This window comes from Typha angustifolia, chromosome 13 (assembly GCF_048772165.1).
Source record: "Typha angustifolia cultivar Huaian chromosome 13, ASM4877216v1, whole genome shotgun sequence".
In the NCBI taxonomy this organism is placed as follows: domain Eukaryota; kingdom Viridiplantae; phylum Streptophyta; class Magnoliopsida; order Poales; family Typhaceae; genus Typha; species Typha angustifolia.
The window spans coordinates 9,025,202-9,097,290 of record NC_133251.1 but is presented as its reverse complement, the minus strand read 5'-3'; the positions used below and the strand labels follow the sequence as shown (position 1 = coordinate 9,097,290).

Here is a 72,089-nt window from a genome sequence, read left to right as displayed (position 1 = left end):
CACATTGAGGAGGTTGCATGCCCATCTTAAACTTGCTCAAAATAGTATGAAGCAAGTTTATGATCACAGTTATAAGGAGCAGGAGTTCGACATCGATAGTTGGGTGTTTGTGAGGGTGTAATCATATTGACAGGTGACATTGAATCCGATGCGTAACCAAAAGTTAGCTCATCGCTACTTTGGTCTGTTTTGGGTGTTAGAGCGTATTGGTCCGATTGCATATTGTTTAGAGCTACCGGAGGGGTTGAGAGGGCATCCTGTCTTCTATGTTTCATTACTTAAAGAGCATATTGGAGATCATGAGATCGTTAGATCAGTTCCACCGAAGCCATTAGAGGAGATAGAGATCGTAGAGCTAGTTCGTGTACTTGCTAGACACCGACGACGACATGGTACCAGATTAGAGATGGAGATTCTAGTTTAGTGGCTTTGCAAGCCATCTAATGAGGCAACATGGGAGTTGGAGACTGACATTTTGGAGCGTTTCCCCAACTTTTCACTTTGAGGGCAAGATGGGAAAAGCGTGGTGCCATACACTTAATTAGGATATTTTCTTATTGTATTAGTTGTTTATTTTTATTAAAATAAAATTCTTGTAGGTCGCGTTCGAACGTAGGAGGGGTCACGTTCGAACTCCCTTGCGAACGCCTATATCAGGTTCGCAAATATAGAGGACGCAAAAAGTGCGTTCAAACGTAGTCAAGAGAGTTCGAACGCCTGCATCGCGTTGGCACATGCAGAGAACGTCTTTTGTGCATTTGAACGCGATCGGACATGTTCGAATGTGATCAGCTGGAATCCTCTAGAATTTTACTTATTGTTATTAGGACTTGTTGGCTTGTGTGGATGGCAGCCAAATTCATTATGAAATTGGATTATTGATTTCTTGCCTCCTGTCTTCTCTTTAGACTCTCTCCCTCCTCCCTCTTCCCTCTTCACCATCCTTCCACCTCTACCATTAGCAAGGTTTCTCCTTACTTTTAACCTCCCTTGTCTGTCGAGTCACCCCTCTTCTTTGGGATATCTACCACCAACCTCCTTCATCTCCATAATCACCCAAACCTTAACATCCACTCCACCCATCACCACCACCATCAGCCACATTACTTTATATTTTTGTCCTAGTTTTAGTTCGAATCTACAAAGGGCATAAATACAAAACTTGTAGATCAGGAAGTAATGAATCTAATACACTTGGTTTCGTAATTTTATGACTATAGAAGAATATTTGACAAATATTTGCCCACGGTTGTGCGGACTATTTTCTACAATAAATTCAGTTCTTAAAAGAATTGTTCCGTAACCTATCTTTTGGTACCGCAACCATCAGATTTAGATATGTTGCTCCTCTATGAGTTTGAAATCTAATGCAACTGGAATCATGACAATCGGATTAGATAATGGGATGAACGTGAAATACGTGGTTAGGGTTATGGAAGATGATTATGGTATGGTGGATGGATTAGTGTTTAGAACTAGGTGAGGAGGGAGAAGAGAGCTTTCAGATATGGCTGGTAGCTAGAGGGATGAGGGAGAAGCAACGGATGTCATTTTTTTTTACAGATCAAACAAGTGAGTAAATAAAGTAGAATAATATCGTGGATCACAAGCTTTTGGTTTTCTATTATGATTGGATATATATGTCTTATTTGTGAAGACAAGTTTGTTATATTTCTGTTTACAATGAAAATTGTAATTATGAAATATGGACTATTTAGGATACATTTTTTCTGTATTGAACATATATGCCTTCTTTTGAATTACTGAAATTATAATGAAGAGATTAACTAGTTATTTTGTCATTCTTTTAGATATTTTGTTGATCTAGCAAGTTATTTGAAGTATCACTTCTAATATCTTTATTTTTATAATTTAATAAATATTTTTCTGTTCATGTGTTATACGTCTACTAAGCAACATATGCCAATGTTTATATATGTCAACATATAAACCTTCTGTGGCATATAAACATGATGTGAAAAGCACTTTTATCAGCGTTTATTAAACGTCAGACAACAATATTTGCTGGTGTATCTAAATGTTGAAATATAAACATTTTGCAACGTATAAATCTATCGGTTAAAATTATATTTCCGACACTTCGTAAATGCTGGTATATCTATTTTGCCTGGCATGTATCTAAACATCGGTACATAGAGTTTTCCTAGTGTTTATAATGTTGGTCATCCAACTTAAACTGATTTAATTAATTGACAGTAAAAATATTAGCCGACGTTTATAATTGTTGGCTAAAATATTTGTGTCGGTGACTATTTATGCTGACTAACATATTTATTGTGGCATTTTAACTACTAGAACATTAGTTACCATCGGGCATGTATAAGCGTTGGCAAAGAGATTTTGCCTAGCGTTTCTAATTAAATGCTAGCAGAAACCTTTACCAATGAAAGCATAAATGGCATTTGCATATATGCTGCTAAAATGTTTACCCTGTGTTTAAACAGTTTGTTACGACATATAAAAATGCCAACATAAGCCTATTTTGACATAGCGAATTGACAAGAGTCAAAAAATTTAGAGTATTTAAGTTAGAAAGCGAATGGTAGGATGACGTAAACCTATTGATACTCAATGATGTAGGGTAAGGGCACCCGTGAGTGACGGCTCATGATTTGCAACTAGTGGTGCGATAATGTGGAGCCGAGAGTTTAGATGATAGTATTAATGTGCGGTACTAACTCCATGTGATAGGCTTATGATTAAGGTCCTTAGTCTACGATGTCGAACAATCGGTCATACTATTCGCCGAGTGATGGGCTAGCAAGTTTCCACTATGATCTACCCTTTCTTGTGGGTATTGTATGGTCGGATGTGAGTGTTGTTGTGGCTTATGGGCATAGCACTATATGAGCCTATGTTAAAGGCTTGATAGTCTGAAGGAGGTGTGTGTGTATATATATATATATTGTTGTATATTGTTGACATGGCCTATAGGTAAAACTTGGTGTGAGCTCAAGTTTGAGGACACAATAGTCCGGGTTTGATGCATGTCACATTGTAAATTGCTAATGCATATACGTATTTAGATGAATATGCTAAATATGTGGTGTTTATGCATTGATTTGATCATGATGTGCATATTTATATTTACGTACCATTGCATCTTTATTTACACTACTTTTAGCATATAGTAATGGATACTTGCTAAACTTTTTATTCACTACCTTCTAATAAAAATATTTTCAGCTTATAGGTGAGCTCAAGTTTGTGGAGAAGTTGAAGATGATCTTTTTCATATTTTTTTTTTAATTATTTATTTTCATATAAATTTAAGCTTGATGGCTTGTAGCCCCTATGTGGACATTTTGATTTTGTTTGGATAATTTGGGGCTTGTTATGGCTTTGGTATTACGACTTTTGTGCTCTATATTATTTGTGAAAATATAAGTTTTTTTTCTAGTTTATTGTATTGAAACATTGACCAATAGGTCATGAAAAAACCCCTAGACACATGTATGTATCTAAACACTAGGCAATGATATCACTCGTTCGCTTAAGTAAAAGTCCGAAGAAATATTAAGAACGAAAGCAGAGATGAACGCCAAGATTTTAACGTGAAAAAACCCAAAACGAAAAAAAAACCATGGATCCAAACTCGGATCAAAACCAATCACTATGATAGTAGCAGTTACAAGACTGACTCACAAAATATACCGTCAATCCAAACGACTTTGTTCCTCTCAGTCTTGATCGCTAGAACCCACGATTCACTGCTTCTTGTGATTAAAGTCCAATCTCAGTAGCCCTCGAGATTGATCTTTCGTCTAGATAGCCCTTAAGACGAAAGATTAAATTCTTGTAGATGAGTAGAACCTTGTTCGTTGAAAAACCGATGTAGCCTCAAGAAGTCTCCTTCAATAATGCTTCTTCAACTACCCTAGAGATAGGGCATCACAATCCTTATATATGATCTCCAAGATAGAGCCAAATCCAAGTCTTATCCGTACTCACGAAAATCTAATAAATTGCAAACTTCATAGGTGTGTTCGAACGTGGCCCGGGTGCGTTTGAACGGCCTGACTTAATCTCAGGTGCGTTCGAACGGGCCCCAAGTGCGTTCAAACGCGACAGCTTGAATTCTTCAGGTTGCGTTCGAACGCATTTGTGAACGCTGCTTTCGGTCTGTGTGAACGCAGTACCCGTGTTCGAACGCGTTTGTGAACGCGGCTCTCTGTTTGTGTGAACGCAGTACTCGCGTTCGAATGTGTTTGTGAACGCGGTGCGGTGTGAACTCAACAGCTTTTCTCTAATAATCTTGCAATTCTTCAAACCAGAGATATTCTAGACTTGTATGAAGCTCATATATATGTAAAAATATACTTAGAATATTTTGTACACAATTGCCAACAATTAAAAAACCTAACAATCTCCCCCTTCGACAATTTGTGACAAAACATCTAGTTTATAAGATATTACAAAGAATTCAAAATGAGCATTCAACAAGTCTAGTACTTTTAGCACATCAATTCCTGCAAATAAAAATATACCAATCCAAGATCAAGTGAAAATAACTTGAAATGAATAACAATTCAAACACAAGTTATCAAGCAAGCATAAGTTCAAAAGTACTTAAGCAAAGTTATTATACAGTAAACATAGACCAGTAAACTCTAATAAACTACCCCTATGCCAACACTCCCCCTACACCGGTAAACTCTTAAACTTTAAACTCACATCTAAACTCACACACATTCTCCCCCTTTTTGACACAAATGCCAAAGACTAGAAACTCGGAGAGAACTGACGATGAAGAATTGTCAACACGGAGTCGAGGTAGGTGACGAATGTAGCCTTGGTTTCTTAGTAACTGTAGCTTTTTTATTTTAGGAATTCTAGAGAAGGAAAAAAGTCGCAAGATTTAACATATGCCCAAAGCATACAAAAAAATAATAAGAAATCCAAAAATTCTAGAAACCATGAAGACCCTAAGTGAAATCCATCTTCCACTTGAAAATGCTAAGTTATCATGTTCAATCGCACAAGAAACATCAAGATATTAACTTTAACGTGATCAAAACTCAAAACCGCACGAAATCAATCAAGATCAAGAGACTTTGGAGATGCACTTCTAGAAATTCAAAATAGATTCAAGACATAGAATATGACAATCAAATGAAATAAGTCATACACAGATCAATCAAATCATCAAAAGCATATTATGATCAATTCTAATGCATCACTTAAAATTAAATTAATCTTGATTGATCATAACAATAAGTATATGCAAGTTGAGTATAGATAATATGAAATTATCTTCTTAAACAGACTTTCATATTTAACCAATGATGCAACACAGTAGTCAAACCGACTTAGTATAGAAAATTTTGCACTTTTCAACTTATTCTCCATAACATGACAGGAATTTTTCCTGTAATTTTTTTTACTAAAACATATAGGTGCAATGATGACTTTCACACATGAGTAGGTAACCCTTTTCTTGTAGTACAAATCAAACAATATGCAAGAAGAAATTCATATATATTTTTTTTTTTTAATTTACAAATAATGTACTGAGTCAAACTGAACTCTAAACAAGACGGCTTTCACACTAACTCATTGTAGCCCTTTTCATTGATCTTTTATGAACAAATTTTTGATGACTAAGCATGAGGTCAAACTGTACAAATCAAAGTTAATAGTGAGCTATTTAAAAAAATAATTCATGATATCATGCTCACTCAAGAATACACATATGTTATGAGTGCATTAAATTTGATTTCATTATTATAGAAGTCGAGGGAGTGACAAAATCAAAATTGATACAATATACTTCAAGATGACAAAATTGACTATAATAACTCATAATCAAGTAAAAAATCATACTTATATGTCAAGAATATATTTTTGAATCTAGAAGTGCATCAATTTTTTTTATGACAAAAACTCTCGACAAATCTTAAACTAAAACCAAAGAAAATTTCAAAGTAAAAGAAAACCTAAAAAAAACTCGCAAACTAAAAAGAACACAAATCCCTATAAAATCAGTCCAAAGCACAAATCCCTAAAGAAGTACGAAGATACTCAAATCTCTGTAAATCCAAAGGTTTTATAAACAAATCACCCAACTGTTTCTCCGTCTTAACATATTTTAGTGCTATTGTTTTGTCTTCAACTAACTCGCGTATAAAATGATGTCGGATATCAATATGTTTTGTACGCGAGTATTGAACAGGATTTTTCGATATATTAATAGCACTCATATTGTCACAATAAAGCACCATAGTATCTTGTTCAATGTCATAATCCTTGACCATCTGTTTCATCCATAATAACTGAGAACAACAACTCCCTGCTGCAATCTTACTGTGCCAAGCAACCAGATTGTTTTCAACATAAAATATCCACCTGAAGTGCTTTTTCTATCATCACATGAACCTGCCCAATCAGAATCCATGTATCCCGATATGATAGCACCTGAGTCATAAGTAAACCAGATACCTAAATCAACTATGCCACTGACATATTTTATGATACGTTTCACAGCAAACAAATGTGACTCCTTAGGTTCAGACTGAAATCTAGCACACACATCGACACTAAATGCAATGTCTGGTCTACTAGCAGTTAAGTACAAAAGACTATCAATCATGCTCCTATATAGTGTCTGATCAACACTTTTTCCTAAAGTGTCTTTTCCTAGTTTGGTAGTTGTACTAATAGGAGTTCTAGTATGTTTTGCATTGTTACATTTCAGATTATGTGAAGTTCTAACAGCATAGCAATTATCAGATATTCTAGATCCAAAACATATAACATTACCATCATGATCTAGAATAGTACAATCATTTTTGGAGAATTTTACCTCATAACCTTCATCACAAAATTGACTGATGCTTAGTAGATTTACTTTCAAGCCCTTAATATAAAGAACATTTTCAAGAATAGGAACACTTGGAGTACTTACCTTTCCTTTACCTATTACCTTGGATGAGTTACCATCTCTAAATGTCACAACTCCCCCTTCATGTTCTTCAAGATTAGAAAATAAGGATTTGTCGCCTGACATATGTCTTGAACAGCTACTGTCTAAATACCACAAATCAGAATTTAAAGCTTTCAAGGCAGTATGTACAACATAACATTTCAAGTCACTTTTCTTGACCCATATGGCCTTTGTTTTCATCCCATAAATGAAAGCATTTCTAGGTTTTTGTAAAAATTTGCAATGAGATCGAATATGCCCTAGAATGCCGCAATGATAGCATGTCGGAACAAACCCTTTTCTACTCACCTTTTGTCGAGGAGTGTGACTAGAGTTTACCTTTGGTACCGTCGAAGATTCACCAGTTTGTAGATTCAACTTCAGTTTAGAAGGATTCATCTAGGATTGCTTTGAAAATGTGATTGATGGCTTCAGATATTCTTCCTTTTATATACCTGCAGAAACAAAAATAGTTTTATTATTATTTGAATTACCAGTGTATCCAACACCATACCTATCTTTTCCAAAGATCTGAGCTTTTAAAATCCCGTCCAATTTGTTCTTCCCTTTTAGAAATGTAACTTCCTTATGCAATCACTCTAGTTCAATTTCATCAGCCTTCATGTTATTCTTTGCATTGTCAAGTTGTTCAGAAAGGTCTTTGACACGTTCAAGTTTCAATTTGTACTTCTCCTCAAATTGATTTCTTTCTAGTTCGATTACCTTGAGTCGTTGAAGTAGTCTAAGATTGCTTTTCTTGAGTTTAAACGACTCCATGTACAAGTCATTATATGCTTTTTGAATTTCAGATTCATCTTCCTCAGCTGGTAGCATATCAAGATCATCTGTACTATCAGTATCAACAACAGAGTTAGTATTAAGCAGAGAAGAGGCAAAGGCTACAAAGTTTTCTTCGTCTTTTTTAGAATCATTATTAGATTCATTTGAATCATCCCAAGTAACTTTCATAGCTTTACCCTTTCTCTTAAGACGATTAGGGCATTCTTGTGCGATGTGTCCGAAACCAGAACATTCAAAACATTGAACTTTATTTTCAGAATTCTTATTTTTCTGTTTGACATTGTTGTTGCTACCACCTGTATTCGAACTCACAGTATTCTTCTTTTTCACAAAAGCTTTGCTTTTTTCAAATTTTTCAGCATTCAACTCGTTTGGCTTCCGAAAGAATTTATTGAACTTTTTGACAAACATAACCAACATCTCAACATCTAAATCACCTTCATCATCAGACTCCTCTAAATTTTGTTCAACAGTGGAGAGAGCCATTCCTTTGGACTTCCTCGGTTTTGAAAGACTAGACTCAAATGTTTGTAGATTTCCTACCAATTGTTCAACCTTCATAGAGTCTATGTCCTTACTTTCCTCAATAACTGTAACTTTCGCCTGAAACCTTTCTGGAAGAAACCTAAGGATCTTACAGACAATTCTGTTTTCAGAAATTTTCTCTCGTAGGTTGAAACTAGAGTTGACTATATCACTCAGCTTTGCATAGAACTCATCAAATATCTCATTCTCCTCCATACGTAGAGTTTCAAAACTAGTAGTCAACCTCTGAAATTTCGAAAGTTTTACAGCCATAGTTCTTTCATGAGTTGTTTCTAAGATCGTCCAGGCTTCTTTTGCTATTTCACAAGTAGAAATTCTTCTAAATTCTTCCGAGGAAACATAACTAAAAATTGTATTTATTGCTTTGCTATTCCAGCTAACTTTTTCATAATCTATCTTATCCTATGACTCAATCGGTTTCTCAATAAACTCATCATTCACCATGTACATTGGTGGACTCCAATCGTTCACAATGATCATCCATACGCACTAATCTATAGACTTCAAATAAGCTCTCATCCTAGCTTTTCAATATCCATAATTTGATCCATCTAGAATAGGAGGTCTAATAGATGATGGTCCATCTCTATGAAAATCTATACCTATCTGATCTCTCTCAAAGGGTGAGAGAACCTACTCTGATACCAATTGAAAAAACCCCTAGACACACGTATGTATCTAAATACTAGGCAATGATATCGCTCGTTTGCTTAAGTAAAAGTCTGAAGAAATATTAAGAACGAAAGCAGAGATGAACGCCAAGATTTTAACGTGGAAAAACCCAAAATGGAAAAATAACCACGGATCCAAACTCGGATCAAAACCAATCACTATGATAGTAGCAGTTACAAGACTGACTCACAAAACATCCCGTCGATCCAAACGACTTTGTTCCTCTCAGTCTTGATCGCTAGAACCCACGATTCACTACTTCTTGTGATTGAAATCCAATCTCAATAGCCCTCGAGATTGATCTTTCGTCTAGATAGCCCTTAAGACGAAAGATTAAATTCTTGTAGATGAGTAGAACCTTGTTCGTTGAAGAACCGATGTATCCTCAAGAAGTCTCCTTCAATAATGCTTCTTCAACTACCCTAGAGATAGGGCATCACAATCCTTATATATGATCTCCAAGATAGAGTCAAATCCAAGTCTTATCCGTACTCACGAAAATCTAATAAATTGCAAACTTCATAGGTGAATTCGAACGCGGCCCGGGTGCGTTCGAACGGCCTGACTTAATCTTAGGTGCGTTCGAACGCGACAGCTTGAATTCTTCAGGTTGCGTTTGAACGCGTTTGTGAACGCTCCTCTCGGTCTGTGTGAACGTAGTACACGCGTTCGAACGCGTTTGTGAACGCGGCTTTCTATCTATGTGAACGTAGTACCTGCGTTCGAACGCGTTTGTGAACGCGGTATGAACTCAACAGCTTTTCTCTAATAATCTTACAATTCTTCAAACCAGAGATATTCTAGACTTGTATGAAGCTCATATACATGTAAAAATACACTTAGAATATTTTGTACATAATTGCCAACAATTAAAAAACCTAATAGGTCATGTGGATATCATGTGGGTTTCATCCACGTGAAGGGCACGTATATTTAGTGGCGGGTGTTACACTAGCGAATAGCAATTTACTCTAAGACGACATCCTAGACATTGAACCACTTCAAGCTATTAAGTCCCCAGGATTAGAAATTTGCATGAAAAATAATAAGCAATCTCCTTAGGAGCTGATTGGCTGCGGAATAATTCCTTCAAGATCTGGATTTATTGTAAAAAATAGCCCGCATAATCGAGGAAAAATATTTACTAAATATTCTTTCATAGTCATAAAATTACGAAATTAAATGAAATCGATCCGTAACTCTCTGATCTACAATTTTTATAATACACCCTTCACAGATTCGAGCTGTAACTGAGATAAAAACATGATATATTGCGGATGATGGTGGTGGTGACGGGTGGAGTGGATGTTAAGGTTATGGATGATAATGGAGATGAGGGTGGATTGTCGATGTGGTTTAAGGGAATAAGACGAAGGGGAAAAAGTGGTCGAGATCCCAAAGAAGATGGAGGACTTGACAGACGAAGAGATGAGGGATATTAGAAGTTAGGAGAGACCTTGCCAACAATAGAGGTGGTAGGTTGGTGAAGAGGGAGGAGGAGATTAGGGTAGAAAAGATAGAGAGAAGATAGGAGGCAAGAAACCAATAATCCAATAGCATAATGATTTCAGCTACTATCCACATCTTTATAGAGGCTAGCTAATAAGCAAAAATAACAATAATTAACTCTAATTCTAGAAGATTCCCTTCGATCGCGTTTGAATGCACAAAAGGGTGTTTTCTGTCGATGCGAACGCGATGTAGGCGTTCAAATGCCGTGTTCGAATGCGCCCTTTGGCATTCAAACGCGACCTATAAGAAATTTATTTTAATAAAAATAAATAACTAATACAATAAATGTATCAGGAGCCTACAAGAAGAAGTATAAGGAATATTAAAGTTGGGTGACCAAAAGAAGAGGATACAGGAGAGGATTTTAGAAGTGGGCAAAGCTAAGGCACTAGAACAATCTAGCAAGAAGCGAGTTAACTCAAGTAATGACCCTTTCATACAGTGCCTTTCATTTTCAAAATTTTCTTCAAATGAATTACTATTTATTGCATGTAATTGTGGAATTCATCTAGATATGACAATTGAGGAACAAGAAGAGAATATGTAAATTCTAAGAGCCTTTGAGGGGAAAAGAGCGAAAAGATATATGGAGGCCATAAGGGAAAAAAAATGTGATCCAAACAAAGGGGAGAATGGGTGCTAAATGAAAGGCTTGTTCTAGAATATGAGAGATTTAGGGATAGTGAAAAAAAAAACAGAATACAAGAGTTTATTTTACAAGAGCAGCAAAATTTCATTTTTATTTAGGAAACTATGTATGATAGAATTTTATAGATTCTTGGATGTGGTAAAATAAGATGTTTGTCTATTCTTCCATATTTTGGTAGTTCTAGGGCCTTATGATCGGTGTGAATTAAAAAATTTGGAGGTTTAGAAGTTGTTACTAGGTTTTTTTTTTTTTTCAAAATATCTATGATCCTGACAGTTGAGATGAAACAGGTGCTATGGGAGGAAGTTTGGCATATGAAATAGTGGCATGGAATTGGATGTGACTTCAATGCAACTAGATTCATATTAGATAGAAAAAGTAAAGGTAGAGGTGTAAAAAAAATGAATAACTTTAATAAAGTAATTAATTATTTATAATTGATTGAGATGAAAATGATAGGTAGAAGATTTATCTAGTCAGATAGGAGAGAGCAACCGATTTTAGCACTGCCTGGTAGAATCTTTGTGACTACTGATTGATTGAGAGTGCATGTTCCCTATGACTAGAGTTACTGCATTACTTATCTTTAGATTAGTGCATTACTAGTTTTCCAAAGAAGATTTTGATGGCTTGGTATAAAAGTAGTGGAATTCTCCTATAGGAGGCACTTCAGCAATGGACTAGTGGACCACTAAAATCAAGAAAGTGAGAGGTATTGCGGGGCTGGAGTAAAAATAATAAAAAAGTAGATAAACCCCAAAAGAAGGGATGGCTTGAGATGCACTATACCTTATTGAGGAAGATATGAATCTAACTACTGAGGAGTTGGCTACCCGGAGAGACTTAGTATCTAATCTTACTCAGTTCAGTTGTTTGAAGAGGAGAGTTGCTGTGGCAGCAGAGATCCAAGCAGCAATAGTTGATGTATAGAGATTTGAACACATCTTATTTTTATACCATAAGCAATGGAAGGAATAGAAGGAATACTATAAGCTCCTTAATGATAAAGGGGGAACATGTGCGAGAGATTACGAAAATTAAATCTCATATTACAATTTACTACCAAGGTTATTTGGTGCTGTTACGGATTGGGGGCTAAATATAACCAAGGAGATTTGGGAGCAATATAAGTTGGGGGAAGATGAGGCTCTAAATTTGAATGTATCTTTTAACGAGGAGGAGATTTATAAGATTATTCGTAGAACGGTCAGGAATAAAGCACTAAGTTCTGATGGTTTTAGCATAAAATTATATCATAAGTTTTGAGATTTACTTAAAAATAATTTGGTGAATATTTTTTTAGGAGCTATATGAAGGGAAAAAAACCTTACATAGACTTAATTATAAGCAAATCAATTTGCTCAACTATAGTTATAAGATAGAGAAGTTCTTACCAGTCAACTTTGTACTATGAACAGGGACTTAATTGCTGATTACCAAAGTACTTTTATTAAGTAAAGATATATCGTAGATAGTATGGTAATTGCCCGTGAGATTATTTTTAGGACTAAAAAGAAGAAAGGAGAAATAATTTTGTGAAAGCTTGACTTTAAATAAGCTTATGAGAAGGTGAGATATGATTCTTTTGTTTGATGTTTTAAATTTTCCTAATAACTGAAATAACTAGGTTATGCAATCAGTTATTCAACTGCCTTTTCTACAGTTTTAATCAATGGAGACCTTGATAAGTATTTTAAATGTAGAAAAGGGCTACAATAAGGTGATCCTTTATCCCCCTATCTGATTTTGTTGGTTACTAATGGGTTAAATTGTATGATTGACCAAGCAAATGAACATACCTTGTCAAGTGGGTTGGGAGATGATGTGAGAGATCATGGGACAATAAATTTGTAAATGATACCTTTATTTTCCTCAAGGTTAATGAGAAAGAAGTTAAGATTTTAAAGTTTTTGTTATTTACTATTTTGAAGCTATTTCAAGGCTAAAGATCAATTTTGAGAAACTTCTCTTGCCTATATAGGTTCTAATCCTAAGAAAGGAGCGAGGTTGGCTAATATTTTAAACTGTAAGTTTGAGAAACTTCCTAAGCTTACTATTGTATGACAGTAAGCTCATAAAATATGATTACATGCAGAGTTAAAAAGAGACTTACTAAGTTACTGGATGGAAAGGAAAACTTCTCTCTAGGAGAAAGGAAAACTCGCATAAAGAGGGGGTAGGAATTAATGTAACTAGTTGAGACCATTGGAATTTCAATGTCCAATAGGACTAATACTCTAAAGTGGCAGTTTACTAGTAATGGCACATCTACACTATCAAATCCTATATCAATTCTTAAATAAATAGGTGGTCATTTCTAGAAGATTACTAATGACTTGGAAATTAAATATAACTTTAAAAGAGCAAGCTCTTCTATGGCTGATGTGTTAGAATAGAATTTTGACTAAGAATAATTTGCTAAGAAGAGGATGGGCCGGCAGTGCTACGTATGTTTTATGCTCATCTTTTTTTAAACTGCTACTATGTGAAAAAGAAAAAGGGTTTTCAATGGATCAGAAATGCACTGGGTTGAGAAACAACCCTAAACATGTTAAAGATTGATTTTTGGGGGAGAAAATTCTAAAAAATAAGGATGATACCAAGTGGTTCTTAATTTGGATTGCAGCTATGATCTCGAGTATATGGTTCAATAGAATTTTTAATGATTGCTCAAAGTCCTAGGTGGCCTTGCATCACATAATAACAGCCTTATTCTTATGCAAGGAGAGAATTCAAGGAGAAAACACTTATAAAATGGCAAAGTAGTTGATTACCAAGTGGCGGTAAACCTGGAAAAGGAAAATTGCAGAGTTGATGGCAATGGTTCCCAGTCAAGCTATAGTTATTGTATCTGAAATTTTAAATTTAGTTGGTTGATATTTGTAAAACTATTGGTGGTGTTAAAACTTTTGTTGATAGTGTTAAAACTTACGAAGTTGGTTGTGTTTGTTTCATGGTGTTGCTTTGAATTCACCCCTATAGGTTGTTTGTTCTGGTGATTACCGCCTCGTTTGTTTGTTTAGGGGGATATGCTGTTTTGTGTTGTTGGTGGTGTTGCCATCAAACTCAGGTGTAATCGCCGAATGGTGATGTTTATTTTTTCAATAAAACAAGTCTTGGCCTTTTGTAAAAAGAATATTTGTAACAACCCAATCTCAAAAAAAAAAAAAAAAAAAAAAAAAAAAAAAATCATGGGCACGACGCGACCGACCACACTGTGGCTGGCCTCGTGCCCATGCCAGCTGCTCATGCAGCTTGGTGGGGCGCCACGCGCCTGCGGCCGCTGCCGCAGCCAACTGGCTGCGGCCAGCTGGCCGCGGTGGGCCCCGGCGGGCCCCGGCGCCGCCACTACTCCTCCTCCACCGCCTTCCCTCTCTCTCTCTTTAAATCTCTCTCTATCTCTCTCTCTATCTCTCTCTCTATCGAGGCTCTCTCTCTATCTCTCTCTCTCGCCGAGGCCGGTCGTCGCCGTCGCCACCTCCACGAGCGCCGGTGAGCTCCTCTCTCTCTCTCTCTCTCTCTCTCTCTCTCTCTTTCTTGCCCGCGGGTGGGCTTGTCGGAGCCGAGCCACCGGCGAGAGGCCGGCCGCTGGCTGGCCAGCAGCGGCCGGTGCCCTCCCCGCCGGCCCGGGTCCGCAACCGCCTCCCTCACCTCCCCTCTTTCTTCTCTTTCTCTTCTGTTCTTCTTCTTCTTCTTCTTCCTCTTCTTCTTCTTCTTCTTTCTTTCCTTCTTTCTTTCTTTTTCTCCTTCTTCCTCAGCTCCTCTTTTCTCTTTCTGCACAGTGTTGGGCTCGGCCCAACACTGTAGCAGACAGTGCTGGGCCGAGCCCAGCACTGATGGCAGTTGTAATTAATTTATTAATTAATTAGTTTATTTATGTTATTTATTTAAGTATTTTGCTTCTTAATTAATGCAAATAGATTATTTAGACATTAACTATTTTAATAATATTATATATCCTTCAATGTATTTTTATTAATGATAATTTTTATAATTAATGATTAATTAGACATAAATATAGGTAATACTTATATTTATTTATTTACTTACTTATATGTATATTAGATTAATAGATAAATTTGTAAATTATAATTATTAGATTTATATTCTAATATTCTTATAATATACATTTTTAAGTAACTCTATTAATTTATTATACATTATTATTTTGTAGCAAATAAGATAATGATTACATAGTCCCTAATTAATCAAGATATAATTTAATTATAATTAGATTTTTATCTATATTTTATTTATAATTAAAATCTAGCCAATCATAAAAACAAGTAGAAATTCTAAAATCTAATAAATCATCATATTTTACTCGAACTGATTATAATGGGATAAACAACTAACTTTATGTTACTTAAACATTTTCAGATCCCGAACCCCCTTATTTGAGACCCCGTGGACCTTGCTAGCGATGAGTGTCACTCGGTTACCTGACGGACGTGAGAGATGCGTGGTTTGTATCTTCTGATCAGACTGTGAGTAGTCTTATCCCCTAGATCCCTTTCTCAAATTAGGATATATTACATATTATGTACATGCATAATTTTGGCTTCCAGCATGATTATATGACTTTATATAGAGATGATTTCAGTCAAGCATATTTTATCATGTATTTGATTAGACTGATCTGGGATATGAGTACATTGGTGATATATAGAGATGATTGGAGATGATTATGCTGTTATAATTTTATGTCGGGATGATTTCTATCATGAGTATGCATGTGGTAGATTAGCATGAGTATGCATGTGTTAGATACATGGTTGGAGTTTGCATTACATCATTTTGCTCTTGATTCCTATTCCACCTAAATTCCGGTTATGCATTGACTTGTTATTGTACTGAATATATGCATATGATTTGTCATTTAAAAAGGAAAGCATGAAATGTGATTGATAGGATAGTTGATAGAAAGCGTGAGGATACCCGAGTGGGCGCGAGGGTTAGGACGCGCTTGGTGGATGATTGATCGCTCGACATGGTCGCGATCCTGTTGGCCTTACGTCCGAGGTCGTTAGTCTGTGTACGCAGCAGACATTCGGACACATGCCGTTCGCCAGGGCATATGTGGCGAGTTATCCTCACGAGATTTCTATCAGCTAGAAGGGTGCCCAGTCTGGATGGATGTTGATACCCTAGCGGATGGCAGGGTATGGTTATATTTGAGATACTCCTTGCGGATGGCAGAGTATGCTCTGAGCCTTCGGGCATGATGTTGAGATCGGGTACCGGGTGTTGACTGTGTACAGTGGTCTAGTATGATGATATTATACCGAGATGTCGGTGATGATCGTGATGTTGAGAAATGCATATGATTTCATTATCATTCGGTTACCTGATTATCGAGTGGTCAATATGCATCATATATGGTTGCATTTGATATCATAGCATAGTCATGATCAGCATGCATCATGTGTCATATTTGAGAGAGAGTTATGATGATAGATGACATGGAGATTTGTTTACTCATGGTCGAGGATTATATACTTTTATCAGTTATGACATGTTATCTTCTTTTCATTTATATATTATTGAGGATACATTCATATACTCATTCATGACATGATACTCTTTCTGATTCATATTATCCAGTACATGATTTACTCTCTGTTTGACATCACTGATTCGGGGTAAGGTCTATTCACTAAGCCTTTTGCTCATGACTCTCTTTATTTCTTTTCTAACCCCCTCAGATATGTGGTACGTGATAGCGACTTGAGAAAATATTTTAGAGCGATGATGAGGTGAGCTATAGATACGAGATGGTATAGATGATAGTTTATATAGAAATCGAGTTGTACCAATATTTGATATTTGTACTCTTTTATATTAGACAATGATTTGTATAATACAGGTCGAATCATAGTGTACCCTTGTATTAATTATTTTAGTTGTATCTTGATGGTTTGTTGTGGCCTGTGTGGGTCCTGCCAGATTATGTAGCGGTCTAGTGTATATTATTGTGGACTTTGATATTCATATATTAACAGGTTTATTTGGTTAAGAGTATGATTTATTTGGTGATGGATTATGTGATCATGGATATGTTAGCAGGTGTTATTTGATGATGTCATGAACGTATGTGCACAGGAGTGTATCTGTGCGTGATGGGCCCCGCCCGACCTGTCGCGTGCGCCGCGCGTGCCGTGTGGGCGCGTGTGCGTGCACGTGCCCGTGCCGGGCGGGGGCGTTACAATATTAGATCTAGTTTAAAAGTTCTAAAAAATTGTTTCAATGATATTTGCTTAATTGATAATCGGTTTTAATTGAAAACTTTACTTGGCTAACTAGGAGGTTTATTGAATATGTTGAACACTCAGACTTTGCATAAAGTGCTAAATTTTATGTGTTGATTAACTTAGACTTCATAAAAATTGATGTGAGGATTTGTTTATTTATTGTTTTGTCAAATTGATTTTAGACAATAGCATGGATATCTTGTGCAAGATTTGCATGATATTTCGAGATATGAAACAAGAAGTGTCTTGATTCTAGAAAGATTGTATTGGTAGAGTATTATTTAGGGCATAGTTATTAGAACGGATGGTTGGATCGGTGAATTGACCACCAAATCGGTTTAATTTTACTATTAGAGCAAATAAGCAATCGATCGAGTAAAAACTGACTAACCAGGTGATTGAATTGGTGAACCATGCAACCTTGCTGGTTTTTGGTGAATCAGCCGAGTCAACTAGTTTTACAAAATTATATAATTATCCTTAATATTTAATTATTCTATTCTATATCCTAATAGTATTTAATGCTAGAATTATAAACTAAATTTTTTTTACACATATACCCTTAAAAGTCTCTTATTTGTTTATATGTCTATCTAAAGTTCATATTTATATAATAGCTTTTAAAATATAAATTTTTTGCACGAATACCTTTTAAAATTTGATACAATTCAGACTAGATCGGATCACCTCGAAAGACATTGAGCTCAATGGATTGAGTTTAGTTATCTTATTTGTTTATTTCGTTTAGTTAGAGCCTTACTATGTTAGGATTTTATTTAATTAGCTAAATTCAACTCTATACAGTTTCTGAAAAATATTTGTAGAATATTGTACAAACATCCAAATAATATCAAACCAGCTGGATAAGATTGCCAACCTCCAAATTTACAACTTTGGTATTCACAACTTCTCCAGATTTGGAATTTATATATGGCGAAACGAAGGGTTAATCTGAGAAGATAATGAAGACTAATTTAGTTGATTTGTTAAGGTTTTAACTTAGTTGTTTGGGTCCCTAGAGTGAGCCTCTAAAAATATGTGAAGAAAATCCTAATTAGTATTTAATTTGATAATTGAACGGTATTGTGCTTTTATCTCCTTCCTTCTTGCTCTAGTTATTGGCGCCCTCTCCCACCTCTTTCCTTCCACCGCCCAAATTTTTGGTCGGCTTCCTCTAACTCCTAATCCCCATCTTCTACAACAACTTTTTCTCCTTCATTCTGAAGGAATTAATCTAACACCTATCTAGCCATTGAAGGGCTATCAAGCTAGGGTTTATTTGACCTACGACCACTGTTCGACCAATATCTCAAGATCTAGCCATCCAAACCCTGTGATCTTGGATCCATTATAAAGCTCTTTTAAGGGCGACAACATATCCAAAATTCAGCAGGATCCAACGGCTAGATCATTCGCAACTTTTTTCAAAAGTCACGTCCTCAAACTGGTCCAGAACTGTTATAGATCGGATCAAGTTGGTTCGTAACAAAATCCCTATTTTTTACGTGAATAGAATAAAATAGGATTAAAATTTAAACAATTTAAATATAAAAGGACAAAAATATTCTTATTCTTGTTTTCAAGTATTTCTCTTAGTTAATATTATTTTTTTATATTAAATAACTAAACTTGAAAATGAAGGTACCTATATAAGTAATATTTGTTTTAAGGGATATACATACATTTATACTATTTTTATAGATATTTATTTATTTTTAGAATTATTTAGATCTATTTATCTATTATTTAAATATTTTTAAGAAACTAGCAATCTAGACAGGTGAACCATTAATTGAACCAATAACACAGTGACTCGACTCCTAATCGGGTCAATGTTCAGTCTGATTCTAATATTTCGTCACAAAATTATCAAGAGGAGATTGTGAATGAAATTTTATATAATGGCAAGTTTGTGAACAAAATATATTTTAAAATATATTATACAATCTAATATAGATATAAGAGTAAGACACATAACTTGCGGAAAATAGTATACACGCAAAGAGAATGGAAAAATCTAATGCAAACACAAGTCGAAAGACTAATATTTGGGGGTGCAGGGCTGGTTGCACACCTAGCATAATAGGATGCCACCTTGGCATGAAATTCATATGGAAGCAAGGCCTCGTGCACAACACCCGTGCGACAATATAAAAATTAAAAATATATTCAGACTTGGTATTTCCTTTCAGAATTCTCCTAATATGAATTACAGAAGTTTCTCACACTATATGAGATCCAGAAGCAATGTATTTATCACATCCAAGAATCCGTCGTCACTTCAAACTCTCAACTTTCTATCAACAATTCAAGTGCTAATCAAACACAATTTACAACTTAACATTGACGAAACTAAACTAGAGGCTAAGAGATTACATCCAACTCAAGGAAAACACAAGGAAGATCAAGATAAATATTTAAAGAGTTCTTAGTAGCTACCTACATATGTCCAAGCACTAGTCTACAACAATGATTGATCATCGACCACAGGAGGAATGAATGAGTTATCTACATCCACATCTGCCACCACAAATGGCATGAGGATTGAGGGTTGATTAGCACCACTAACGACATCAGGATTGAGGGTTCAAATACTTACCAAAAGATGACCTATTTACATGAATAGTTAAATGTGTGGATTACATTCGAAAGTTTACTTTAAATACTCAGACATTAGAATGCCAGAGAAATTGTACATAAATTTTAATTTTATTATTTGGTAAAAATAGATTGATCTATTTTAAGTGAATGCGTGAATTTTTTATTTCTAGATGAGAGATTTTTCATGTTAAAAAATTATTGTGTTTGCCATGTTTTACTTTTCTTACTCAATTTCGGTTATCAAAGTTCAATTATAAATCTATTTTTCTAGATCTAATAGGATTCAAATTTCCCAAATTAAATCAATTTTAGTTTTATCTTTTACTTTGACATTGACATTTCATATTTCCTATACCTAGAAAAATTAAGAATCCTATCTCCTCCGAAATTTTAATTAGTTACAGAGCATATCCTAGGGATTCACCTTTTTTCATAATCAAACATGTAGTTGATAATATTGGCAATTTTGGAAACATGTTTGGAAAGTAGTGAATCTCATTTGCTACCTATGAAAGATAAATAACAGTAGCTAGCTTCCAATCTAAGATGCTTGGCATATTAAGTCATGCATTAGCTGATGCAAATGCAGCACAAATGATTCCTCAGTGCAATTAGAACACGGCTTTTCAAGTGCTTAATGTCCATAAACTTCTCACTCATGATAATGAGATACATATATTCCACTATACAAGAAATGAAGCCAGGATATATTTTCCGTAAAGAAGGAATTGATGACCTTTTAGTGCAGACGCTTTCTGTTGTTACCACTATCACTGAAGGAAAAGAGTAGAGCCGATTAATTAGTGGAAACAAGAAGAAATCATAAAATAGTGTGTAATATAAATTTTGAATTCCTTACCTCAGGGTAGCAATCTTGGTGTATGATAGTCTGGTTTAGTGGATTTACATTAACTGAACACGAAATCCTTCCCTGAAATAAAATATATGTATAAAGTATCTTTTCCTTTTCCTTCGTAGATGAGAAGCATAGGCAATTGTAAGAGAATAGAGAATGACAAAGCAATAAGGCATACTGTGAACTTATAAAATTTACCAGGGAAGCAAAGGCATAGATAAATAAGAACACTTTTAACAATAGAGAAAAAAAAACCAAGAGATGGATGCACTACGTAATATTATTTATGAACTTATTATCCAGGATCAGAGAAGCTTGAATCCAGTAGGGAAAAGCAGGACTTCTACCAACTCATAACGTCACCACCCACTAAGAATCTTTTAATAGACTCATTATTCATATATCATGGATTCCTAAGCCACTTCCAGACAAGAAAGAAGTGCTAGGTAAAGGAAGAACCCTCTTGAACGAGATGATGTGGAAAGATTACTAGACCTGATGGACAGGAAAAGTGGGGGGGAAAAAACTTTTAAAATAACCACAACCTCAGACATTGAAATCAAAAAATGTGTGGCAGACATCTTGGTGCACAGACATGGAAGTTTTTACCATATACTGTGGAAGCTGATCTTCTTCTACATGACATTTTGTGTACAGCATCAATAAGAAACACCAAAATTTTCTCATTATATTTGCCTTCCTTTACTATGTCAAATAATGAATCACAATTATCCAAATTGTAATATAAATTTCTAACTCTGTTATGCTCTTATGTCTTTTCAACTCAGCACAGTGGATACTTTATGCGTGTTATGCTGAATCAGTTTAGTTCTGACAGCCTAGATGCTTCTCGTAAATTGAGTGGTTGTTAGACTTGGCATCTGATAACAAGGGATTTAGATATATCATATATGAGAGCCAAAGTTGAAGTACGCAGCTTAAAATAGGACCCAAATATATGGCAAGCAGATCTGGAGGTGTGAGGAAGCCATGCCAAAGACTTCTAGAGCATAGAACTGTTTAGGAAAACCTTGCTATCCCCATCAAGATAATTTTGCAATAACAATCAAATAATAAATCATCAGTGTTAAAAATGTGTTTCTCCTACAGTTGCAACTAAATGTATGTGTAAGCTACATCAACCACGATATTCAATAGTATACACTATACAGACTATAAATTGAAGAAAGAACTATTTTTGTTTTGAAGGTACTGGCCTCTAAACATGTTGTATCAAACTTGAAAATGCAAGAGAATCAAGAAAATATAGGTACTAATATCACACTTCCTAGGAGACGAATTACCAAAAAGGTTATCAAGAAGTGATTTCGAAGATCTTAACAAATGAGTAAAAGCTGGTTTAAAACTTAAAAATATCATTCAAGGAAATATTGCTATCAAAATAATCTACCCAAATTAGTTGCTTGGGAGGGCTAACTATCAATGAATTGTTTAAATGTTAAAAATGTGAAAATCAACTTTAAAACTTCAAACAATTCATTGCAGTGAAGCAATTGATTGACAATAATCAATAAGTGGCTCTAGGCTAACATGTCGCCTATTGGTGTTTCAACTAGTATCGCATAAGTGCCACAAGACAACTTTAGAGTTGCATCAAATGTGATATAACATCTAGATGAAACATGAAACTCATTTCCTATGTGATGCAATGGGATTGGAAACTGGGACCTATGTGATATGCAACATGTACGATTTTGAGATAAATTGAAACTGAATTCAGCATTAGATTCTATAATAAGCAGCTACTTCAATCGATAATTCTATGAAGAGGTACTTGCCACCAACAGGATTACAACCTCTAATCAGAAGTACCAGTTTAAGCTCTAGATCCTTGATAGAATGTCCAATCAACCATTCCTCCATATCTAGATAATCTGGACAAATGCGTGAGGCTGATTGGGTAGGCACTTGGATGGCGATAATGATGGGTAGGATTATGTGTCCAGGACCTTTCAAATATAAATTAAGTTCAAATATATAAAAGGATCTGTAATAGATTTAAATTCTATGTCTAGAAGCAAGGCTCAAGTATTACAATTTGCATTGAGAAAATTGGAATTAGGATTTAATAGTTTTATTATCTTATCAGGACACGCTCTTATTGTTTTGCCAGGGTTTCACGGTTATGGTCGAGTGGTTAATGTTAACAAAAGAAAATAATTGGCATTTGAATTTTCTTGCAGTTGACAGCCTTAGGCTGGATATCTAAATCTTCTAGCAAGAAATGAGAAAAGGAAAGGAAGAATTATATTGAGCAAGGAAAAATTTTGGCGGTTCAAGGGGGAAATGGGTGTGAAGCTCTCTTATGTGAATCTGGGTCCCCATTTCTTTTTGAGTGTTTTTTTGTTCCCCAATCTTCATTCTTACCCTTTTTTATATTCTTGTTGTCATCGTTAGATTTCTGCAATCACATCCAGTCTAAATTTATAGACTAGGGGAAATTCTGCTGCCAATATTTTCTACTGCATCTATTTTTCAGTTTCAAAGCCTGCAACATCTAGTCTACTACTTCATGGCCTTGAATTCTTATTTGCCAATCTTAATTCCTGTCACATTTGTTCTTGATATCATTTATTCCATGTTCTCTATGGTGGGTTCCTATAGCATAAAATTACTGCTTATACTACAGCCTACAGGAAATCACAGCCATCTATCTTAGCAGAAACCGATGCAAGTTTATTTGACATCGAACCTTGAATCTAATATATTGGATTCCAAAACCCTCTTTCCTAAACATAAATTACCAAAATTCAGTCCCACTTCCCAGATATAAATTTCAAACCACATTGTGATATTATCATCATTATAACAAAAAGTCTACGCAATCAGCTTCAAAAGTTAAACCTTCAGCTATTTAAGTTAGTCTTTGCATTCAATTTTCAATTTCACAAAGGCAACGCCTAAATAGATTATAGTTATTTAAGTCCCTTTTTCTATTTTCTTATCATCTAGTCTCAACACATAGGCAATGTTCCAAGATATTCTTCATAAAGGGCATATGATTTTATGGTAAGAGAAAGAAAATAAAAGGTTTGATAAAGAAATCTCATTTTCCAATATATTCTTGGTAAAAAGCAAAGTATATTTTTACCTAAATCAAAATTTTCAAGAGCAGATATGATTTCCTCTTATGGAAATAGATAAGCAAGAATATATTCTATGCAATGAAAATGTATTTCTTGATGACTTATTATGAAAGAATGTAATGCTTTAGATTCAAAGATCTTGTATAGTTTTCTTGCTTATGCTCTTCAAACTAAAGGATCAATAGGTCAGCCTATATATAACAGTGTCAGCCATTATGAATTTGAAACAAGGTTTGAAACAAGATTTATCCTTAGTTTTGGCTCAGTACTGATCGTATTGGTTGCCATATTGGTCGTGTACTCATATCAGCTTATACAAAAGAAAATAAGGGTTAGATGCGAATGGAATCAAAAGTTGGTGCTAATCTAAATCCATCTGAAGACAGCAAAATTAATTAGTGATTTCCAATGAGCCCAGTTTTGTGTTTTCAACCCTTTTCTATTTTTCTTCATGCTTTTCTTTCTCCACAGAGGTGGTCCCTATCTTCTCTCTCTTTTTGTTTCCCTATTATCACCTACTGCTCTCAATTCTGTTGTAACCATCTTCACAGCAGAGATGGTTGTTAGTCTCCTCTATCAAAGCTTGTTTCCAACTTTTCTCACAAAGGTGATGACAATGAGCACAAGTATTTATTAGATATGTCCAAAGTTTAATATTTTTCCTACTATTTGAATCAAATTATGTTTCATCTCCTACTATCTTATTATAGTAATCTAAATTTTCTTATTTTGCTACTATTTTTTTGAACTTCTAGGATTTCCATACATTTATATCATCTTTTAGAATTTAGTTAATCAGAAAATATCTGATAGTTGAAACGGCCTATATAGCTGATATGTATCATTTTTTTTTAGCGACCAATACCAATATTGGTACTAAGATTTAGAGTCTTGATCACACTAATATTACAAATTTAGGAGTACATTTTCATGTCACTATGGTCGTAATGAAATGACATAAAAGTAACAAATAATTCCCTTACAATCATGAGGAAATAGGGAAGAAAGAAAATTTGACGAGAAAGAAAATCTGACGAAATAGGGAAATTGTTTTGAGTCCACCAGTTTTGGAAACAGAATGAAGGTCGCTTAGGATTCTGGTAGATAAATCTTTCTAATATATTCTTCTTCTCTTTTTCTCCCGCCTTCTATTCTTCTTTTCTCTTTTCTCTCCCACAGCTTTTAACAAATGCAGTCAGTTTATTGTCTGCAACACAGCCCCAAACATAGACATACCAAGCCATTTAACCTTAATTGTTAATAGCAACCTTATCCCACGGTACTACTGTGATCCTATCATCTAAACCATAAATATACCCCAAGGCAATCCATAAATTTAGCTTTCTAGTTAAGCAGAACTGAGTTAGATCTGTAAACCTTTCAAAACCAAAACCTATACGTATTTGAATTTTATTTAGATCTAAAAGATCCCTTTAAACTTTCATGATTCGGTCTAATCCATTATATCTAATCATGAACTATCCTCAATTTCTTCCTTCATATCGTCCTACAAAAATTGGTAGTTCAGACATAGCATCCTATATCAAATACTTATATCTTTTTCTCCTTATCTTCACCTTATCTATTTCAATCTTATCATATGTATAACAGCATCCTCCCTTTTGCTAATGTCTTGTAGCCTATTAGCATTTACACCATAGTTTTACTAGCCCTTAAATTTTGTGATCTTCTGTTATGAAGCAGTGGAATATTATATATTGCAAAATACCTTATCAAAATTGCACACTTCCAATCTAAACTGTAACAGCAAATTATATAAGATTAATTGTATATGTATCTCATTTTTCTTGGATTATTCCTGAGTTGCAATCAAAGATCATGCTTTCACATTGTTAGAACAGGACATAGTCTCATCATTCCCTAGTTTTCCATAATTTCTTACAACGTGACAGTAGAAGGCAATAATAATAAGCTAATCACAATGAAGACGTGGTTCAAGTAAACTAGCCAGTGGAAATGGAAGGGGAAAAGAAAAACACAATTCTATAACTTATCATTCATTTAGAACTAAAGTAATAAGCAAGAAGACAGAAAAGATCTTTCTCTGATGAGCCAGTTTTTCTCAGAAACCTGTGCTCCAAATTTATGATTCTTGTATCAATAGAGATTCTTCAATGTAGTCTTCCTATCCATGGAAAAGGAAGTATTCCAAATCAGCTAATTGAAATTAGTTCTCATCAAGTTGGGTAAGTTCAGTATGATTATTTTCTCTATTGAGTACAGAGAAATTGTTAAATTGGAAGCTCTATTATTGCTTGAGAAGTTACTTAATCTAGGTATTGAGATTTCATATAAGTTCATATATAAGCAAACTATTTCAATTAAAACTGTATTATATATATATATATATATATATATATATATATATATATATATATATATATATATATATATATATGTCATGTTACCAATAAGATTCAAGCTTCTAGAAATAGTACTGAGTACTTCACTTTCTACAAAATCCAAAATATAATCAGATCAACACAAGTCCAGATTCAAACTTTTGCATAGTAGTGCTCATTCTTGGTGCAGGTTATGCACTTATACTAGTATTCATGATCATGAAGACATGAACAAGGCTGCAGGTGATTAACAATTTGCTAATAACATTTAATAATAACGTAAATAACTTAAAAATTGTTTAGTAATTTTGACCAACAATGAAAAACGTGTGTCAGAAGTGGTTAAAAATGTTAAAGGAGTTTGTGAACGGAGATGAAGATGTTGAGGTGGATGAGTATTGTTGATAGAATAAATAATAATAATTTTAAGCAGAACTTATAATAGAATCTAATCGAAACGCACCTGGACTGGGACATCGACGAAAAACAAGTGGAGCTTCCCGTCGACCTCAGTGATGGTATCGAACGGGATAGATCCCCTCGCAAGATCCTCGATCAGGTAGAAAACGTCACCAATCACCTCTATCCCATCTAGCTTGAGATCTGCCTCCACATACGAGACCCCGCGTGCCCTCACATGGCCGCCGTCGGAAGTCATGGAGCCGAGGCGGCGGCCGTGGTACCCGACGGAGACGACTAGGGAGCGGTAGTCGAGCGAGAAGAAATCGGGGTTGCGGACGCGGATTTCGAGGCCGATGGAGACGGTGAGAGAGACGGGCGGGGAGGTGGCGATGTGGATGCGGTCTAGGGAGAGGCGAGCGACACGAAGTTCGGGATCGGAGGGGAAGAGGAAGAAGACGGCGGAGCCGAGGAGGGTGGCGAAGAAGACGGCGGTGAGGAGGGTGGACGAGGAGAGGATGGAGCGAAGCGAGCAGAAGGAGCGGCGGAGGCGAACGGGGAGAAGGACGAAGGTGGTTGGCTGGGGTTCGGCCGCGTAGTAGTAGGGTAGAGGATCAGGTGGCCGGATGGGGTAGTAATGGGAAAGTGGAGGTGCTGAATCGAGCAGCGGCTCCGATTGGGGGTAAACTGGTTTTGCCATAGATCTAGGATATCCGCCGGCAGTGAATTAAACGAGGGAATTTTGCTTTTTTTTTTCTTCTGTTGGATCGGTCACTTCCGAAAATCTAGTGGAGCAAATAAATCAAACGAAACAAAAAATTTTACACAAAAGAAAAACATAAAAACAAAACTTCTTACTTCATCGGTTTGGTTGGCGATAACCAATAGGCAAACGGAGGAAGTTGTTATACCGCAAAAGGCCAAAGGCGAAGCCTTGCTTAGAGAGAGAGAGAGAGAGAGAGAGAGAGAGAGACCTCTCAATTCGATTCGCCAATTGTGGGGCAAAAAGTAGTGATGGCTCCAGACGGATTTTAGGACCCAACCTGGGCTTGCCGTCATTTTCTATTTTTTTCTGATGCACCGATTTTCTCTTGGGCTCCATATTTGTCTTGCCCCGCCAAACATGGCATTTGCACTAAAAAATTCTTAGCCCCATTAGTTTTCTCAGACTATTTTGCACATCGGTTTCAAGATTTTTTTCCTTTTCTAACTTGATTAAGAAACAATAAGCATATATAGTAACCAAACTTGGTTCAAAAAATGAGAGGTGTGAGAAAAATAAAATAGGTCAAAATTAGTTGGAACAATTGGAAATGTGTTCTCAGGTTACAAACTTACTTTCAAATAATTTACACTTATGTTTTCAAAAATGTCTTGTAAATGTCATCATTCCTCTCTCTCTCTCTCACTATTGAGTCTCATCCTCAGCCGTGGTAACACTGTGTTATAGACAAGATCTGGATCGATCCAAACGTAAAAAAATTATGAAAATGTAGGTAGTGGTAGCTTCACGAGATAGGTTCTAATGGCTCTAGTTTTACATTAATCAAACTTTTGGATAAAAAAATATAATTAAAATAGTGGAGCAAGATCAAACGGGATAGAACGATAAATATTTGACGTTGCGACGATTATCGAAATGTGGCGAACAGCCAAGGGTGGTGGTGGATGACCATAAGGTAGGGTGGCTCATAGAGATGATAGTGGATATAGGTTGGACATAGAATTAGGGTTTCCAACTTAGATCTACTCTTTAGAAAATAAATGGCTATGATTAACTTACTTCTACTCTAATATCTTACTCTTACTTCTAAGATAAACTCAAAACTAAAATAATTTCTCAATGCTCAAATGCTTGGATTCATAAATTAAAAAACTTAGTTCGTCTATATATAGAGGTTGGGTACAATGAGTTCAACTCGGACTTAGTCCTAAAGGCTAATACTACTTAAACTAAGACTTGTTTTGGAGGCTTACATGACTTAATTGGATTTGTCTTAATGGCTTGCATGACTTAACTAGACTTGCCTTAAGGGCTTATATAAGCATGAACCAATTAAAAGATAAACATGCTCAATTCGTCGAGCTCACTATCCTCATGATACGATCTGATCTGACCTAGTTCGTATCAATCCACCACACTTCAGACCACCTTATCCTCAAGGTGTCCACGGTATTTTCTATACCTTCTTTCTCTCTCAAACTTTATGTCATCGATCTATATATGGGTCTTGTCTGCCATGAGAATGATGGTCCCATGGTAGGTTATACTCTAGGGCCCACTTATTCGAGCCATAGTTTGCCTTAGGCATGGTTGACTTGGGCCAAATCCTAACAACAAGTAGTTTGAGCTAAGGTTTTAGTGCATGCGATTTAGGCTATGGCTCGGGTGCGGGTGGTCCAACAAAGGTGTTGGTTGTGGTGGTTTGGACCAAAAGTGCCTAGATCGCTGCTAGTGAAAAATTAGGTTTTTTGGCCCTTACCTCCACCGCTGATGTGGAAGACAACGTTGAGATTATCACTACTGGCTATTCCGGTGTCTCTACGGTGATGTTCTAGTTCTGCAGTTGATGACGGAGAGGGTGGGGGGGGGGGGGGGGTCTCCCTATGGCCGGAGGAGGGGTCAAGGCTGCGATTTCGTTCAATTAGTTCCCTCCCTCACAGCTTGGGTTTACCTCGCCATGGGGGGCTAGTGCAATCAGCGTGCTAGCGGCATTGATGGGTGGTAACGATCACGTATAGTTGTCGCCAAAGCTTGGAGAACCTTTTTGATACTTTTGGAGCCTTCCTTTGATGTTTTTCTCAACAAGTCCATAGATTCTATCAATATCTTTGCCCACGTTAGAGGCTTGTCACTGGTGATTGCTAATAGTGCCAAGGAAACCTCCACAAGGATGGGGATGAGTTTTTTTGTCCTCTATGACTGTGATATTCCCTAAGTTAGCTTTGGATCAGGTTTTCACCATAGTTTGAGGATCATCAGCTCTGATACCAATGTTACGGACTAGATTTGGACCAATTTGGAAGTAAAAAAATTATAAAAATATAAGTGGTGGTAGCTTCACAATATAAGGTTCTAATGGCTCCACTTTCACATCAATCGAATGTTTGGATGAAAAGATATAATTAAAATAGTAAAGTAAGGTCATAACGGGGTAAAACGGTAAATATCCGATATTGCGGCGGTCATCAGAGGGTGGTGTTAGACGGCCATAAGGTAGGGTGGCTCGTTGAGATGTTGGTGGTTATGGGTTGGAGGTAGAATTAGGGTTTCTAACTTAGATCTATTCCTAGAAAAATAAATGGCTACGATTGACTTACTTCTACACCTAGTTTATCTTACACTTACTCTTAAGATAAATTCAAAACTAAAATAATTACTCTTACTCTCTAAAGGCTTATATGACTCGAATTATATTTGTCTTAGAGGCTTACATGACTTAATTGAACTTGCCTTGGTGATTTATGTAACTTAACTAGATTTACCTTAAGAGTTTACATAAGCATAAATTCATTAAAAGATAAATAGGCTCAATCTATCGATCCCCATGTCCTAATGATACGATCCGATATGACCCGGTTCGCATCTTGCCACCATGGCCTTTCCCTTATGTTAGATCATCTCTTCTCATCCCTAATAGTATGGTTCACTTCTCTCCTTCATCTAACTTTATGCTTAATCTCACTATTGCTACCATCTTCGATCTTCCATAACCGTAACCCTAGCCACAACTCCATTATCCACCTTCCACGTCCATCTCACCATCCTCTGACATTTAGTTAATATTTCCACCATATGTCTTGATTTACTCATCCGATCGACATGTAGTTGTGTTGGATCTTTGACTTCCAAAGGAACAACCTATCAAATTTTAGATCTTTTGGATGGTTAGATTGATCAAAATTGATCTTCAAAATTTTATGTTCAAATCTATTTAGAAACTAATTAAAATTGAGTCAAACCAATTCGAATTGGGTCAAGCCTATAACCTACATGTCCAAGGATCGAAACCTAGCTTCGATACCAATTGATACGGATTGGCTTGACCCAATTCGAATCAGTTTTTGGACAAATTTGGATATAGAACTTTGAAGATCAATATTGACCGATCTAATCATCCAAAAGGTCTAAAATTCTAAGAGGCTATCCCTATGGAAATCAGGGATCCAATACAATTAGAATCAAGTTGATCAAATGATTAAATTAAGAGATATAGTGGAAATACTAACCAAAAGTCACGGGGTGGTGAGATGGAAGTGGAAGATGGATAATAGAGTTGTGGCAAGGGTTATATTTTATAAAAGGTGAAAGATGGCAGGGGTAGTGGGATAAAGCATAAAGCTAGATGGAGGAAAAGTGGACTATACTCTTGGAGATGAGGAGGGATGATCTGACATAACAGAAGGGCGATGGTGATGTTACCCACAATTGAGGACGAGACTAGGCAATGAAGAATGAGATTGCACGAGAAGGAGGAGTTGAGGGAGAAAAGTCTTATGGCAAAGCCAATTCCAATTCATTCAATTTGATTCATTCATGCATACCTAAGATATATAAGTCATAAGACTGTACTTATAGAAAATAAAATATAAGAGTCCTAAACAAATCAATAAACTTACCTAAACCAGTTTTCCTTCTTCTTTTTAGATTATATATTTATTTTGTTGTTGATATAGTCTAAATATAAAGAAAATCTAAATACAAAAGTTCTAGATGATGAGGTCGCCGATCTTATCCAGGTTGTTTCATAATATTTAGATATCTGAGGAATATCTTCTAAATATTTTTTTAAAACTATACAGAGTTAGATTTAGCTAATTAAATAAAATCCTAACATACTAAAAATTTGATTAAACCACACAAGCAAAATAATTAAGATAACTAGACTCGATTCATTAAGTCCAATATCCCAATGATATGATCTGAGCTAATCCAATTGCATCAATCCATGACGCTTCCATTCACCTTGTTCTCAAGGCGTCCATGGTGATTTTCAAACCTTCTGTTGCTCTTGAATCGATTGTCCCTGGTCACCATGTGGGCCCCATGATGAGTTCTTCTCTAGGGTCCGTTGGTTTGAAATATAGTCCACCCTAATCGTAGGTGGTTTGAGTCAAATCGTAGCCATAGATGGTTTTGTCAAAGCCTAGGTGTTGTTGGATGAAGTGGGTTTTCAACTAGTGGAATGTCATCTTGTGGGTCAACCTTTCGTAAGATTGGACCTTGGGGTGTGCACCCAAGAGGTGGGTCTGCCCTCAACCCTAGGGTTTTTCTATCTACAATCAATTCGAGACACATCGGTTTGATCGTTGTTGTGCGTGTGGGCAGTAGTGGACTTCTAGGCTAGCACTCACATAGCCACCATACTCATCTTCATGCTCAACACGTGGTGACTCGTTGTGCCTATCCGTGGTTGTTTGGTGGTTGGTAATCTTTGGCATCCATCGATCTACTAGTTTGATCATCCAGTCTTGCTCCTCGTTCATCCTCCTCAATACTGCAATATTCTATATAATGTTAGTGATAAGGGTTTGGATGTGGAGGATTTTGTCAGCATTGTTTATAGTCTGAACACCGAAAGGAGTTGCCATGTGGAAGCGTGCCGAGAATCTCTTGCTTTGATACTAATTATTTTGAATTGGGTCTCCCGGTTCATATCATACAAATTTACATAAAAAAATTTAAATGGCCTTAAAACAACATAAGCAAGACTAAAAAAAGGAAAGTGTTATTTCGGATTTAGACATGAGACTTTCATAGAGGATTCACCTAGAATGAACCAAAAATGATTCTCCTTGATGTGATCGGGCCTAATTGGGTCACCTCATAAGGGACATTGGGTTTGCTAGGTCAAACAAGGTCATAATCAGGATTCTCTTTTCAATAGTAGCAGTTTCAAGTAATGGTGTTCAAACGGTCACAATCGACATTCAAACACTACAAGCTTATAAAAAAATAAATGCATTTGAGTTTTGACATTTGAACGGCTACCGCCTACCATTCGAACGCCACAACCTTATCGAAGAAAAGTGCTCTCAAGTTTTGGCATTCAAATGGCGACAACCCAGTGTTCGAACACCAAAACATGCTAACTGCTCATGTTTTGGTGTTCAAACAGCTATCGCCCTTCATTCAAACGCTCGAACTTGAGAGTGTAGTTCGTCCAACAATGTTCGAACGTTCAAACCTAAGAGTTTAGTTTGTCCAGTGACGTTTGAACACTAATCCAACGACGTCTAGTTAGGATTAATTTGGATCATTTAAAATCATGGTTAGCTACTAAAAGTGTGGAAGACAGTCATTTTGGGGATTATGAAAAATTATTGTTTTTTTTCCTATTTTCTTCTTCCTCTAGCCTCCTTCCATTCCTCTCTCTCTCTCTCTCTCTCTCTCTCTCTCTCTCTCTCCTTATCTTTCAATCTTTCAATCTAGGCTGACATCCTCTTAAAGGATGTCGTCCTCCCTCCCTCCTCATCTGCCGCACCTCCCTAAAACCCATAAGGCAGGCTCTTCCTTCCTCATCTTTCTTTCTCATTTTCCCAAATTCACAAATACTATCCTTATCACCATTATGACCATCATCTATCCACCACATAATCCATCTTAGCGTGGGACATGACACTCCTCATCTATATAAGATTCCTAGAGGTATTCAAAAGGCATGTATCCAATTCAAAGAATTCTAGGATCCCTCATGGAGCTTAACATGAGATGAAACTTAATTTATTGACATAGGTTATTCATGTTATTTATTTAGTATATATTCTTATTGAAGTATGTGAATATCATACTACAAGACTAGCTTGACCGGAGATTCTCTTCAAATAATTCCCCCAAAACAATCTAGCGTTGGAGATAATGACTCATGTATCTATATTGTTAGTGCAATAAATTGATCCGCCTATAATGAGATTCATGAAAGATATTTATCCACCTAAAAAATCATTGTGTTTGTGTTGTGGTTTTGTGTTGATATAGCTGTCTTATCTTGTGAAAAGTAAGGTATGCCAGATATGCTATGCTACTTGCCAAGGTATATCTTTATATGGAATTATAAGCTGACGAGCAAGGTAATACAGATCTCATAACTTATCCTATAGCATGATCTACTAATAAGTAAGCAATAAAAAAAATTAAGACATGCAAAAAGCATCGCACATGCCATGAGAGTTTTAAAGGGGCCTATAAGGTAATATGAATACTTTTGTGGAATTATGACAAACATTTGGCATGCATATAATCAAAATATATATATATATATATTCTCTAGTGTTCGCTTTAAGTAGGTGGATCGACTCCCACTCGAGGTTCAAACAAAGATATGTCAAAGTACTTTGAGTCCGGTGCTACCTTAGATCAGAGGATCAAGACGAGATTCGATTCTGGCATTTGTGCGTCAGGTGGGACGGCAGCATTATATATATATATATATATATATGTGTGTGTGTAAGAGGTGAAGTAACTATACATCAAACAAATAAGAATGAAGAGGTTCATTCCAAGACCCTACAAAGATATTGATCTCTATGTGGAACAGATACATACACCTAGCATGCAGAAACACCTAGAGATCAATATCATAAAAGTATGATCTAGCAAATGTGAAAAACGTAAAGCCACCAAACTTAGATCAATTTTGTTAGTCCTAAAGTTTCAATGATTTTGTATTTGATTTTGATGATAATAAAAAACAATGAGCTAGTATATTATTTTGATGATAACAAATAAATTTCTTATTGTAGAAATTAACAATTGCGAAGCATTATCTCTTTAATGCAAATGTTAAAATTTTGACTATATCTTTGTATTTCATACATATATTTTAATTGGTATATGATATTAAAATTTTTGAATCGGTAAGTATGCTTTAATACTAATTAAAAGTATAGGGGTGAGAGAGATTTACACTTGTTAGGTCCTATGAAAAACAATAACTAAGATCAAGTAGGAAAACATGAAAAAGAAAACCAACACAAGTATTATAAGTGGAAAAACATCTCTCTTACGAGAGAGAAAAAATCACGTGCACATCCAAATCGAACCAATCTAGTTTAATAAGACATAAAAATAAGATATACTTACAACCTCTAATACTTGTGTTTAAATCTCCTCTTACTTGTGTTTAAATCTCCTCTTGCATGCTTATCCTCACAATGAACTATCATGTGATAATAGAAAGACCTCGTTCGCCAAGCTATGGATCATTCCTCATTACTTGTGTCATGGAACACCTTTTAATAGAAGTGAAATACATTCTAAAAATAGCATAATACTTCTATTTAGACAGATCAAAGAGCATGATCCATAAAGGATTTTGTAATATGATAAAAAAAAAATATAAGTAATCTTCCAATGAGTATTTAACTGATCTCTTTCTATTCTGCAGTTAAAACAATGTAATACATGAATGTGGATAGTATGATCCATAAAAAGAATTTGTAATATTCTACGGAAAAGATAAGGTCTTCTAGTAAATATTTATCTTATCTATTTTATATTTAAATTACGTAATGTATGTGAATGTAGATAGAATGTTCTATAAAAAAAGTATGTAATACATTACACTTTGGGGATCTAAAAGACAACTGATGGCATGTTCAACTTTGTTAATATGTAAAATAACTTCACAACATAAAGATATAACTATAGAACTAAGAGAGAGAAACAATATAATTTGAAATAACTATGGAACATGAAGGTAGAACTACAAAGTAAAAGAGAGAAAGAAAAGACATAATATGTGAAATTATTGTAGAACACAAAGATATAATTGAGTAAAAGAGAGAATATATTAAATAATTATTGATATGATTTATGTAACTATGGAATTAAAAGAGAGAAACAGTATAATATGTCAACTAATACCGAACATGAAAAAATAATTGTAGAACTAAAAGAGAGGTACTTCGTAATACATGAAATAATAACACAATAAAAAGATATAACTATGAAATTAAAAATAAAAAAATAAAAAAATACATAAAATAACTGTAAAATACCTTCTATCATAAGGTAATACATTCTAATAATTACAAAATACCTTCCAATTATTGTTAACTAGTGTGATTCGGCTAAATCGGACCACCTCACTAGCACATTGGGTTTATTGGGTGAGCCATTTATCTAACTTAGTCATTTTACATTTCACCTATTATTTTATGAGTCATAGACTTGGGAATATAGTCAAGTTGTTAAATTGATTAATTAGTCTAGTCAATTGTTTGGTGCATTATGAATCCAAGTATTAATTGGTCTAGTCAAATTGCTTAATGTAATAGGAGTCTAAATCTGAGTCACTTTAGAGTTAGCATATATAGCTACATAATCTAGGGTGTCAAAGAATATTTGCATAATCTCTATCTCTAATTCTTCCCTCTCCATCTCTCTATTTCGACCTCCCTAGCCTCCCCAATATTCTCTAAAGCTCAAGTCAACACCCTCCTTCCCTAAAGGCCTAAGCTTCTCCTTCCTCCTCAACTACCAATCCCTATAGTCCTGTAGAGTTGGCTCCTTTCTACCTACTCTTCCCTTCTAAAGTATCAAACTACCTATTCATCGCCATCATCAACAACATTCATATCATCTCCATCACCAATATCAAGCCACATTGATAGGTTTACGGTACCAATTTGATATGCTCTGATACTAATGATAAGGCTACGGAATGATTCTTTCAAAATCTGAATTTATTATAGAAGCAGGCCGTGCAACTGAGGGAAAATATTCATAAAATATTCTCCCGTAGTTGGAAAATTACGAAACTAAATGGAATCGATCCATAACTCCCTTATCTATGTTTTTATGTTTATGCCTTTTGCAGATTCGAACTGCAACTAGGACAAAAATATGATATATTACGGATAATAGTGGTGGTGACGGGTGGAGTGGATGTTAGGGTTAGGGATGATAATGGAGATGAGGGTGGATAGGTGATGTTGTTTAAGTTATTAAGACGAAGGGGAAGAAGTGGTCGAGATCCCAAGAAAGAGGGAGGACTCGACAGACTAGGGAGATTAGAAGTTAGGAGAGACCTTGCCAACATAGAGGTAGCAGGTTGGTGAAAATGGAAAAGGGAGATAAGGGTAGAGAGAATAGAGAGAAGATAGGAGGCAAGAAATCAATAATCTAATAGCATAATAATTTTGGCTGCCATCCACACCTTTATAGAGGTTGGCCAACAAGCCAAAATACAACTATTAATCCTAATTCTAGAAAATTCCTGCCAATCGCGTTCGAACGCACCCGATCGCGTTCGAACGCACCCGATCACGTTCGAACGCACAAAATGCGTTCTCTTTATGTGTGAACGTGATACAGGCATTTAAACGCGCTCGATTGCGTTCTAATGCATATTTTGCATTCTCTATTTTTGCGAACTTGATATAGGTGTTCACAAGGGCGTTTGAATGCGACCCCTTCCGCGTTCGAACGTGACGTACATGAATTTTATTTTAATGAAAATAAATAACTAATGCAATAAGAAAAGACTCTAACTAAATATATCACACACCATCATTGCAGCCCTCTAAACCGCAACCACAACCACACCCGACCTACCCTCCGAGATTGAATCATATCAGAACTACAACCAAATTCATAGTGTCTTGGCATCATGGAGAGTCTTCCACATCAACGGACCAACCCCTCGAGATTGAGACAAGACCTCTGTCAACCTCGGCATCACCATTGCATTGACCGTCCAACTAATCGGAGCAGACATAGCAGCCATGTTTGCCATGATGCAAGCAACAAAGCTTGACATCCATGATGGCATTCTAATAGCCTTGCGGATTGGTCATGAAGGCTTCTGGGGACACCACAAGGAAGCACCCACTGACTACTAATGTCAAACAAGTGCTGTCTGATTGGGCCAAACTTAATGTGTCATCACGACTTGCCCCCTCCACCACCTCTAAAATATCAGGAAATTTGGAGGGAACCACGAACCCACGTCGTAGTAGCCCCATCACCACTTCGACACCAAGTTGCGGTCGGATTCCGTTTAGCCGCACTCATTTGCCACTTCCTTGAAATCCATCCGCACTTATGAAAAGTCAAAGGTCATCGGACCCAAACTTTGGATCTATTGGGTCCCCAACACAATGTCAGCCCCTTGTAAGGCCAAGTTGTGAAGATCCAAGGTGAAGGAATTGCCTTGAATATTTAAAAAATACCTTTCCACATACATCGTTTGCCTAGAGCTTCGTGCTGTCTCCAAGTGCTACATCAAACCTAGAAGTAACTTTGTAGCCATGCCTATCTTCTTTGCCACATATACATCCATGAAGTTATGGGTGCTTTCGGTGTCGATGAGGATCCGTACAGTTTGGTTCTTCACGGTGTAGTCAACCCGAAGCATCCTTGTGCATTGGCCTGGTGTATGCATGCATGGAGATCTCGGCATTGACCTCCTCTCTACTCTCCAAGGCCTCTTCATCTTCAACTAGGTTCTCCGGTTCATCCTCCATTGCTTTATCTTCCTCCACGTCCTTTGCTTTGTCGAACACCATCACCGTGGCTGCTGGTCGAGCACATTTGCGCCTAGCAATAAATCGTTCGTCACAATAAAAGCACAACCCCTTAGCTATTCTTTCTTCAACTTGGGCTTAGGTAATTCTTATGATGGGAGCTTGAGAAGGCCCCCACACCTTCGGTTGTAGCCATAGAAGTGGTCTTGCACCTATTGTCCTCAGTGGAGCCATCGGCACATGATGTGCACTTGTAGTTTGCCGAGGCACTCCTCTAACCTCCATGGTGCTCTAGTTCCCTCTAGCCCCCTTTTGCTAGCAATCGAAGCTCCCTAAGCTTCTCTTCTATCACTTGAGCTATGGCAAAAGCCTCAAACAATATGGTTCGTCGAGCAACTTTCACTTTGGCTTGAATGTGGTTCATCGAGCGGCTTACCCACTAAAGGCCGCTAACTAATGTGCTCTGGAGTTGGGAATCCGACCAACCCCGAACTCGGTTGCTAACACGTTTATACTCCTCTTAGTATGCCCTCAATGTAGTCCTTTGGGTCATCTTGGTGAGACCGGCTTGGAAATCTTCATAACTAGAGGGCCCAAATAACATCGATAAACTCCTTCCATGTCTGATAGGGCTGGGCTGGATTTGTGGCTTGGTACAATTAGATGGCAATGTCTTCAAGGCGGAAGGATGCTAACAACACCTTTTGTGCATTAGGTGTTCGCTAGTAGTAAAAGAATTGTTCCGCTTGATAGACCCAATCGAGCATATTGCCTCTGTTGATGGGTGGAAAGTTGAGGCAAACAGTCCTCGCATGGACGCCGTGTTCTTCTCCTTCTTCATGTTGGTTGTGCCTCCTTTCTATTGGGTTCAATCCAGCATCCCTAGGATGATACTGAGCGGTCGTTGGTTCTTCATAGTCCGCCCATTTATCATCGTCTTCATGGTGAGATGGATCTGACGCTTGGTTGCGGTGAAAAGTCGGCACCGGTACGTTACGCCTTTCTTGCAGTGTAGGCAGCAAGGGGCCCCTGGCTTGGCATGAAACCCTCATTATCTTTCTCAAGTCTAGCATGGAGTGGTGGAGTGATACATTTAGTTAGTGTCTTTTCTTATTGCATTAGCTATTTATTTTCATTAAAAATAATTTTTTTGTAGGTCGCGTTCGAATGCAGTTGGGGCTGTGTTCGAGCACATTTGCGAACATCTACATCAGGTTCATATATATAGAGAATGTGAAATATGCGTTCTGATACGATTCGGACTTCACCGACGTCGTCTCGAGCATGGATTCACTTTAGGAGTGTTTTTCTTTCATATTTTAGTGTTTAATTTCCATTAAAATAAGTTTTCTGTAAGTCGAGTTCGAACGCGGGTGGAGTGAGTTCGAACGCGGTCGGCGAAAATTGTGTTTTAGGGTTAATTGAGTTGTTGGTTAGCCTATAAAAGGATGTGTAGGGCAACCAAATTGATGATTGAATATTGAGAATTGAGTTTGTCTTGCCTCCTTCGTCTTCTTCTTTCCCGTTCCCTCAATCCACGGCGACGCCGCTTCTAATCTCCCTCGACTGGCCAATCACCCTAGTCCCTTAGGAGTGGCCCTCTCCTCCCCCTTCTTCCAATCTATCCAACACTTGCCCTAACCTTTCCATCATCCATAACCCTTCCACCACCGCTTTTCCACCGGTGCCACCCCATTAACGCCGGTCCTTCACCAATCACCATTACCTAGGATCTCGTGCCTCCATCCACGGATCCAAAATAGAGCATCCTGATGTTTGTCCATTAAATGGACAATATCTCAAGATCCCCAACTCCGATTCGCCTAAAACTTAATTTGTTGGAAAGCTCTTTTCAAGGGCGACAACATATCAAAATTTCACATCGATCCGATGACGGTGTTGTTCGGGATCTTATTTCAAAGTTCCGTGCAAGATCAGTCCAGATCTGAGAATCGGAAGAGATCGATCCATAGCCCGAGGCGTGATCGTAACAAGCTTGGTATCAGAGCTCCATAGCCCGAGGCGTGATCGTATCACGTTCGAACGCAGTCAGGCGCGTTCGAACGCTTGCATTGCGATCACATCGATAGAGAATACCTTTTGTGCGTTCAAACACGATCGGGCGCGTTTGAACGCGATCTGCGGGAATCTTCTAGAACTAGAGTTAATAATTATTATTTTGGTATGTTGACTAGCCTCTATAAAGGTGTGGATGGCAACCAAAATCATTATGCTATTGGATTATTGGTTTCTTGCCTCCTATCTTCTCTTTATTCTCTCTACCATAATCTCCCTCCTCCTTCACCAATCCATCACCTCTATCGTTGGCAAGGTCTCTCCCAATTTCTAATCTCTCTCATCTTTCGAGTCCTCCCTCTTCCTTAGGATCTCGACTACTTCTTCCTCTTCATCTTAATCACTTAAACAACATCTACCATCCACCCTCATCTCACCGGACCGTGTTTGGCAAGATATTTCTATGGATTATAGAGGGTCTTTCGCTAGTACATGGTTATTCTATTATCTTTGTGGTGATTGACAGATTGAGCAAGTATGCGTATTTTTCGGCATTATCACATCCATTTTCAGCCAAGTCAGTGGCTGAAATTTTTACGAGGGATGTTGCTCGATTACATGACATACCACACACGATTGTCTTTGATCGTGATCGTGTATTTATGAGTGATTTTTGGACTGAGTTTTTCAGATTATAAGGGACTCGATTGAACTTTAGTGTTAGAGTGTATTGGTCCGGTTGCATATTGTTTGGATCTGTCAGAGGGATCGAGAATGCATCCTGTCTTCCATGTTTCATTGCTGAGAGAGCGGATTAGAGATCATGAGGTCGTTGGATAAGTTTTACTAGAGCCATTGGAGGAGATAGAGATCGTAGAGCCAGTTTGTGTACTTGCTAGGCGTCGATGACGACAAGGTACTAGATTAGAGATGGAGATTCTAGTCAAGTGGCTTGGCAAGCCATTTGATGAGGTGACATGGGAGTTAGAGACTGACATTTTGGAGCGTTTCCCCGACTTTACACCTTAAGGGCGAGGTGGGGGAAGCATGGTGGGCTGATACATTTAGTTAGGATATTTTCTTATTGCATTAGTTGATTATTTTTTTTAAAATGAAATTTCTATTGGTCGCGTTCGAATGCAGGAGGAGTTGCGTTCGAACGCCCTTGCAAACACCTGCATCAGGTTCGCAAATACAGAGGACGCAAAAAGTGCATTCGAACATGGTCGAGCACGTTCGAACGCTTGCATCGCGTTCGCACATACAGATAATGTCTTTTGTGCGTTCAAACGCAATCGAGAGCGTTCGAACGCGATCTGCGGAAATCCTTTAGAATTAGGGTTACTTATTGTTATTAGGACTTGTTGGCTAGCATCTATAAGTATGTGCATGGCAGCCAAATTTATTATGCTATTGGATGATTAATTTCTTGTCTCCTATTTTCTCTCTAATCTCTCTCCCTCCTCCCTCTTCACCAATCTACCACCTTTACTATTGGCAAGGTCTCTCCTAACTTCTAATCTCCCTCATCTGTTGAGTCCTCCCTCTTCTTTGGGATCTTGACCACTTCTTCCCCTTCGTCTACATCCCTTAACCACATCCACCATCCACTCCACCCATCACCACCACCATCACCCACGTCCTTTCGTGTTTTAGTTTTAGTTTCAGTTTGATATACTTAGCTAGGATATTTTTTATTGCATTAGTTGTTTATTTTTATTAAAATAAAATTCCTATAGGTCACATTTGAACGCCCTTGCGGACACCTGCATCAGGTTCGCAAATACAGAGAACGTGAAAAGTGCGTTTGAACGTGGTCGAGCGAGTTGGAACGTCTGCATCGCGTTCGCACATACAAAGAACGTCTTTTGTGCGTTCGAACGCGATCGGCGGGAATCCACTAGAATTAGGGTTACTTATTGTTTTAGGACTTGTTGGCTAGATATGTGGGTGGTAGCCAAATTCATTATGGAATTAGATTATTAATTTCTTGCCTCCTATCTTCTCTTTAGACTCTCTCTGAAACACCCACTTCCAAAATTCACGTGTTTCTCACGTGGAGAATTTCCACATGATTCTCACGTGACCTGTTAGTGAAATAATCTCACAAAGTATCTGAATAAGTCAAAAAATATCATAATAATCCAACAAATAAATCAGAATTACAATATCACAGGCCTCAACAAGCCTCTAGGAATACAAGTTTAACACAAATTTGTTAAAACATAAATACCCTCGCAGGGGCTAAGTCCAACTATAATAATAGAATAAACAAATGCTAAAAATAAAGGAATGAATCTGCTACTCCTCGATGTCCGCATCCTCTATATTCAGCTCTGAAATATTTCCACCAAAATGGCGGTGAGCACGGGGCCCAGCAAGTAAAATCCAATAATAATCTAAGAATATTACATAATAAATAGAAATGCAAACTCATAACATGTCAGGGAAAGTGTACACTTTGACTTTTAATAACTTTCATCATTATAGCTCATTTTACATAGAAATCCACACAGAAGTCGAGTCACAATGATATATCTCACAAAGCACCATAAAAATCAAGGGGGACTAGTCATCTAGCGGAATTATCGCCCATACATGCCTGGCGACGCTGCATATGACCGGTTGTCTGTGACTATCAGACTAAGAACCCCAGTTGTAGGCCCATCAACACTGCTCTAGTAATCATCGCATAGAGCGAAATCATTACATACGGCGGATAAGAGCACACAGCTCGATAGACGCCCTGACCTTGTGTCCTCAGGTACCGCTAGAACTACAATCCCTACCTCTCATTCATCTTTTCTAATATCATCCTAGACTAGTCTTCAATTAGGGTAGTATAATCACCTGAATGCTCTACCAGCTACCGACCTCAGGTGTAGACTGCTAATATAATACTATATAATACACTCTACCCTTAACCCCGAGTTGAGTGGGTGAAAGGGCACTGCCTAGATGGGACTTGACTAACAATGATACGTGCACGTGGTGCCATGACCTCTATTATTTATTTAACAGAATCATTAAAATAACAGGTATTATAAACAAGCATAAAGTCTATCATACATGTGCATTAAATGATAAATAATGCAAGTAAGAATTGACATGTAATTAAATGCAAGTATGAAATGTCATGTAATTTTCACAAGTAAGAAAACAACATTTAATTAATACAGATAAGAAATGACATAAGTATGCATTTTTCGTAGACTATTATATAATTCTACTCGCCTGAGTTATTTCTGGAATCCGTCTTACTCTCCTAATCAGTCGGCTCTTCTTAATTTTCGAGATCCTTCCCGCACAATAATGGATCCAAGGATCGAGGTGAGGGGTTTTGGTTGGTAGTTGGTGCTCTGGTGACTCGCTGCCCGCGATGAAAACTTCGGTGGCTCGGGAGAGAAAAGAGAGGAAGGTAGAACAAGAGAGAGGAATTTTGAAGAGTGAAACCAACCTAAAAGGTGAGAGGGGAGGGGGTTTAAATATGGTGAGGCCGAGAGGGCAGTGGAGTGGAGTTAGCTCCACTCCGGCGCACTCCTCTCCCACCTCCCATAACCAATTGCGAGAGGTAGGGGAAAGAGGAAGAAAGGGTTAGCGCACGCGGCGGTTAGAGTGCACACGCATGGCGCGTGCGCTGAATTTTTTTTTCTTTTATTTATTTATTATTATTATTTTATTTTATTATTATTATTTTATTTTTTTAAATGGGTGTTATAACTACTCCCAACAAAATAAAACTTTCGTCCTCGAAATTACGTACCGAAGTTATCTAGTAAGTGCGGATAAGTGGACTGGATCTCCTCCTCAAGCTCCCAAGTAGCTTCCTCTACTCCATAATTCCACCAAAGAACTTTGACCAGTGGTACATTTCTTCTCCAAAGCACCTTCACGCATCTATCAATGATCCGAATGGGCTGCTCCTCATAAGACAAATCCTTCTTTAGCTGAATATGTTCCTCTTTCAACACATGGGAGGGATCGTGTAAATATTTCCTCAATACTGATACATGGAAAACATTGTGAATTTGAGACAACTCTGAAGGCAGATCCACACGGTATGCAACTGACCCTATCCACTCCAGTATCTCATAAGGTCCAACATATCGAGGGCTCAACTTGCCCTTCCTCCCAAATCGGATAACTCCTTTCCAAGGTGAGACTTTAAGGAAAACTCTATCTCCAACCTGGAATTCTAGATCTCAACGTCGACGATCAGTATAGATCCTAATCAGACCACCCTGATATTCGTCCACTAATCAAATGATATCTCGAGATCCCCACATCCGATTCACTTGAAATTTGATTTTTTAGAAAGCTCTTTTCTAGGGCTACAACATATCCCAATTTCACATTGATCCAACGGCAGCATCTTTCGGGATATTATTACAAAGTTTTATACCAAATCTAGTCTAGATCAGAGAATTGGAAGAGATCGAACCTTAGCCTAAAAGGGGAGATCGTATCATCGCACCATCTTACTCAATGTTGACTTGATCCGATTCGTAGCGATTGATATTTAGGTTTGCATGGGATTTGAGATCCGTGGGTGGAGGCACAGATTTCTAGGTATAAGATGAAGGTGATGGAGTGGAGGCCGAGTAGTTGATGAAGGTGGCTCAGCAATAGATAATGGTGGTGATGGTTTGTAGATCTAGATGCGATAGATGGTTGAAGGCTATGATTGGCCTACAACTTTGGTATTCACGACTTCTCCAGATTGTTGATATACTTAGTTAGAGTCTTTTCTTATTGCATTAGTTATTTATTTTTATTAAAATAAATTTTCTGTAAGTTACATTCAAACATGGTTGGTGTTTGAACGGCTTTGCAAACGCCTACATCAGGTTTGCAAAAACAAAGAACGCAGAAAGTGCATTCAAACGCGGTTGGGCAAGTTCGAATGCTGCGTTTGAACATTTGCATTACGTTCGCATCGGTAGAGAATGCCTTTTGTGTATTTGAACGAGATCGGGCACGTTTGAACGCGATCAGCGGGAGTCCATTAGAATTAGGGTTAATAATTATTATTTTGGCTTGTTGGCTAGCCTCTATAAAGGTGTGGATGGCAGCCAAAATCATTATACTATTGAAATATTGGTTTCTTGCCTCTCTATCTTCTCTCTAGTCTCTCTACCTAAATCTCCCTCCTTCCTTTTCACCAACCTACCATCTCTACCGTTGGCAAGGTCTTTCCTAATTTCTAATCTCCCTTGCCTATCGAGTCCTCCCTCTTTCTTGGGATCTCGACCACTTCTTTTCCTTTGTCTTTATCCCTTAAACATCATCAACCATCCACCCTTATCTCCATTATCATTCATAACCCGAACATCCACTCCACTCGTCACCACCACCATCATCCGCACTATGTCGTGTTTTCGTCCTAATTTTAGTTCAAATTTGCGAAGGGTGTAAATACTAAAAATGTAGATCAGGGATTTATGGATTGATTCCACTTGGTTTTGTAATTTTTTGACTAAGAAAGAATATTTGGTTAATATATTTCCTCGATTATGCGGACTGCTTCCTACAATAAATTTAGATCTTGAAAGAATCGCTCCATAGCCTATCATTGGTATTAAATCCAGGGGAACCTCAAACCTCTATTAATGGTGGAAATAAAGAAGATGGCATCAACAAGGAGATTAATGGAGAACACACTAATAAGGGAAGACTCAATCCACGATAACCCTAATTGTAAGACCGATTCCTTTAGAGCGACCATGGCAAGATCGAGTCAACCAACGTTCATGGGTGTGTGATACACTTAGTATCCGAATTGTTCCGTAGCCGATATTTTAGTTCCTACAATAAATTCAACTTTCTGTAATAAATTCAGATCTTAAGAAATTGTTCCGTAGCCGATCTTTTGGTTCTAGATCCCATCAATTTAGTATCTGAGCTTTAACAAATTGGTATCAGAGCAGGCGAACCTCAGACCTCCATTAATGGTTGAAACAAGGAAGATGACATCAACAAGGAGACCTATGGTGAGTATACCGATAAGGGAGGACTCAATGCACGATGATCCTAACCATGAGACCGATTCCCTTAGAGCGACCACGGCAGGACCAAGTCAACCAACGTCTATGGGTTCGAATATGGATGAACTAAGGGGCATGCTCCAAACATTGTTGCATAGAGTTGACAACATACAAAAGGATCATAATGAATTCAAGGAATATGTCATGAATTAATTGGGTTCGTCATTTCCTCAACGACGAATGGAGTTTTAAGAAGGACCAGCGGTGGGACTCCATCAAACCGATACCCCACAGGTCCAGATGTGTCATCTGAGTGTCAATGATCCCCTCCTACCTATGCCTTCACATCATCCCCCACCTCCGTTACAAAACCCAAGAGCGGCGGTGGTGGAACCCGAGAGGCGTGAGGCACCGGTGCGCTTCGTCGATGAGGAGGATTGGCACATGAGGACGAGCTTGATCCCTATGGAGATGGTGATGGACGTGCTCGAGGATTTAGAGAAGGTGATCAACATGCACAAAGGTTTAGACCTGAACCAAGGATCTTTCGCGAACCTAACAATGTTATTCGAGGGAGAACCGTACGTTTGGACTTTCCAAAATTCCAAGGCGGTGATCCAATGGATTAGGTATTTCAAGTTATACAATATTTTGATTGTCAAGGTACATCGGAAGATGCAAAAGTCCAGATGGCAAGCTTTCACCTCCAAGGAACGGCATTGCATTAGTATAGATAGATTATTCGTGGTGGTGGATTTACCGGATGAGCTAATTTTTGTAGGAGGACTACATGCAATTAGTTTCATAATTACGAAAGTTGTAGATACGGATCCAACCCAATTAGTTTCATAATTTTCTAACTACCGGAGAATATCTGACGAATATTTTCCCACGGTTGCGCAGACTACTTCTTGCAATAAATTCAGATCTTAAGGAATTGTTCTATAGCCGATCTTTTGGTTCTAGATCCCATCAATTTGGTATCTGAGCTTCAACAAATTGGTATTAGAGCCTATCAGTGTGAACATGGGCTTGGCGAATAAACTTAGGAGCATGTTCCAAACATTGCTACATAGAGTTGACGTAATGCAGAATGATCATAATGCTTTAAAGGAATATATCATGAACCTCCTTGACGAAGATCGATGCCTCAAGAAGGACTAGCGATGGGACCACACCGAAGCGATACCCCATAAGTCCAAGTGCGACATGTTATTAACGATAATCCTCTTTTACCTATTCCTACACATTATCCCCCACCTCCAATCCATAGCGCAAGACCGGCGGTGGTGGAACCTGAGAGGCATGCAACACCTGTGCACTTCATCAATGAAGAGAATTGGCTCTTAGACGATGATGTTGATCCCTTTAGAGATGGTGATGGTCATGCTCGAGGATCCAGAGAAGGAGATCAACAAGCACATAGGTTTAGACCTGAACCAAAGATCTTTTGCGAACTTGACAATGCTATTCGAGGGAGAATCGCATGCTTAGACTTCCCAAAATTCTAAGGCGGTGATCCGATAGATTCGGTGTTTTAAGTAGAACAATACTTTGATTGTCAAGTGAAAGCGGAGGACGCAAAGGTCTAGATGGCAAGCTTTCACCTTCAAGGAACGACATTATATTGATATAGATCGGCTATTCGTGGTGGAGAATTTACTGATTGGGCTGACTTTTGTAGGAGGATTACATGCAAATTTGAGGTATCAAGCAAAATTTGAAAGAGTTAGTAGTTGTTGTGAGTCACCTTGGCCCAAACCGACATTGATGAGCACATTCATTTCAGGGCTACCGGAAGAGATACAGGCATATGTTTGTGCTGTTTGTCTTACCACTCTTGAGGAGGCCGTGAGGATGGAGCAAAAGCACAAGACTCTCAAGATGGCAGTGAAAATAAGTTGGGGCAACCATGATGGGTGGTTTGCGCCTAGAATGTCGGCTGGAAATTCTGCGGGTTCAAAGATAGGGGCTGCGAGTACTAGACCACGACCACCTTTGAGACCTTCCGATGTTGGAGGAGGCACAAGACCCACGTTCGAACTCTCACACCTGCCTAGGTAGAGGAGCAAAGAGCGAAGGGCCTTTGCTTTTGATGCGATGAACGTTTCACCCCTAGTCATCGGTGTTCCAAACTGATCGAGAATGTGATGCTCATCAATGGTCTCGAGGAGGACAATGAGGTTGTTAGTGATGGAGAGTGTTTAGAGGAGGTCCATGAGGAGGCCGTAGAGGAGGGCGTGGAGGAAGATATCCAAGCTGAAATATTAATGCATGTGTTACGAACCGGCTTGATCCGATTCGTAGAGGTTCTGCACAGGATTTGAGATTCATGGGTGGAGGCACGGATTCCTATGTATAGGATGGAGATGATGATGGATAGAGGTCGAGTAGTTGATGGTGGTGGCTCGGCAATAGATGGTGGTGGTGATAGTTTGCGGATGCGATAGATGGTTGAAGGCTATGATTAGCCTACAACTATGGTAAAACCGTATGGGAGATAGAGACGCTTAAGATAAAGAGATAAAGGGAAAGAAGTAGGCCTACCCTACGGGACTAAGGGGATCAGCGGTAGAGGGAGATTAAAAGCTAGATGAGACCGTGCCAACGAAAGAGATGGCACTAGTTGGTGAAGAGGGAGGAGGGAGATGTAGAGGCCTGTGGTTGATAGGGTCTACGATACTAAATTGATAGGATCTGATACTAATGGTAGGCTACGGAATAATTCCTTCAAGATCTGGATTTATTGTATGAAGAAGTCCACGCAACCGAGGGAAAATATTCATCAAATATTTTTCCGTAGTCAGAAAATTACGAAACCAAGTGGAATCGATTAGTAACTCCCTGATCTATGATTTTCTTATTTACAGCTTTCACAGATTCGAACAAGAACAAAGATGACATTATGCTTTAGTGCGTATATGATGGTGGTGGTGACGGGTGGAGTGGATGTTAGGGTTATGGATGATAATGGAGATGAGGGTGGATGGTTGATGTTGTTTAAATGATAAAGACGAAGAGGAAGAAGTGGTTGAGATCTCAAAGAAGAGGGAAGACTCGACAGATGAGAGAGATTAGAAGTTAGGTGAGACCTTGCCAAAGGTAGAGGTGGTAGGTTGGTGAAAAAGGAGGGAGATTAGGGTAGAAAAGATAGAGAGAAGATAGGAGGCAAGAAACTAATAATCCAATAGTATTATGAATTTGGCTACCAGCCACACCTTTTTAGAGACTAGCCAACAAGCCAAAATAATATTAATTAACCCTAATTCCAGAAGATTCATGCCAATCACATTCGAATGTGCCCGATCACGTTCGAATGAACAAAAGACGTTCTCTATCGATGCGAATGCGATGTAGACATTCGAACACCGCGTTCGAACACGCCTGACAGTATTCGAACGTGCATTTTGTATTCTCTGTTTTTGTGAACCTAATGCAGGTGTTCACAAATGCGTTCGAACACGCTCCCAACCATGTTCGAACGCGACCTATAAAAAATTTATTTTAATGAAAACAACTAACTAATGTAATAAGAAAAGACTCTAACTAAGTGTATCAGCCCACCACGCTTCCCCCACCTTGTTCTCAAGGTGAAAAGTCGGGGAAATGCTCCAAAATATTCGTCTCCAACTCCCATGTCGCCTCATCGGATGGCTTGCCAAGCCACTCGACTAGAATCTCCATCTCTAATTTGGTACCATGATGTCGTCGATGCCTAGCAAGTATACGAACTGGCTCTACAATCTCTATCTCCTCCAATGACTCTGGTAGAACTAATTCAACGACCTCATGATCTACAATCTTCTCCCTTAGCAATGAAACATGGAAGACAAGATGCACTCTTGACCCCTCCGGTAGCTTCAAACGATATGCAATTAGGCCAATACGCTTTAACACCCGAAACGGACCGAAGTAGCAATGTGCTAACTTCTGATTTCACATCAGATGCAAGGTCACCTTTCGATACAGTTGCACGCTCACGAACACCCAACTATCGATGTCAAACTCCTGCTCCCTATGGCTGTGATCATAAACATGCTTCAAGCGATTTTGAGCAAGTTTAAGATGGGCACGCTACCTCCTCAATTTGGGCACGAAGATAGGAGATAAGAAATTAAGAATCCAATAGCATAATGAAGTTGGCTGCCATCCACATATTTATAAAAGCTAGGCAACAAGTCCTAAAATAATATGAAACCATAATTCTAGACGATTCTCGTTGATCGCGTTCGAACGCGCCCTATCGCGTTCGAACACACTCAAAGCCCCTTTTTTGGATTTGTGAACACGACACAGTTGTTCGAACTTGCCCAGCCGCGTTTGAATGCACAATATGCGTTCTCTGTATTTCTGAACCTGATGCAGACGTTCACAAGGGCACTCGAATGCGACCTACAGGAATTTTATTTTAATGAAAATAAATATCTAATGCAATAAAAAAAGATCCTAACTAAGTGTATTATCCCACCACGCTTCCCCCACCTTGCCCTCAAGGTGAAAAGTTGGGAAAACGTTCCAAGATATCAGTCTCCAACTCCCATGTCACCTCATCAGATGGCTTGCCAAGCCACTCAACTAGAATCTCCATATCCAATCTAGTACCATGTCATCGTCGGCGTCTAGCAAGTACTCGAACTGGCTCTATGATCTCTATCTCCTCTATTGGCTCCGGTAGAACTGATCCAACATTCTCTTGATCTCCAATGTGCTCTCTCAACAATGAAACATGAAAGACATGGTGCACTCTCGACCCCTCCGGCAGCTCCAAATGATATATAATTGGACCAATACACTCCAACACCCGAAACGGACCGAAGTAACGATGTGCTAACTTTTGGTTTCGCATTGGACGTAAGGTCACCTATCGATACGATTGCACCCTCACAAACACTCAACTGCCGATGTCGAACTCCTGCTCCCTATGGCTATGATCATAAACTTGTTTCATACGATTTTGAGCAAGTTTAAGATGAACACGCAACCTTCTCAATGTGATCTCTTTATCCATCAATGCTAAGTCCACCTCCGTCCTATATGCCGATGCCACTAGATAATCAGCGCGTAACGTCGGAGCCGTGCGTTCATACACCACCTCAAATGGAGTCATGCCAATGCTACTATGGTAGGCGGTGTTATAAGACCACTCCGCCCACGGAAAGAACTCCAACCATCGTCTCAGCATCTCTCCAACAAAGCACCTCAAATACTGCTCAATGCATCAATTAACCACCTCGGTTTGGCCGTCTGTCTGTGGATGGTAGGCCGAACTGAAGTTTAATCGAGTCCCCTGCAATCTGAAAAACTCAATCCGAAAGTCGCTCATAAATATACGATCACGATCTAAGACAATCGTGCGTGGCATGCCATATAATCGCGCAATATCTGTAACAAAAATTTTAGCCACCGTCTTGGCTGAAAACGGATGTGACAATGTCGAAAGTGCACATACTTGTTCAATTTGTCAATCATAACAAGGATAACAGAATAACCACATACCAGAAAAGACCCTCTATGAAATCCATAGAAATGTCCTCCCAAACACGGTCCGGTATATATAAAGGCTGTAGTAGTCCAGTCGGTTTTAAGGTCGTTGCTTTACCCTTTGACAGACTTCACAAGCATTGACAAAACTTCTCACATCCCGTCTCAATCCTGGCCACGTACAACTTTGAGATATCGTCCTATAAGTCCTCAAGACACCCTCATGACCAGCCTCTGGAGTTTGGTGAAAGTGCTCCAACAATTTCTGCCGCAATCCATTATTTGCGGGCACCCGAATGCATCCGCGGTCTAGCAGCAAACCGCCTCGATTCTCCAATTTGGATGGCACTCCGGATCATCCATCACCTCCTACAACAATCTCAAAATATCTAGGTTAGACGTATATCCATACCTCATCTCATCAAGGAAGGGAAAGGTAGGAGATGAATAGGCTACAAGCTCGACGGTATCAGGTTGGCGTGATAGTGCATCCGCCGCTCTATTTCCTGTTCCCTTCTTGTATTAAATTTCATAATCATACCCCAGCAATTTTGTGACCCATTGCTGCTGTGCCAGAATGTGTATGTGTTGTCCCATAAAGTATGGAAGGCTCCTTTGATCGATTCGGATAATAAATTGTCTACTGATCAAATAAGGCCTCCACTTTGTCATCGTATGTAGAATTGCCAATATCTCTCCTTCATAAGTCGATAATTACTGAGATTTTTGTGATAAAGCCTTGCTAAGATAGGCAATAGGATGTCCTCTTTGTATTAGTACAGCTCCTATGCCAACACCCAACGCATCACATTCAATAATAAATTCTTTGGTGATGTATGGTAGTGCTACAACCGGTGCCGTCGTCATTACTGTTTTTCATTTTTCAAAGGCTGAAGTGGCTTCATCTGTCCATCTAAAAGAATCCTTCTTTAACAAAGAAGTGAGAGGAGCAGCGATCTTGCCATATCCGGCGATGAAGCGTCGATAATATCCGATCAGCCCCAAAAAACCTCTCAATTCGATGGTAGTAGTAGGAATAGGCCAAGCGGTCATACATGCAACCTTTTGTGGATCCGTTGCTACACCATCCGGTGAAATTATGTGGCCTAAATACTCCACCTTTTGTACTCCCCATAGGCACTTGGACTTCTTGATCTATAATTGGTTTTGCTCCAATAAATTCAGCACGTCCTCCAAATACCGCCAATGCTCTAATTTAGTCCTGCTATACAGCAAAATATCGTCAAAAAATACCAAGACATACTTTCTCAAGAGAGGCCGAAATATATCATTCATGAGGTTTTGAAAGGTAGCTGGAGCATTGGTTAGACCAAAAGGCATCACTTGGAACTCGTAATGCCCGTCCGGAGTCCGAAATGCAGTTTTGTGCACATCTGCCGAGTGAACTCTAATTTGATGATACCCGGCCCTCAACTCAATCTTACTAAATATAGTCACCCTTGCAAGCTCGTCTAACAATTCCTCGATAATCGGAATGGGATACCGGTCATTGATGGTAATAGCATTTAGTGCTCGATAGTCGACACAAAAATACCATGTTCTATCCTTTTTTCGCACCAATAGCATGGGGGATGAGTATAAACTATGACTTGGTTGTATGAGGCTTTGCTCCAACATCTCGGCTACCATCTATGAAATAACTTCTTTTTGCACATGTGAATACCGATATGGCCTCACGTTCGTCGGTGTAGCCCTGGGTACAATTTCTATGTGATGGTCTGTCGCTCTCCTCGGTGGAAACTCCTACGGCTCCTCATACAGTCCAGAAAAGTTATCTAATAAATTAGATAATTTAATGGTAGTACCTGAACTCATTTGAGGCTCATCTTCTGCTGGTCCTAATGGAAGAAGATAGGCCAAATCATACGCACCAAGCAGCCCCACCATAGGCTGCATTGAATCGGCGAAGTCCGAACACCATCAAGCCGCACATTCTACGGTTTCAAAAACAATGGCTGCGACTACTAGACCACGACCACCTTTGAGACCTTCTTCCGATGTTAGAGGAGGCACTAGACCCCCCATTCGAACTCTCACACCTACCCAGGTGGAGGAGCGAAGAGCGAAGGGCCTTTGCTTTCGATGTGATGAGCGTTTCACCCCTGGTCATCGGTGTTCTTAACCAATCGAGAGTGTGATGCTTATCGATGGTCCTGAGGAGGATGATGAGATTGATGATGATGGAGAGTGTCCAGAGGAGACCCATGAGGACACCGTTGAGGAGGGCGTTGAGGAAGATATCCAAGCTGAAATATCGATGCATGCATAATCGGGTACTTCTGCGCTGAGGACGGTACGAGTAGATGGACTCGTTAGAAAGCATTGTGTGCACATCCTCATTGATTCGGGGAGTACACACAACTCTTTAGACAAGAGGTTAGTGAGGAGATTGGGTTTGGATGCCGAACCGACTACGGGGTTTGACGTTGCTATTGGAGATGGCACGAAGCTTAAGGCGGAGAGCTTGTGTCGCAGAGTTGGTATACGGGTGCAAGGACACGACATTATTATGAACTTATATGCGTTGGCGCTATGAGGAGCGGACGTTGTCCTTTGTGCTCAGTGGTTACAAAGTTTGGGACCCATCACATTTGATTTCTCGAGCATGTGGATGAAATATAAACAAGGAAACAAAGATGTGCGGCTTGATGGTGTACGAACTTCGTCGATTCCTGCGATGCAGCCTATGGTGGGGCTGCTTGGTGCGTATGATTTGGCCTATCTTCTTCAGTTAGGACCAGTAGGAGATGAGCCTCAAACGAGTTCAGGTACTATAATTGAATTGTCTAATTTATTAGATAACTTTTCTGGACTGTTTGAGGAGCCGCAAGAGTTGCCACCGAGGAGAGCAGCGGACCATCATATAGAGATTGTACCCGGGACTCCACCAGCTAACGTGAGGCCATATCAGTATCCACATGTGCAAAAAGAAGTTATCTCAAAGATGGTAGCCGAGATGTTAGAGCAAGACCTCATACAACCAAGTCATAGTTCATACTCATCCCCCGTGCTATTGGTGCGAAAAAAGGATGGAACATGGCATTTTTGTGTCAACTATCGAGCACTAAACGCTATTACTATCAAGGATCGGTATCCTATTCTGATTATCGAGGAGTTGCTGGATGAGCTTGCAAGGGTGACTATATTTAGTAAGCTTGACTTGAGGGCTGGGTATCATCAAATTAGAGTTCACCTCGCGGATGTGCATAAAACTACATTTCGAACTCCGAACAGGCATTACGAGTTCTGAGTGATGTCTTTTGGTCTCACCAATGCTCCAGCTACCTTCCAAGGCCTCATGAATGATATATTTCGGCCTCTCTTGCGAAGGTAGTCTTGGTATTTTTTGACGATATTTTGGTGTATAGCAAGACTGAATTGGAGCATTGGCGGCATTTGGAGGACATGCTGAATTTATTGGAGCAAACCCAATTGAAGATCAAGAAGTCCAAGTGCCTATGGGGAGTACCAAAGGTGGAGTATTTAGGCCACATCATTTCAGCGGATAGTGTAGCGGTGGATTCTCAAAAGGTTGCATGTATGACCGCTTGGCCTATTCCTACTACTACCACTGAATTGAGAGAATTTTTAGGGCTGACTGGTTTTTATCGTTGATTCATCGCCGGATATGGCAAGATTGCTGCTCCTCTCACTTCTTTGTTGAAGAAGGACTCTTTTAGATGGACAGATGAAGCCACTTTAAGCTTTGAAAAATTGAAAACAGCAATGATGACGGCACCCATTCTAGCACTACTGGACTTCACCAAAGAATTCATTATTGAATGTGATGCGTCAGGTGTTGGCATAGGAGCTGTACTAGTGCAAGAAGGACGTCCCATTGCTTATCTTAGTAAGGCTTTATCATAAAAATCTCAACAATTATTGACTTATGAGAGAGAGATGCTAGCAATTCTACATGCCGTGACAAGGTGGAGGCGTTATTTGATCGGTAGACGATTCATTATCCGAACCAATTAGAGGAGTCTTCCTATGCTTTATAGGACAGCGTATACACACTCCGGTACAGCAGCGATGGGTCACAAAATTGCTAGGGTATGATTACAAGAAGGGAACGGAAAATAGAGCGGCGGATGCACTATCGTGTGAAACACCCAAACCTCCAAATATACGTGTAAACCGCGTGGGTAAATCCTCCCACGCGGTACATCACATGACCTGTCAGTACAAGGATTTCACAAGGCACACAACAGCACAATTTCACCATAAATAACTCAACTAAAGGAGTCCGGATACAAGTTCCACAGGCCACAACAAGCCTTCCAAATATACATCCAAAATACTAAGTTAAAGTCCAAAAAGATACAACGTCATCATCATACCCTCGCAGGGGCTTAATACAACTAACATACGTACTAAAAAGAAAGAAAGCGGCTACTCCTCGCTACCCGCACCTGCGTCCCCTAGCTCTGAAATAATACGCCACGAGGGGTGAGCTTACAGCCCAGCGAGTATGATCCATACAATCTAAAATAATGACATCACAGGTGTATATCCAATGTATGCCTATATTTGCTAATGATAACGACATGCTTATTAAAATGACTTACCATAATTTACTAAGTCAATGCAGTTGATAACGATTACCAATCACTATCTTGGAACATGCTAGTTCCTAAACATATTATGATAAGTTCACACAGATATAAAGTTTGAGACAATCTCTTATTCGTACACATCTCAATCATAGGTTTACATGTTATGCATAGCAATAAAATAGCAGTTTAGTCATCTCATGTCTACCAAAACAATAATCATACTTATCATCGCTCACCGAGCTATTCACCACACAGGGTAAATACTCTTACGAAACAATCATCCATCATCACATACATCGAGGGGGGATATATACACATCTAGCGGTAATGTCACCTACACGTGTATGGCGACACTACATGTGACCGGTTGTCTGTGGCCATCAGACTCAGGACCCCGGTCGTAAGCCCATATCTCACTCTCTCTAAATCATCACCGCCCTCGGCGGGAGAATCGGGAGCCCTCGGCTCATCAACAGACGCCCTAACCCTGCGTTGTCGGGTACCGCTAGAGTTATATCCCCGCCTCACAATCATGTTCTTCTATCATCATAATCTAGTCCTAACTATGCAGTATAACTACCTGAATGCCACACAGGCTTCCCGACCTCAGGTGTAGGCCGCTAATAGTATAGACATATATGATACACTCTGCCCTTAACCCTGGGCTGAGTGAGTAGGGGTACTGCCTAGTCAGAATTCGACTACTAATGATAGGTGGAAGTGGTGCAGTGTTTATGCGTGTATAAAGCATGTTATAGTCATCATGATCATTACAGTCCATATTCACAGCAATCATACATCTATGCAACGGTATACCATATAGGACACATGTAAAGCATTATCATACACATTAACATTCTCATGATACTATGATGAACAGGTTATAAATAACTACATATGCAAAAGATATAACAGGGAGTACCAACTGCATGCATTAATACTGACATTTCCTACTGTATCATGTTATTCTAGATTTGTATAACTCTACTCGCCTGGGGGGTCTCCACGGTATGGTAAAACTCGTCAGTTAGTCCGGGATCCCAAAATCTTCCTCACGCGGTGTCAATCCTATTAATTCACGCAAGTAAAGTCATTAGCGAACTAATAAAATTAATTATCTTATTAGCATATTTATGTTTGGTACGAGTCAAGGGTATCCTAGGAATCTTGTATTATCCCAAAATTAAGTATCAGGCTAATCAAATTAGGTGAAAATGGTAAACAGGGTTATAGGGTCCAAATGGCCCCAAATGGGCTAGGCTAGAGGCAAAAGGGGGTAGGCCCAAACCCAACCCACAAGCAATAAGGCCTTGGTGGGCTGGGGGCCCAGCCACAGCCCACCAAGGTTGGAATAGTGGGCTGCAGACTGCAGCCCACTCCACAATGGGCTAATGGACTGCAGCCTGCAGCCCACCCGGATCTAAGGCTGGGTGGGCTGCGGCCTACAGCCCACCCGAGTCTTGGTGGGCTGCGGCCCGCAGCCCACCCAAACTGGGCTGGTGGGCTGCGGTCTGCAGCCCACCCCAACTGGGCTGGTGGGCTGCGGTCTGCAGCCCACCCCAAAGGATTAGTGGGCTGCAGTGGTCTGCAGCCCACTAAGGGGGAAAATGGGTGGGGTTTAACCCCCCCCCCCCCACCCCTCCACCTCATCTCCTTCCACCACCGATGGAAGGAGGGGAGGCGGAGGGAAGCGCCCACGAGGCTGCGGCGGCGCGGCACGAGGCCGGCGGCGCAGCGCAGGGACGGCGGCGCAGCGCAGGGGCGGCGGCGGCAAGGGTCCGGCACAGCACGAGGCCGAGGAGGGGAAGGAGAAAGGGAAGAAAGGAAGGAGGTTTACTGGAGGGGGGTCGGCGAGTCGATGGCTTCGGCGGCTGTCGGCAACCACGAGGGAGAGAGAGAGAAGAAAGGAGGCTACGGTGAGGGAAGGAAGAGATAAGGGAGATGGGGGGAGGGTGGCGTGCACGGCAAGGAAGGGAAGAGAAGAAGAAAAGAAAAGAGGGAGGGTGGCAGGGTGGCAGGCCGACGCACGTGCTCGGCACGTGCGTCGGTCAGGAAATTTTTTTTTTTTTTTTTAATTTGGGGTGTTACATCGTGCCAACCCGATACCGCCGAGCTTGCAGCCTATTCATCTCCTACCTTTCTCTTCCTTGATGAGCTAAGGTATGCATGTACATCTGACCCAAATATTTTGAGATTGTTACAGGAGATGATGGATGTTCCAGAGTGCCATCTCGAGTTGGAGAATCGAGGTGGTTTGCTGTTGGACCGCGAATGCATTCAAGTGTTGGAGCGTATTGGTCCGATTGCATATCGTTTGGAGCTGCCAGAGGGGTCGAGAGTGCACCCTATCTTTCATGTTTCATTATAGAGAAATCGCATTGGAGATAATGAGATTGTTGAATCGGTTCTACCAGAGCCATTGGAGGAGATAGAGATCGTAGAGACAATTCGAGTACTTGCTAGACATCAACGACGACATGGTACCAGATTGGAGATAGAGATTCTAGTTGAGTGGCTTGGCAAACCATCTGATGAGGCAGCATAGGAGTTGGAGACTGATATCTTGGAGCGTTTCCCTGACTTTTCACCTTGAGGGCAAGGTGGGGGAAGCATGGTGACACTTATTTAGGATTTTATCTAATTAGCTAAATCTAGCTCTGCGCAGTTTTAAAAAAATATTTGTGGAATATTTGACACATATCCAAATAATATTTGACACATATCCAAATATTTGTGGAATATTTGACACATATTCAAATCATGACTTCTCTAGATTCAGAATATATCTATAATAAAATGAAAGCTTAATCCAAAAGGTATTGAGAGAAGATAAGGAATACTGGTTTAGTTAGTTTGTTAGGGTTTCATATTGTTTTTAGGACTTGTTGGCTAGCCTCTATAAATATGTGGATGGCACCTAACTTTAAATTGCTATTGGATTCTTGATTTCTTGCCTCCTATCTTCTCTCTGGACTCCTCTCTCCCTTCTCTTCACCATCCTTCTACCTCTAAAGTTGGCAAGGTTTCTCCTCGCTTCTAATCTCCCTCGACTGTCGAGCCACCCCTCTTCTTTAGGAGCTCGACCACTTCGTTCCCTTCGTCTACTTCCCTTAATCACTTCCACAATCCACCTTCATTTCCATACCTATCCATAACCCTAACATCCACTCCACCCGTCATCACCACCATCACCCACGTTATTCCATATTTTCGTCCCTACCATAGTTCGAATCTGCAAAGGGCATAAATACGAGAGTTGTAGATTAGGAAGATATGGATCCAACCCAATTGGCTTCGTAATTTTTTAACTACCAAAAAATATCTGATGAATATTTATCCACGGTTGCGCGGACTGCTTCCTACAATAAATTCAGATCTTAAGAAATTGTTCCGTTGCCGATCTTTTGGTTCTAGATCCTATCAATTTGGTATCCGAGCTTTAACAAATTGGTATCAAAGCCTATCAATTGGTATCAGAGCCTATCACATTGACACTCAAATGATGCACCTGGACCTGTGGGGTATCTGTTCGATGCGGTCCCACCGCTGGTCCTTCTTGAAAATTCCGTTCGTCGTCGAGGAGATGACGAACCCAATCGATTTATGAGATATTCCTTGAATTTATTTTGATCTTTTTGCATAATGTCAACTCTATGCAACAACGTTTGGAACATGCCCCTAAGTTCATCCATATTCAAACCCATGGACGTTGGTTGACTCGGTCCTACCGTGGCCGCTCCAAAGGAATCGGCCTCATGGTTAGGATCATTGTGCATTGAGTCTTCCCTTGTCGGTGTGCTCTCCATTGGTCTTTTTGTTGATGTCATCTTCCTTGTTTCCACCATTAATGTAGGTCTGAGGTTCACCTGCTCTGATACCAAATTGATAGGCTCTGATACCAAATTGATAGGTTCTGATACCAATTTGATAGGCTCTGATACCAAATGATGGGCTCTGATATGAAATTCATGGGATTTAAAACCAAAGATAGGCTACACTAAGATTCCTTCAAGATCTGAATTTATTATAAGAATTAGTATGTGCAACTGTGGAAAAATATTCATCAGATATTCTTCGACAGTCAAAAAATTTTGAAACTAATTTGGTTGGATCCGTAACTTCCTTGTCTACAACTTTCATATTTACGCCCTTTGCAGATTCCAACTGTAGTAGAGACAAAAATACGGAATAACGTGGGTGATGGTGGTGGTGACGGGAGGAGTGGATATTAAGACTATGGATGGGTATGGAGATGAAGGTGGATTGTGGATGTGATTAAGGAAAGTAGACGAAGGGAATGAAGTGGTCGAGATCCCAAAGAAGAGGGGTGACTCAACAGCCGAGGGAGATTAGAAGTTAAGAGAAACCTTGCCAATGGTAGAGATGGAAGAATGGTGAAGATGGAGGAGGAGGGAGTCTAGAGAGAAGATAGGAGGTAAGAAATTAAGAATCGAATAGCTTAATGAAGTTGGCTGCCATCCACATATTTATAGAGGCTAGCCAACAAGTCCTAAAACAATATGAATCCCTAATTCTAGAGCATTCCCGTCGATTGCGTTCGAACGCACTCAAAAGGCCCTTTTTTGGATTTGCGAACGCGACACAGGCGTTCGAATGTGGACGTATGAACTCGCCCGACTACGTTCGAACGCACAATGCGTTTTCTGTATTTGCGAATCTGATGTAGGCATTCATAAGGCATTCACAAGGGCGTTCGAACGCGACCTATAGAAATTTTATTTTAATAAAAATAAACACCTAATGCAATAAGAAAAGATCCTAACTAAGTGTATCAGCACCTTAAGTACTGCTCAATACCTCTATTGACCACCTCGGTTTAGTCATCCATCTGTGGATACTAGCCCAAACTGAAGTTCAATCGAGTCTCCTGCTTTCTGAAAAACTCTATCCAAAAGTCACTCATAAATACACGATCACGATCCGAGACAATCATGCGTGGCATGCCATGTAACTAAGCAACATCTCTAACAAAAATTTTGGCCACTGACTTGGCTGAAAATAGATGTCACAATGCAAAAAATTACGATACTTGCTCAACATGTCAACGACCACAAAATAAATAGAATAACCACGTACCAACGGAAGACCCTCTCTGAAATTCATAGAAGTGTCTTCCTAAACTCGGTCTGGTATCGATAGAGGCTGTAGTAATCCAGTCGGTTTCAATGTGGTTGCCTTAGCCCTTTGATAGACTTCGCAAGCATGGACAAAACTCCTCACATTCCACCTCAATCCTAGCCACGTGCAAAACCGCATGAAGCAAGTTTATGATCATAGCCATAAGGAGCAAAAGTTCGACATCAGCAGTTGGGTGTTTGTAAGGGTACAGCCGTATCGATAGGTGACCTAACGTCCGATGCATAACCAAAAGTTAGCTCATCGCTACTTTGGTCTGTTTCGGGTGTTAAAGCGTATTGATTCGGTTGCATATTGTTTGGAGCTGCTGGAGGGGTCGAGAGTGCATCCTGTCTTCCATGTTTCATTGCTGAGGGAGTGGATTGGAGATCATGAGGTCATTAGACAGTTCGATTGGAGCCATTGGAGGAGACAGAGATTGTAGAGCCAGTTCGTGTACTTGCTAGGCGTCGACGATGACATAGTACTAGATTGGAGATGGAGATTTTAGTTGAGTGGCTTAGCAAGCCATCTGATGAGGCGACATGGGAGTTGGAGACTGACATTTTGGAGTGTTTCCCTAACTTTTCACCTTGAGGGTAAGGTGGGGGAAGCGTGGTGGGTTGATACACTTAGTTAGGATCTTTTCTTGTTGCATTAGTTGTTTATTTTCATTAAAATAAAATTCCTGTAGGTCGCGTTCGAACGCAGGAGGGGTCGTGCTCGAACGCCTTTGTGAACACTTGCATTGGGTTCGCAAATATAGAGAATGCGTAATGTGCATTCGAATACGGTCGACCGCGTTCAAACTCCCGCATTCGAAAGCCTGCATCGCATTCGCACATACAGAGAACGTCTTTTGTGCGTGCGAACACGATCGGGGGCGTTCGAATGCGATCGACGAGAATCCTCTAGAATTAGGGTCACTTATTGATTTTGGAGTTGTTGGCTAGCCTCTATAAATATGTGGATGACAGTCAAATTCGTTATGCTATTGGATTATTGATTTCTTGCCTCCTATCTTCTCTCTAGACTCTCTCTTTCCTTCCTCTTCACCATCCTTCCACCTCTACTGTTGGCGAGGTTTCCACTTCTAATCTCTCTCGTCTATCAAGTCACCCATCTTCTTTGGGATCTTGACCACTTCGTTTCCTTCGTCTATATCCCTTAATCACATCCACTATCCACCTTCATCTTCATACCTATCCATAACCCTAATATCCACTCCACCAGTCACCACCAGCATTACACACGTTATTTCATGTATTTGTCCCCGTTGCTGTTCCAATCTGTGAAGGCCATACATACGAAAGTTGTAGAACATGAGGTTACAAATCTAATTCACTTTGTTTCGTAATTTTCTAACTATAAGAAAATATTTGATGAATATTGTCCCACGATTGTTTGGACTGATTCCTATAATAAATCTAGATCTTGAAGGAATCGTTCCATAGCTGACCTTTTGGTACAAGAACCCATCACAAATCCCGTGGTCAGTTCGGCATCCAAACCCAATCTCCTCACTAGCCTCTCATCTAGATAGTTGTGTATTCCCCGAATTGATGAGAATGTGCACACAATGCTTTCTAATGAGTCCGTCTACCTGTAACGTCCTCGGCGCGGAAGTACCCGAATATGCATCCATCGATATTTCAGCTTGGATATCTTACTCCATGCCCTTCTTAATGGCCTCCTCATGGACCTCCTCTGGACACTCTCCATCATCAACAACTTCATAATCCCTCTCGAGATTGTCGATGAGTATCACATTCCCGATCGGTCTAGAATACTGATGACCGGGGGTGAAACGTTCATCGCATCGAAAGCAAAGGCCCTTCGCTCTTCGCTCCTCCACTTGGGTAGGTGTGAGAGTTCGAATGGGGAGTCTTGTGCCTTCTCTAAAATCAGAAGAGGGTCTCAAAGGTGGTCGTGGTCTAGGTCTAATATTCGCAGTTGCTGTTTTTGAACTCGCAGAATTTCTAGCCAGTGTTTTAGGTGCAAACCGTTCATCTTGGTTGCCCCAATTGGTTTTCACTGCCATCTTTAGAGCCTTATGCTTTTGCTCCATCCTCATGGCCTTCTCAAAGGCCTCCTCAAGAGTGTTTGGACATAGAGCACGAACATTCGCTTGTATCTCCTCTCACAGCCGTGAAATAAATGTGCTTATCAACGTCAGTTTGGGCCAAGGTAGCTCACAGCGAGTACTAACTCTTTGAAACTTAACTTGGTACTCCAATACGGTCATCCTCCAAACCATCTTGCTTAATGTGGCAGCAAAATCTTTATATGTCGCTATCCCAAATCTGCGTATAATCCTCCTACAAAAATCAGCCCATCTGGTACATCCTCCATCACGAATAACTAATCTATACTAATGCAATGCCGTTCCTTGGAGGTGAAAGCCTGCCATCTGGACTTTTGCATCTTCCGCTATACCTTGATAATTAAAATATTGTTCAACTTGAAACACCCAATCCATTCGATCACCGCCTTAGAATTTTGGAAAGTCCAAGCGTGCGGTTCTCCACCGAATAGCATTGTCGGGTTCGTGAAAGATCCTTGGTTCAGGTCTAAACCTTTGTGCATGTTGATCACTTTCTCTAAATCCTTGAGCGCGTCCATCACTATCTCCAATGGGATCAACCTCATCCTCAAAATGCCAATCTTCCTCATCAAAGAAGCGCACCGATGCTACACGTCTCTCGGGTTCCACCACTGCCGGTCTTGGGTTTTTATATCGGAGGTGGGGAATGATGTGTAGGCATGGGTAAGAGGGGATTATTGACACTCACATGTCACACCTGGACTTGTGGGGTATCGAATCGATGAGGTTCCATCACTGGTCCTTCTTGAGGCACCGATCATCGTCAAGGCGAAGACGATGTCGATCGGTTCATGACATATTCCTTTAGATCATTGTGATCCTTTTGTATTGCAATAACTCTATTCAGCAATATTTAGAACATGCCCCTAAGTTCATCCGTCAAGCCTATGTTCACACCCATGGATGTTGGTTGACTTGGTCCTGCCGTGGCCGCTCCAAATGAATCGGCCTCACGGTTAGAGTTATCGTGGGTTGAGTCTTCCCTTGTTAGTTTGCTCTCTATTAGTCTCCTTGTTGATGTTATCTTCCTCGTTTCCACCATTAAAAGACGTCTGAGGTTCGCCTGGCTTTGATACCAAATTGATGGGTTCTTGTAATAAAAGGTCGGCTACGGATCGATTCATTCAAGATCTGGATTTATTATAGGAATCAGTTCGCGCAGTCGTGGGAAAATATTTGTCAGATATTCCCTTATAATCAAAAGATTACGAAACCAAGTGGATTAGATTTTCATCTCCCTGATCTATAGTTTTTGTATTTATGTCCTTTATAGATTTGAATAAAATGGTGATTAAAACATTAAATAACGTGGGTGATGGTGGTGGTGACAGGTGGAGTGGATGTGAGGGTTATGGATGATTATGGAGATGAAGGTGGAGGGTGGATATGGTTAAGGGATATAGATGAAGGAAATAAAATGGTCGAGATCCCAAAGAAGAGAGGTGACTCGACAGACGATGGAGATTAGAAGTTAGGAGAAACCTTGCCAATGGTAGATGTGGAAGGATGGTGAAGAGAGATGAGGGAGATTAGGGTAGATAGATGATACAGAGGCAAGAAATTAATATTTCAATAGCATAATGAATTTGGCTGCCATCCACATATTTATAGAGGCTAGCCAACAAGTCTTAAAACAATAAGTAACTGTAATTCTAGAGGATTCACGTCGATCACGTTCGAATGCGCCCTATCGCATTCGAATGCACAAAAGATATTTTCTGTATGTGCGAACGTGATGCAGGCGTTCGAACACAGTGTTCGAACTCGCCTGACCGCGTTCGAATGCACCTTTTTCATCCTCTATATTTGCGAACCTGACGTAGGCGTTTGCAAGGGCATTCAAATGCGACTCCTCCTACATTCGAACGTGACCTACAGGAATTTTATTTTAATAAAAATAAACAACTAATGCAATAAGAAAAGATTCGGCTTTGTCATCTCCTCAACAATGATTGGTGCTTGACCAAGGACCACTGAGGTATACATCTGATGGGTTCTTGTACCAAAAGGCTGGCTACAGAACAATTCCTTTAAAATCTGAATTTATAGCAAAAAATAGTGCGTTAGATCCGTAACTTCCTGATATTTGTCAGATATTCCCCTAACGTCGAAAATTATGAAACTAAGTGCGTTAGATTCGTAACTTCCTGATCTACAACTTTCATATTTATGCTTTTCATAGATTCGAACTAAAACTAGGACGAAAACATAGAATAACATGGGTGATGGTGGTGGTGATGGGTGGAGTGGATGATAGGGTTATGGATAGGTATGGAGATGAAGGTAGATGGTGGATGTGATTAAGGGATATAGATGAAGGGAACGAAGTGGTCGAGATCCCAAAGAAGAGGGGTGGCGCAACAGTCGAGAGAGATTAGAAGTTACGAGTAACCTTGCTAACGATAGAGGTGGAATGATGGTGAAGAAGGATGAGGGAGAGAGTTTAGAGAATATAGGAGACAATAAATCAATAATCCAATAGCATAATAAATTTGGCTGCCATCCACATATTTATAGAGGCTAGCCAAAAAATTCTAAAATAATAAGCAAACCTAATTCTAGAGGATTCCCGCCGATCGCGTTCAAACACATTCGATAGTGTTCGAACGCACAAAAGACGTTCTCTGTATATGCGAACGCGATGCAGGCATTCGAACATACCCAACCGTGTTCGAATACGCATTACACGTTCTCTGTATTTACGAACCTGATGTAGGCATGATACACTTAGTTAGGATTTTATCTAATTAGCTAAATCCAGCTCTGCACTGTTTTGGAAAAATATTTGTAGAATATTTGACACATATCCAAATAATATCAAACTAATTGGATATAGTCGACAACCTCAAGATCTACAACTTTGATATTCATAACTTCTCCAGATGCGGAATATATCTATGACAAAACGAAAGCTTAATCCAAAAGGTATTCGGAGAAGATAAGGAATACTGGTTTAGTTGGTTTGTTAGGGTTTCATATTATTTTAGGACTTATTGGCTAGCCTCTATAAATATGTGGATGGCACCCAACTTTATACTGCTATTGGATTATTGATTTCTTGCCTCCTATCTTCTCTCTAGACTTCTCCCTCCTCCCTCTTCACCATCCTTCCACCTCTACCGTTGGCAAGGGTTTCTCATCGCTTCTAATCTCCTTCGTCTGTCGAGTCACCCCTTTTCTTTGGGATCTCGACCACTTCGTTCCCTTCGTCTACTTCCCTTAATCACTTCCACAATCCACCCTCATCTCCATACCCATCCATAACCCTAACATCCACTCCACCCGTCACCACCACCATCACTCACGTTATTTCGTATTTTCGTCCCTGCTATAGTTAGAATCTGCAAAGGAAGTAAATACGAAAGTTGTAAATCTAGAGGTTGTCGACCTGCTACAGTTCGAACTACTTCCTGCAATAAATTCAGATCTTAAGGAATTGTTCCGTAGCCGATCTTTTGGCTCCAAATCTTATCAATCTGGTAATAAAGCCTATCAATTGGTATCAGAGCCTATCAATTTGGTATTAGAGCTTATCAAATTGGTATTAGAGCCTAACAAGGTGTTTACAAGAGCGTTCGAACGTGACCCCTCCTGCGTTCGAACGCGACCTACAGGAATTTTATTTTAGTGAATATAAACGACTAATGCAACAAGAAAAGATCGTAACTAAGTGTATCAACATCACCATCAGAGGAGACCTTGCTGACCACACCGTTAGCTATTAATCCCAAAGTGGTCGTCAGCCATCACTAATCGCCACCTAAGCCATTGATTAAGGGCATTGAAGCTTTGAAAAATATCGAGGATCGGATACCTTGACGGTTCGATCCTATGGTCATGGCTGCCCATCAAGTTTCTTACCGATCTAAAGGACAACCTCCTCAGCCTATAAGTAATGTGCCAAAGCCTAAACAAATCAGCCCTTACGCGAGGCCTAAACTAGACTCGAGCGTACATTGGATTGTGGGTGAGTTAAATCTTAGCTTTGGACTACATTGTGTTACGCTGTGTTACACTTGGCCGAGCCATGGCCTCATCCATAAGTCTTGTTCTCTTAGGCTCGGCTCGGATGTTGGTGTGAACGATTCGACAACTTTGGAAGGTTTGAAAACCACCATGGACACCTTCAGGACAAGGTGATTAGAAGCATGGTGGATTGATACGAATCGAATAAGATCAGATCACATTATAGAGAGATTTGGCTCAATGGATTGAGTCTAATTATCTTATTTGGTTATTTGGTTTAGTTAGAGTCTCAGCAAGTTAGGATTTTATTTAATTAGCTAAATCTAATTCTATGCAATTTTAGGAAAATATTCGTAGAATATTCTACACATGTACAAATAATATCAAACTAGTTGGATAAGATTTCCATCCTCCCGATCTACAACTTTGATTTTCATGATTTCTCTAGATTCAGAATCTATCTGCAAAAAGATGAAAGCTTAATCTGAGAGTTAATCGGAGAAGATAAGGAAGACTAGTTTAGTTGGTTTGTTAGGGTTTTAACTTAGTTGTTGATTTGTTAGGATTTGTTAGAGTTTTTTAATTTAGTTGATGAGTCCCTACGGTGAGTTTTTATATATATGTGGAGGAAACCCTAATTGGAGTATGATGATGATGATATTGGAATTGGCTTTGGCATTTATCTCCTCCTCTAGTCTCTAGCCATTGGCGCCCTCTCCCATCTCCCTTCTTGCACCGCCCAAGTCTTTGGTCGGCCTCTTCCAGCTTCTAACCTTCCCCTTCTACAACAACTTTTCTCCCTTCACATCAAGAACTAAACATAGCATCCATCTAGCCATTGAAGGGCTATCAAGCTAGGTCTAATTGACCTTCAGCCATTGTTTGGTTGATATATTGAGATCTAACCGTTCGAATTCCATGATCTAAGATTCGTTGGAAATCTCTCTCCAAGAGAAACAACATATCCAAAATTCAGGAGGATCTTTTGGTTAGATTATTCACAGATTCCCTTGAAAGTTATGTGCTTTATTGAGTCCAAAACCGTTGCGGATTAGATTAGGCTGGTTCATAACACATAATCATACCCCAGCAATTTTAAGACACATCTCTGCTGTGCCAGAGTGTGAATACGCTGTCCCATAAAGTATGGAAAGCTTCTTTGATCGGTTCGGATAATGAATTTTCTACCGATCAAATAAGGCCTCCACTTTGTCACCGCATGTAAAATTGCCAACATCTCTCTTTTGTAGGTCGATAATTGCTGAAATTTTTATGATAAAGATTTGCTAAGAAAGGCTATGGGACATCCTTCTTGCATTAGTACAGCTCCTATGCCAACTCTAAATATATCACATTCCATAATGAACTCTTTGGTGAAATCCAGTACCACTAGAACAGAGTCCTTTACTGTTTTTAGTTTTTTAAAGGCTGTAGTGGCTTCATCCGTCCACCTAAAAGAGTCCTTTTTCAACAAAGAAGTAAGAGGAGCAGCGATCTTGCCATACCCAATGAAGCAGCGATAATATCCAATCAGCCCTAAGAATTCTCCTAATCCTGTGGTGGTAGTAGGCATCAACCAAACGGTCATGCATCCTACCTTTTAAGGATCTGCCACTATACCTTTTGCTGAAATGATGTGGCCTAAATACTCCACTTATGGTACTCCCCATTGGCACTTGGACTTCTTGATCTTTAGTTGGTTTTTCTTCAAAGAATTCAGCATGTCCTCCAAATGCCGCCAATGCTCCAATTCAGTCCTGTTATACACCAAAATGTTGTCAAAGAATACCAAGACATACCTTCGCAGTAGAGGCAAGAAAATATCATTCATGAGGCCTTGAAAAGTAGTTGGAGTATTGGTGAGCCCAAAAGGCATCACTTTGATATGATTCAGACTCCACCGATGTCGTCTCGAGTATGGATACACTTTAGGGATGTCCTTGTCTTTTGTTTTAGTGATTAATTCTAAAAAAATAAGTTTTCTGTATGTCGCGTTCAAACGCGGGTGGAGTGCGATCGAACGCGGTTGTGAATGCCTACATCAGGTTCGCATATCTAGAGAGTGCGAATTGTGCGTCTGAACGCCGCGTTCAAACACGTCTGCAAACGCCTACATTGCATTCGCAGATCTAGAGAAGTGTGAAAAATGTGCGTTTGAACACGATCGGGCATGTTCGAACGCGGTCGGCGAAAATGTACTATTTAGGGTTATTTTTGAATTGTTTGTTTGGCCTTTAAAGGTGTGGATGGCAACCATGGAGTCATTATTGATGAATTGAGTTTTTACCTCGTCTCCTTCGTCTTCTTCTCTCCTATTCTCTCAATCCCCGACGACGCCGCTTCTAACCTCCCTCGACTGGTCAATCACCCTAGTCCCTTAGGGGCGCGGCCCACTCCTCCCCCTTCTTCCAAGCTATCCAACACTAGCTTGACATTCAGAGCAGTGGGCAGAAATCACATTGCGTTAGCATCCGCAGGGACCATCGCAATGCTTTGTTTTAATTAAACAGTCGGATTCCCTTTGTCTGTACCAGTTTTGAGTCAGCTGTTCGACGCCCGAGGAAGGCCCCCGAAGGAGCCGTTCCCGGTCCGTCCCCCGGCTGGCACACGGCAACCCGCTCTCACAGCGCGAGGCAGCTCGAGCTGTCCGCCGGCTCTAACCCTTCCATCAACACTTACCGGTGCCACTCCATTAATGCCGATCCACCACCATCCACCAAGACCAAGGATCTCGTGCCTCCATCCACGGATCCTAAGACAGACCACCTGACATTTGTTCACTAATTGGACGATATCTCGAGATCTCTACATCCGATTCATCTGAAATCTAATTTGTTGGAAAGCTCTTTTCTAGGGCTACAACATAAATCTCAAGTTGATCCGATGGCGGTATCTTTTAGGATCTATTTCTAAAGTTCCATGTCAGATCTTATCCAAATCTGAAAATCGGAATAGATCAAGCCTTGGCCTAAAATGAGAGATCATATCAAGCTGGTATCAGAGCCACCGTTATTCAGATATGCGCTTCCTATGACGACAACCAAAGCCATGGCTGCACAACGAAATGAGGAAAAAGAGATTCTCCCAATAAAGGAAGGGGAAACAGTTGTGGGGACGTTGACCCATGGAACCGCCCGATCAAATTGGAATATGGAAGAACCTATTATTCAAGCCGTGTTGGGGTCTCTTTCTGAACAAATGGCCATCAACAACCAGATGATGATGGAGATGATGCGGGAATTATGAGCGACAAAGGAAGCCATGATGAACGAGAATGCACCATCGACCCCACGATGCGAGTCCATTCCCATGAACCCGTTGCCATCGGTTCAGAATTTGCAAGCACAAGAGCCGCGGCTACCACCACCCTATGGGCAAAGAGAAGCAAGGATGGTTCCACCAGGCCCAGTTGCAAGTGAGCCCACCCTATGGAGATCACCTTGGAGATCTAGATCTGTGGGTGGGGTAATATGAACCTGAACCACAGTGAGTTTATCAAAATTGAAGGAGGGATCATCAACCATTCATAGTGCATCCTCCTTTGGTTAGACAAGGACTTGGGCATGATCCGGATCGAGACAACAGTATCCGTGGGCAAGTCATGCTTCTCGAATTCCCTAAATTCAAAGGTGGTGATCCAATTAATTGGTTGTATAGGGCAGAGCAATTCTTCACATACTAGGGTATGGGGGAAGAATATAAGGTAACGCTTGCAAACTTCCACCTTGAAGATACAGCGCTTCATTGGTTTCGAGCAACCAACGCCAATGAGGCTATTAAAACTTGGGCTGACTTTTGCGCCGATATCATGTGACAATTTGGACCGTCGGGGTATGAAGACTTCGATGCTCTCCTCTCAAAGACGGCGCAAAAGACCACGGTTGGGGTATACCTGTTACGATCCTTCCTCGGCTATAGGCTCTGATACCAGCTTGTTACGATCCTTCCTCGGCTATAGGCTCTGATACCAGATTGATACGAACCCTCTTTTGGTGCTATGGCTCTGATTCAAGATTTATACGATCTTGCACGGAACTTTGAGATCAGATCCCGAAATATCCCGCCGTTGGATCGCTGTGAAATTTTGATATGTTGTAGGCCCGGAAAAGAGCTTTCCAACGGATCTAGTTTCAGGCGAATCGGAGATGGGGATCTCGAAATATCGTTCGTTTAGTGGACGAACGTCAGGATACTCTGTTTTGGATTCCGTGGATGAAGGCACGAAATCCTAGGTAATGGTGGATTGTAGAGGGCCGGTGTTGATGGGGTGGCACCGGTGTAAAAGTGATGGTGGAAGGGTTATGGATGATGGAAAGGTTAGAGATAGCGATGGATAAATTGGAAGAAGGGGGAGAAGAGGGCCACTCCTAAGGGACTAGGGTGATTGGCCTGTCGAGGGAGATTAGAAGCGGCGTCGCCGGGGAGATTGAGGGAACGGGAGCGAAGAAGATGAAGGAGGCAAGGCAAACTCAATTCTCAATATTCAATAATAATTTTGGTTGCCCTACACATACTTTTATAGGCTAACCAACAACTCAATCTTATCCTAAAACACAATCTTATCCTAAAACTCAATCTTATCCTAAAACACAATCTTATCCTAAAACTCAATCTTATCCTAAAGTAAATCCAAACTTGAGACGATGTCGGTGAAGT

The 72,089-nt window shown here is 39.5% G+C and overlaps 1 protein-coding gene and 1 long non-coding RNA gene across 2 annotated transcripts; one reads left to right on the top strand and one right to left on the bottom strand.

Annotated features, from left to right (window-relative positions):
* Positions 1–14,561: 14,561 nt before the first annotated feature.
* LOC140774788 (uncharacterized) lies at positions 14,562–17,045 on the top strand. Its single transcript, XR_012106646.1, has 3 exons — positions 14,562–14,615; positions 15,504–15,610; positions 16,829–17,045. It is a non-coding gene; the product is annotated as an uncharacterized lncRNA (long non-coding RNA).
* A 3,460-nt stretch (positions 17,046–20,505) lies between these two features.
* Positions 20,506–27,683, bottom strand: LOC140773951 (uncharacterized). Its single transcript, XM_073116746.1, has 4 exons — positions 27,559–27,683; positions 26,765–27,485; positions 20,835–20,906; positions 20,506–20,748 (listed from the first exon to the last, which is right to left on the bottom strand). Exons 2-4 carry the CDS (start codon positions 27,398–27,400, stop codon positions 20,746–20,748), a joined length of 711 nt encoding a protein of 236 aa, XP_072972847.1. The 5' UTR covers positions 27,401–27,485; positions 27,559–27,683; the 3' UTR covers positions 20,506–20,745.
* Positions 27,684–72,089: the final 44,406 nt, after the last annotated feature.

What these genes read in the sequence shown, in the direction of transcription:
- LOC140773951 (XM_073116746.1), bottom strand. Translation starts at nt 27,400, where the DNA reads ATGGCAAAACCAGTTTACCCCCAATCGGAGCCGCTGCTCGATTCAGCA. An exon ending in TCGTCGATGTCCCAGTCCAG is followed by an intron (nt 20,907 to 26,764) that starts GTGCGTTTCGAT and finishes ATTTTATTTCAG; the next exon opens with GGAAGGATTTCGTGTTCAGT.